We start from the raw sequence: 72,089 nt of genomic DNA on the forward strand, positions 1-72,089 counted from the left end.
GTGCAGCGATTTGGTCATCATGTTGCAACGCAGTGTGGATACTTCGTGCAACCTGTTTTTCCAATGTTCCAACTCTTCATCTAAATCTAAGGTACAGGAACTTTCGTGATGCCATGCAATGCGTCCATTAGCCATTGGACCAACCCAATCTTGGTCTCACGCCGTAATTTTGTATATTTGATCCAAATCATTGTCACTTTCCTCATAGTCGCGGACTGGTTCAGTATAGCGCGGTCCTTCTGTAGGGTCCAATGGTACTACAACGCGGAGCGATTTTCTTTCAAACGACATTGTACGCTTCTTCAAATTGATTACCCCATTCATATCAATATCCCAATCTATTCCAAGGAGCACGGGGTATGGATTGTTGTCATCAACAATTTCTATCACTTCAAAATTAGCCAGCACGCACGCACCTTCTATATCTACGATAAATCCCTACAATCATCCCATAGGGATAATCTTCTCTTGGATCACCATCCTCAAATGAATCGGAGACCACTGTAGCGCAAGTCTCCCCATTCTCTCCTAGGTCTCTTTAGGCAATACGTTCGCGTCAGACCCCAAATCCAAAATAACCTGGTCCATCTCATAGTCTCCTATTTGTGCGGTAAGCCTTTGTTAATCTAGGTTGTCATTGATGTCAATATAGCAGTGTTTGTGATGGAAAAATCTTTGATACATGATTTCCCATTGATGCCCATTGATCATAATGCTCATAGTGATGAAAATTTGATATATGATGATATGATGAGATGGAGGACCCGAGTGGATTGAACAGCAGGAGGTCAATTGAAGAGCAAATGATGCAGGAGGTCAATTGAACAGCAAATGACACAGGAGGTCAATTGATCAGCAATTGAACAGCGAATGACGCAGTAGATCCAGTAAAGCAACAGGAGCAAGAAGCCAAAGAGAAATATGAAGAGTTTATCGAAAGCCATCAAAGAAATAAGTCATCGAAGCAAGAGAAGCAGGTTATCGCATATGCCCAAGGGTAAGTGTTATCGAAAGAACAAAGAGCAACAGTGATAATAGAGGAGTAAAGAAGAAAACTATCGGAAGAGTGGAAAAGTGAAGAGAAGTCACATGAGCAACAGCTATCGGAAGAGCGGGGGTAGGAAAGTACGGACTTCCTTGATCGTGGCTGAAGTCTCGCACTTAATACTAGTCGTCGATCTCATATTCAACCCTTAGATAACGGTCAACTATGAGGGTTAAGGCCGTTTTTAATCCATGTGCCAGTCGAAGTCTCGTAAATCGTCGATTGCGATAAGATTGTGGACCCAACGGATTTATTAACAACTATTTAATGTAATATCGCATCTACAGTATAGCAAGTTTCAAAGGGATGTTAAAACCTATGATTGCGATAGATTTGTGGACCCGATGGATTCATTAAAAACAGTTCATTGAATATCGCATTCGCTCCATCGGAAGACAGAGCATGTGCACACTTGTAAAACCTCCGATTTTTTATGAAATTGCGATTGCAGGATTAAAGGTGATGACGTGGCATGTGGGACCTCCATGTGGAGAAGAAGGATAGTTCATAACTCATGAATGTGAATTAGCATAAGAAAGGAAGCCAAAGGTCGAGTGAACGGTAGAAAGAAAGCCGAAGGTCGAGTGAGCACAAAGGAAGCTGAAGGGCCAGCAGAAGACAAAGGTAAAAACATTATGTTGATTGGGTTAATATTTAAAAAAGCTCAGACTTGTGATAAAAGTAATTGATGGAAGAAGTACAGAAAGCAATTTTGAAGAATAGTTCTGTGAAAGGAAATAAACTTTCATCTGTCATCGTTTGAAGGGAGCAGTAGATAGCACCAGCATTGAAGTGATTGTGAGTTTGTTTCTTGGAAGTAAGATATTGCGACAATAAGAAGCAGTCACTCCCGAAACAATTACCGTAACACAGATCTTGGATACATTATTGGAGATCATGATGGCTATTTGAAATCATCATAAGGTAACTTTGCAGACTCTGTGTGGGCAATATGAAGAATCGTGAAGACTCCTTCATATGAATACAAGTTGTCAATGATGTAGAAGTGAAGTTGTAGATTGACAGAACACAGTGAAGAAGATTTTGAGAGCCGTGTAATACAATCAAAGCATTTCTTGACAAAGAAAAACTATAGGGTTGCAGCCCTTGGGGTTGGTGCCTCAGAATTGGAAGGATTGGTGTCCTTGGAGTTGGTGCTCCTAAACACAAGGTTGGTGCCTTGAGAAGATAGGGTTGGAGCCCTAGAGGTTGGAGCCTCACAAATGACCAAGTTGGTGCTTGGAAACAGATTGGAGCCTTACATATATTGTACCTGATTTAGATTATATTGATAAAATCATTTATTCCTATTTCTCATTTTTTGTTCTAAATATAAATAATTTAACTAGTAAAAATAACAATTGAAAAGAAATATTAATTCACCCCCCCTCAGTATTTCCAACAATTGGTATCAGAGCCAACTTCTTCATATCAGCGTAACAGCTAGAAGAAGGATTCTTAGTCACAATGAGAAATCAAGAAGTGTCAGGAAGACCTCCTCTGTTCGATGGCACAAATTTTGGTTTTTGGAAAAAAAGAATGTCCTACTACTTAATGTCCCTTGGACCTGAAGTTTGGCATTTGGTTTTAAATGAGTACACAGCTCCTTCCACTCTTCCAACAGATCAAGATGAAAGGAAATCTTACATTGCAAATGCAAAAGCCTTAAATTCCATCACTAGTGGAATCATTGATTCTAAATTTACGAAAGTCATGAATTGTGAATCGGCCAAAGAAGTATGGGATAAGCTAGTTAGCTTATACGATTGGGACTCCAAAGTTAAGAAGGCAAAGCTTCAAACTCATAGAAGGCAATTTGAAAGTCTGAAAATGGATGATGAAGAAGATATTGCATCATACTTTCTCCGAGTAGCTGAAGTGGTCAACTCTCTTAAAGGATTCGAAGAAAACATTGAAGAAAGCATTATTGTTCAAAAGGTCTTAAGATCTCTCCCAGACAGATTTGACTCCAAAGTAAGTGCTATAGAAGAAATGAAGGACCTAGATACTCTCAAGGTGGATGAACTTCATGGAATCCTCATTGCCTATGAGATGAGAAAAGGAAGCCCAAGTTCCAAAGGTGCAGCATTCAAGGCCTCAAAATCAAAAAAGAGTAAAGAATGGAATACTAGTAGTGATGACTCCGATGTTGAATCCGAATTGGCGCAATTTTTACGAATACTAAAGAAAGGATCTAAGCTAAAACGTAAGTATCCTCTTATTTGTTTCAAATGTGGAATAATAGGTCATTATGCTGCAAAATATCCTCTTAAGCATGATAGTGATGGTGAGGAAAATTCTAAAAGGATGGTATACAAAAAGAAAGGGTCAATAAGAAGAATTTCTTCTCTAAGCAATATGAGTCTGATGAAGGTGGATTTGTAGTCATCAAAAAGAAATCAACTAATCAGTTCCCTCACCGCAAAGGAGGTAATGATGAATCAGATGAAGAAAATGACCATGCTGGAAGCCAAGAAGTATTATTCATGGCATTCACAAATGATGATGATTCAGGTCTAGAAGGAAATGTAGATGAATTTTTAATGAGTGCCATTGAAGAAAATGAGAAATTACGAAATAAAATCATCTCTCTCAAGGTAGAAAACGAGGAAACAAAAAGAAGAGAAGACCTCTTGAAAAATAAGCTAAAAGAAAAAGAAGAAATTTGTGAAGAACATGAAGCTGAAATAGTATCTCTGAGGAAGGAATTGGAGAAAGTCAAAAAGGGTTGGGAAAGCTCTCAAATACTTGACATTATCCTAAATAATCAAAAACCTCAACATGACAAATCTGGGATAGGTTTTAAAGGAGAATCATCAAGTACTAAGAATAATGCGAAAAGCTATGCCGACATACTTTCCAGCAACCCAAAAGAAGAAAGATTATTTCATCAAAGGCCCATCTCAAATCCAAAGAATGAAGAGAGAGTAACTCCAAGGAAGAATGTTGATTCAAATCATGGCTATTACAATAGGTACAAAACTATCTTTTTTGGGCATTGTTTTTATTGTAAAACTTTTGGTCATCAAGCTAAACATTGCATGGCCCGTAAGAATGAAACACCAAAATTGAAGGATCAAACAAACAAACCATATGGCCTCAAAGGGCAAGGACAAATCAAGACCTACAACTCTTTTGATCCCTTGGCCAAATTTGATCCAATTTGCTCATTATGTAATGATAATGGACATAATGAACAAAATTTCCCCCTCAAAAGAAGAAAATCAAAAAATGAGAATCCCAACATGGATAAATGTGGCCTAGCTCTATGTGCTCACAGTGATGAAAATCATTGGTTTGTGGATAGTAGGTGCTCCAGACATATGACAGGGGAGAAAATTAAGTTTGTCTCATTGAACAAAAGGGAAGGAAATGTATCCTTTGGAAGTGGATCTGCCAAAATTTCTGGAAAAGGAACTGTTACCCTTATTAATGGAAAAGGAAAGGCTCAAAATGCTTTGCTAGTAAACGGGCTCAAACACAATCTCCTGAGTGTTAGCCAAATCTGTGACCAAGGACATAATGTTGTCTTTAGCACTAAAGATTGTGAAATAAGAAACTCTTCCTCAGGGGAACTTGTGGTGAAAGGAGTTAGAACATCAGATAACGTCTACATTCTAAACAAAATTCAAGAAGATAAATGTTACTTAAGTCAAACAAATGAAATTTGGTTGTGGCACAAGCGACTTGGACATACAAGTTTCGATAACTTGATCAATATCAGCAAGATTAATGCAGTACGAGACATCCCAAAGTTATTCAAGCCAAATCAAGGAGTATGTGGTCCATGTCAACATGGAAAGAAAACTAGAACCAGCCACAAGACCAAGGAGTTTTCTACATCAAAACCTTTGGAGATCATCCATGCTGATTTATGTGGACCAACTAGAACTCCGGCACTCCAAGGAGAAAGGTACTTTGCTTTATTTGTTGATGACTATACTAGAATGATGTGGGTATATTTCATAAAATATAAATCCGAACCATTTTAGTGTTTTAAGAATCTTAAAGCTCTTGTAGAAAATGAAAAGGATTCTAAGATTAAATGTCTTAAAACGGATAGAGGGGAAGAATTCACATCAAATGAATTTGATGAATTCTGTAAAGTACATGGAATTAAAAGAGAATTGTCTGCTGCCAGAACACCCAGAACACCCAAGCAAAATGGGGTAGTTGAAAGAAGAAACCGAACAGTTCAAGAAATGGCAAGAACAATGTTAATAGTAGCTGACTTGCAGCCAAAATTCTGGAGAGAAGCAGTCGGGACAGTTGTTTATACCTTGAATTGAACTCAACTAAGACCAAATAATGAGAAGACTCCTTATGAATTATGGAAAGGAAGACTTGCTTCAGTAAAATACTTAAAGATTTTTGGAAGCAAGTGCTTCATAAAAATCAATGATGGCTCACCATGAAAATTTGATTCTCGGGTTGACGAAGGGATATTCCTTGGATATTCTACAAGGAGCAAAGCCTACAAGTGCTACAATAATCGACTATGGAAAATAGTGGAAAGCATTGATGTGAAGATTGATGAAGACCTTTGAGAAAAAGAAATTGAAGATCATGAAGTTGACCCTCTCATTGAAGAAGAACCTGAAAAAAGAGGAAAAGGATCACGAAAAACACAAGGAAAAAGAACCATCTCAAACCCTTTCAAATATGAAGTTTTTCTAAAAACATCACCCAGAAGAGCAGATTATTGGAAATATAGATGAAGGGATACAAACCCAAAGAAGAATGACAAGTACACCAAAGAAAAATGATGTTTCTCTCCTATCTATGATAGAACCAGAAACATTTACTCAAGCAAGTAAGGATCCTCATTGGGTAAAAGTCATGGAAGAAGAAATGTCTCAAATCGAGAAGAAAGAGACATGGGAGTTGGTACCTTGTCCAAAGAATAAAAATATAATTGGAACCAAGTGGGTGTTCAAAAACAAAATGAATGAAGATGGACAAATCATCATAAATAAGGCAAGGCTTGTTTGTAAAGGTTATTCACAAATTGAAGGAATTGACTTTGAAGAAACCTTTGCACCAGTAGCTCGTGTGGAAGCTATAAGGATGTTCTTGGCATTTTCTTGCTCAAAAGGATTTAAAATCTATGAAATGAACGTAAAATCATCATTTCTGAATGGGGAACTCAAGGAAGAAGTCTACATGGAGCAACCAGAAGGGTTTAATCTAGCAGAAGGAAAAGACTTTGTTTGTAAGTTGAAAAATGAATTATATGGGTTGAAACAAGCTCCTAGAGCTTGGTACGCAAGATTGGATCACTATCTACAAAAACAAGGCTTCAAGAAGGGGGTGGCAGGAAGTAATCTCTACGTAAAGATGGATGAGGATAAGTTACTAGTCACTCTTGTCTATGTTGATGATCTGATTTTTCTAGTAATAATGATGAGATGAGCCATGAGTTTGCTCAAAATATGTCAAAAGATTTCGAGATGTTGATAATAGGAGAGTTATCTTACTTCCTTGGACAACAAGTATCTCAAACCACAGGAGGCATGTTCATATCTCAAGCAAAATATCTTAAATACATGCTTAAAAGATATGGAATGGAAGACTGTGCACCCATGAGCACACCTATGACCACAGATTGAAAATTAAGCAAAGATGATGACTCTCCTCCGGCAGATGCAACTCATTACACGTCAATAATTGGAGCCCTCCTATACTTAACTGCTACGAGACCTGGCATTATGCAAGCAGTAGGAATGGTGGGAAGATTTCAATCAACTCCTAAACAATCCCATTTGTTGGATGTAAAAAGAATTCTCAGATACTTGAAAGGAACTCCTAATTTCGGTCTTTAGTACCCTAAGAGCTCAACTCTTGCTGTGACTACATACAACGATGCTGATTGGGCCGGAAGTGTCGGTGATCAAAAAAGTACTAGTGGAAATGCATTCTTCCTGGGAGATTGTCTAGTATCTTGGCTCAGCAAAAAACAAACATCCATATCACTATCTACAGCTGAAGCCAAGTACATAGCTGTTGCAAATTGTTGTACTCAAATATTATGGATAAAGGAAGCTCTGAAAGATGTCAACATAGGTGCAAATCAACCAATCACCATCTATTGTGATAACACAAGTGCTATCAGTCTCAGCAAAAATCTAGTGATGCACTCAAAGACCAAACATATACCAATCAAGTATCATTTCCTTCATGAACAAGTAGCTGAACAAAACATCATCTTGGAACAATACTAAGGAGCAGATAGCTGATATTTTCACAAAACCTCTTCCTCGAGAAGCATTTGAATATCTTCGCTAAAAGATGGGGGTTATTTCTCTAGCATCAAATTAAGTTAATTCATAAAGAAGTAGCATGACAGGGGGAGCAGTTCGACAGGGGGAGTCCTTGTGCACTCATTTGCCATTGATGTCAAAGGGGGAGAGACGAAGAATATTTCCATCAATGACAAAGGGGTGATTTTTAATTTAGGTTGTCATTGATGTCAATATAGTAGTGTTTGTGATGGAAAATTCTTTGATACATGATTGCCCATTGATGCCCATTGATCATAATGCTCATAGTGATGAAAGTTTGATATATGATGATATGATGAGATGGAGGACCCAAGTGGATTGAATAGCAGGGGATCAACTGAACAGCAAATGATGCAGTAGATCCAGTAAAGCAACAGGAGTAAGAAGCCAAAGAGTAAGATGAAGAGTTTATCGAAAGCCATCAAAGAAACAAGTCATCGGAGAAAGAGAAGCAGGTTATCACATATGCTCGAGGGTAAGTGTTATCAAAAGAACAAAGAGCAACATCGATAACAGAGGAGTAAAGAAGAAAACTATCAGAAGAGCAGAAGAGTAAAGAGAAGTCACAGGAGCAACAGCTATCGAAAGAGCGGGGGTAAGAAAGTACGGACTTCCTTGATCGTGGTTGAAGTCCCGCACTCAATCCTAGTCATCGATCTCATAGTCGACCCTTAGATCACGGTCAACTGCAGGGGTTAAGACCATTTTTAATCCATGTGCCAGTCGAAGTCGCGCAAACCATCAATTGCGATAAGGTTGTGGACTCGATGGATTTATTAACAATTGTTTGATGTAATATCACATACGTAGTATCACAAGTTTCAAAGGGATGTTAAAACCTCTAATTGCGATAGAGTTGTGGACCCGATGGATTCATTAAAAACAGTTCATTGAATATCGCATCCGCTCCATCGGAAGACAGAGCATGTGCACACTTGTAAAACCTCTGTTTTTTTATGAAATTGCAATTGCGGGATTAAAGGTGATGACGTGGCATGTGGGACCTCCATGTGGAGAAGAAGGATAGTTCACAACTCGTGAACGTGAATTAGCATAAGAAAGGAAGCCAAAGGTCGATCGAACAGTAGAAAGAAATTCAAAGTTCGAGTGAGCGCAGAGGAAGCCGAAGGGCCAGCGGAAGACGAAGGTAAAAACATTCTGTTGATTGGGTTAATCTTTAAAAAGGCTCAGACCTGTGATAAAATTAATTGATGGAAGAAGTACATAACGCAATTTTGAAGAACAGTTTTGTGAAAGGAAATAAAGTTTCATCTGTCATCGTTTGAAGGGAGCAGTAGACAACACCAACATTGAAGTGATTGTGAGTTTGTTTCTTGGAAGTAAGATATCGCGACAATAAGAAGGGGTCACTCCCGAAACAGTTACTGCAACACAGAGCTTGGAGACATTATTGGAGATCATGATGGCTATTTGAAATCATCATAAGGTAACTTTGCAGACTCTATGTGGGCAATATGAAGAATTGTGAAGACTCCTTCATATGAAGACAGGTTGTCATTGATGTAGCAGTGAAGTTGTAGATTGACAGAACACAGTGAAGAAGATTTTGAGAGCAGTGTAATACAATCAAAACATTTCTTGACAAAGCAAAACTATAGGGTTGGAGCCCTTGGGGTTGGTGCCTCAGAATTGGAAGGATTGGTGTCCTTGGAGTTGGTGCTCCTAAACACAAGGTTGGTGCCTTGAGAAGATAGGGTTGGAGCCCTAGAGGTTGGAGCCTCACAAATGACCAAGTTGGTGCTTGGCAACAGATTGGAGCCTTATATATATTGTACCTGATTTATTGTAAAGATTATATTAATAAAAGCATTTATTCCTATTGCTCATTTTGTGTTCTAAATATAAATAATTTAACTAGTAAAAATAACAATTGAAAAGAAACATTGATTCACCCCCCTCTCAGTATTTCCAACAGCCTCATCTCGCACCCTGTTCTTGCCTTATGCTTACCAATCTTTCTGACTACGCGGGGTCCATCAGGAGTATTATCCGTACTGGCACACTTGTTTATCAACTCCTATAGTCCTTTCACAACCTTGCTATCACGCAATAGTTTCATACAAGTCTCCAAGAAGGTGGTAAGCACAGAGGGCTCAACCTCTGTAGGCGCGCTAGTGTCTGGCATTTTGTTCTGACTCCCTGAGGTATAGGCTTCAGCGAAGCTTTTCTTCGCTTCCATGAATGTTTCCTTTGTGCGCTCCAAATTGAAACCAGTCTCCTTTTCCGAGGCCTTGCGGACCCATCCACCTTCTTGAGGATGTTTTCCTTTATTGTCACCAATCATGATCCCACTTCACAGCACGATATTCACATTTGAGTCCTCCTCGCGGGGCTCATCCCTCATCATCTATAAGTTATTGGTAGGATGTTGAGGCTGCACCTTCTTCTCCTGCATCTTGGCCATCAGCACAGGACATTCTTCGATTGTGTGGTCAAACTAAGTACATTATTGACATGACAGGCGTGTCTGATTCGTACACTCCCGCACATAGTGTCCTGGAGTTCCGCAATTGTAGCAAATGACCTACTCACGACCCCTACCAAGTCCTCCTCCTCCCCGGCCTCGTCCGTGTCCCTGATATCCTTCGCGCGCTCCCCAGCTCCCTGATTCGAAGGCCAAGTTTCTTCTTGCATTCGATACTTAGGCGTCCTCTCTGTCATTAATTCATAGCTTCGACAATGGCACTCATCGTAGCCCACCGATTTGCAGAAATCACAGAACAATTGTTGTCGTGTCTGCACAAACTTTTGTAGTAAGTGACAATTATATGTTACATGTTTTCCTGCCACCTGTAAGATAATGCACCATAGCACGGGCCCCGCACTTGGTCCTGCTGGAGCTTCCTGCCTCAGGGGCATTGCCCCCCCCCCTGTGATGTAATTCGCGAAGACAGGGCAATGATCTTTATCATGCCCCTGGTTTTTACACTTGAGACACCAAACTTCTTCGCGCACCTCTGGTTGCGCCACTTTTTCTTTTTTCAAGCTCTGCAGTTCCAAGCAAAGGTTCTGCAACTCTGCGTGTATCTGTTGAACCCCCAACGAAGCATCCTGAATAGGAGTTTCGTGCAATCTCATCGCAATTTCCAGGGCTTTCGGCCGAGTTCCTATATTTTGTTGCGATAAAGTGATCCTTAAGTGGGGCAGAAGCGTAGCTATAAACCAATCGATGTGCTGACTATCTGTGAGATTCATATTATCTTTGCGGAGCCCGAACTTCAGTCTTTAATCTAGCTCCCATGGCATTTCACCGGGTCTCATCATGATTTCCTTAAATCCAATTACCAATTACGAGGCCGACTTAGGCTTACCAAATTCCTTGTTCAAAGCGGTTTGAGTATCTACTAATGACGTCAACAGATTATCAATGCAGTACTTAACGTACCATGTTAGCGTGCAATCCTACAAAGCGGTAACCAATTGTGCCTTCTTTATATTATCATCCGTAATTTGTTGTGTTGTCCACACGGCCTTCGCAACAAACCAAAACTAATCTGGATCCTCACTTCCTAAGCCCTTGAAAACTAGAAACTTCATTGTATTCGACATGTTGACCAATGACGGTGGTGGTGGCAGTGTGGGCGAAGGTGTATGTTGTGGAGGTGAAGGTGGAGGTGGTGTGGGCGGATGAGGTATTCACGGAAAACCCAACCTTATCAACTGTACAGTGCTCTCCGGTGAAGCCTATGTTGCTCACTCGTCATCACTCATAGGAGGTTCAATCAACGGGCTATATTCAGGGCCTGTTCTCCCCCTATCCCTAAAGAGCTTCCCACTTCGCATAGCTCCAAACATCAAGGCAGTGGCATAACCCGTTTCTCACACAACAGCATCTTAATCCAAGTATTCAAAGATCTTAGATACTTACCTCGCAGTCCTTTGAAGAAATGTTGCTCTGCTTCGTTGTAATTGACTGAGGTGTCGACCGCGAACTCTGTAACAAATCCTCCTATAACCTGATCAATCCAATGATCAACAGTGTGCGTGATCTTATCTTCAGAAGATACTTACCTCACAGTCCTTTGAAGAAACGTTGCTCTGCTTCACTGTAACTGACTGAGGTGTCGACCGCGAACTCTGTAACAAATCCTCCTATAACCCGATCAAGCCAATGGTCAACAGCGCGCGTGATCTTATCTTCAGAAGCTTCCAGCCTTCGCACTAATTCTGGAGTCCACACTATTGGACCATCAAGTTTCCACCTCCCTTGGTCGTCTGCCAATTTAGCTATCCACTCATATAGTTCAATCGGGAAGGTGCAGAAGAAAATTTCATGTATTTTTGTGTACAAATATCTGTCCAACCACTGTTCTTTTGTCAGGTGTGGATTCCTGTTTTCCTGCACCATGAATTCGTGGATCTTTCTATCCAACCACTTCTCAATTTCCTTCTTAGTCAAATTCTAGTGATGTGACATCACACATCTCTTTATGCAGATCTTGGTCCCAGCTACGAAACCATTTGTTGGCTTAGGGGGTCTTGACCCAGGTTCAGAGTTAGTTGCGCCAAACAAATCCCTACACTATTGGCCCTTTTGGCATCAATCCGCGGTGCGCGGACTGAAGTATCACCCGAAGCAGTATGGGGGGATGTTGGAACCAAGTTTCCGCACCCATAGATCAGTGTGATGTCCTTCTGCGACCTAGATCTGCCTTCGCGCAGATCTTTAAGCGCTTATGGCTTACGGCAGTAACTTCCTCGAATCAGCCTCTAGACCTCTGTGAAGGTCTACGACTAGCTTTTTCGGACCCTGAACAGGCGAATTAGCTACTTACGCACACCATAGATTACTTTTAGACCAGTATTTACTCAAATCCACCTAAGTGTTCGATAACTTTAACAGATAGTGTTATGATCTTCACGTAATCACTTAACATTAATTGTGTTCAAATAATCAGACGGATCAAGTAAATTTGCGCATCAATGCATCATTGTTTCATAAAGACAACATTCATCACAGCATATATCGCAATCATACATAACAGAAGTAAAGAGCTAAACACTAGAATTTTTGCAATAATCTTCTTTATTGATCTTCAATATAGGTTTACAGACTCAATACTTCCATGCGCACTTAGTTGCAGACACTATTGTAGGCCTCTGCGCACTCATCTGTAGAGTCTTTCCGTCCTCTAAGACTTTTATCTATGTGCTAGACCTCTTCACTCGTACCCATAGGCTTCTTCTTCTTACTTGCCTTAGACTCTCTAAGACACACCTATTTATACAATCCCATGGTACGCAGACCATGGGTAGATCTCAAAAGACGACTCAACTTTACATAAAGGAGGGTAAAAACCCTTTTTGACTTTTAACTAGCTACGCACTCTGCGACTACACTTTGCGAAGACTTTCATATTTTTACATCAAAACTTAGGATTTTGCCCCAACACTAACCCAAGGGGACCCCATCCCAACATGAAGTCACGACTCTCATTAAGTTGGTAACTTTGTTAAACAACAAAAAATTAAAGATTGAATGAAGATGACGAAGAATTTTCTTCAAGCAGATATTTCAAGACGCTAATGAGGATGATGAATATTTTCCTCTAACAATAGAATTGAAAGGCTCCAATGTAGATGATTAAGAATTTCCTCCAAGTGAGGATTTTAGAGGCACTAATGAGGATGATGAAAAATTTCCTCTAATTCAGGATTTCAAAGGCACTAATGAGGATAATGGGCCTAGGAATGAAGATCATGTTCTGAGTAAGTGTGGAAATTCAAGATAATCCACATTCTCTTGTTGGATCTACTAACAATGTCAAGTATGATTATAGTGAGGATAATATTTCTCCCGGTGATGAGGAAATTCCTTGTGGTAGGGATGATGAAATGATGGGCATTGCAAACAATTATTGTATCTAAGACGAAGACTATACCTTTTTATATCAAATCCAAATCATTCAATTTATATAAGGTGTAGAAAAAAATTCCCATGAGATCAAGTTGGATTATTGATTTGATTTAGAGTGAAGTTTGTCAAAAGAACTGCTTGAAGGGTATATGCTTCATGTATGTCTAGGAGAAAAGGAAGATATGTTTTCCAAATAATAAAATCACGCAAAATTTGTATTTAGTTGGGTGTATGAGATCTACAAAGACATGCTATGATTATTGCATTGGGAATATTTTACTTTGTAGAAATGCTTTCAAAAAATTTCACTCAATTGGTAATCTTCATCTATCGAGAATCCAAACAAAATTGGAAAAATATCGTACATTTTATTCAAAAGTATATCATATATGAAAGAAACAATATATATTCCAGATAATTTCTCAAAACGATAAATCTACAACTTATACAAAGAATATGCTAAAGGTGTTGAAGGAAATGATAATTTCATTACATACACATATTTTACAACAATATGGAAGAAACAATTCAGCAATGTATGTATTCCTAAGAAGTCAAGGATGGGAGTTTGATGGGGGTTTGCAATACATGTGTTTTCTTAAATCAAAAAGGATAAATCTAAAGGGGTAGAAAGAGGTATGTATTTACAAAATTATTTGTTACAATTGAATAGTTATCGACTGTGGAAACATATTATCAATATTTTTTATGTTATGTGTAGATTTCATTGCCACAACACTTCAAGAGCATTCAATCAACAATCAAGTGAATGGAAAAGGTTGTACAAGCATCAAAAAAAGTGTCATGGTGTTCCAAATAAATTTAGATTTGATAAATTGATGGTATGGCCCAAAATAAAACACTTCTACCGCATTTTGTCTGCACACAAAAAAATTTATAGGAGGATAATTTTATTCAAGTTCACTTGGTTGGTTATATAGTTTTTAAGGGCAAATGTGCCCAAGGGTTTACTTCACAACTCCAAACATTCATAATGATGCAAATCCAGCGATCAACATAATCCATGTGCTCACTCATTGGTCTAGTAATATTCCTCAATTTTTGTATCCACAATTAGACAACACTAATCATAAAAACAAAAATCAAATTGTATTTAGATATCTAAGCATGCTTGTTGAATTGGGAATCTTTCAAAAGGTAAAAGTTGGTTTTTTTTTTCTTGTTAAGTAAAATGATGACCATATTGATCAAATGTTTGATTGTTTTTAGTAATGTTGAATAGGAAGAATGTTGGGACCCTGTTGTCATTAATTGAGTCTATTGAGAAATCATATATTCCAAAATCTATTTTTCACATATTGGAATAAACTATGGACATGTGAAGATTTATTATGGGATGGTGAAGAAAAGTGCATTGAACATCTTAATAGCATTAGCTTCCAACATCAATTATGTACCAAAAAATTGATTGGAAAACAATTATATGGAGAAATAAGTATTCAACTACTGCAAAATGAGGGCTTTCATCAAGTTTAACATTTTTGAAGTCCATTCAAAATATTCCAATATTTTTATCAAAGATATTGTTATTGCAATCAGATGTTGAAAGCCATAATGCATGAAGGCATAATAGAGATGTAGATTATTATGAATGTTTGGAAAAAATTAAAAGATCTATTAAAGGTACATATGAGTACTTTGATGGTGTAGACTATGTTTAGTGGAATTTTTTTTCAATGATTAAAATGACTTAATTTCAAGCTCAAGAAATGAAGATACAATTTTTACCATAAGATACATTTATTTGACCATATAATATGTCAAATGCATGAGGAAATAAATATTGTTGAAAAACAAGAATCTCAAGATATTATTGAGTCTTCACAAGTAGAGGAAATAGAAATATATATTGGTTCTATAATACCATGGGCACAATGTAAAGCCATGGAAGACTTTAGAGGTCTTATGTACATGATATTAAGGAGGGTTGCATGATTGTGGTGTTAACGCTTGGAGATCCACATGGTTAACCTTTCTAATTTGCCAAGGTTATAAAGGATATTAAAGAAAATGAAGATGTTCTAGCAGTTGAAGTACATTGATATGCAATAGATACACATCCATTCAATAGTGTGTACAAGTTGGAGATGGTAGTTGAGTAACAAATCCACAGAAAGATAAAAAGAAAAGGGTCCAAAAATAAATCATCATTGAAATGACCTCTTAAAATTCGAAGATGTTGGCATACTTGTTTATGACCTTAATTTGACAAAGAAGGGAACTCTTCGCTCCAGGACCATGAAGATTATCAAAAGGTTGCTACCACAAGAAATAACAGCAAGATGGGAATCTATCAAACCTAGTCATAGATCTAAAAGGCTTTTGACATCTACAGTGTTGGGCATACATCTAGACTCAAATGGTACACTAGTTTATAAAAGGGAAGAATATGGTCATATACATCTGCATTTGATCATTCATCTGAAGATAATGTAAATTCTAATGGTGCGCCAAAATCTAAGTCAGTTTGAATAATTGTATAAAACATTTTATGTATTTTTAATCAATACATTGTTTGCATGGTAACTCAAAAGGAGTGTTTTAACTTGCATATCATCACACTGAAGTTATGAGTCATTTCTATGTTTGTTGGATGTTTCTTTTCCACAAAGGAAAAGACCGTTGTACTTTCATTATAAAAGTGGTTACAATGTCTAGAATGCAGAATCTAATCCATATTGTTGATATTGTGGAATAACTCAGCAAAACAAGCGAAAATTGTTCCCTCAGTTACAAATGTTTGTTAGACTATATGTTTTAATTATGAAGAATATAACAAAAACTTTTAACTCATTTATTTTGAATATCGACAATGTGACACTAAATTTGAGAAATAATCTATGTTTCATTCAATGTAATTAGTATTGAGATTTTAATTAAAAGGAAAAATAAATAAATAAAATTGGAAATAATATTGAATTTTTAAATTATATTGTCATGAAATTATGTATTATCTTGTGCTTGGAGTGATAAACAAACTCTAAAGAAGTGACCATTTTAGGGTTGATTTTATGATTTTATTTACACCAGTGATAATTTTCTAGACCATAGTTAAAAAAATTGTTGCAAGTCTAATGACTCATTAAAACGGGGTGCTATTGATTGTATTGCAATTATACAAATTATTTAAATTCATGTTTAAAAAATGTTTCGATTTTAAGTTCAAAAAAGTAGGTGCGATGGCTAGCAATACTTTTCAATTTGATGGTTGCTTTTTAAGTTTTGGTTGCAATAGTATTAGTTGTTAAGGCTTACTACTACTAGCAATATTTTTCAATTTGATGGATAATTTTTAAGTTTTAGTTGCAACATTGCCAATTGTTAACGTTATGATTTCAAATGAGTTATAATTTTAACTTTACAAAATAGTAATAATAAGTATTGATCTTGGTAGAACCACTTTTTGGTAGAACACTTGGTGATGTCAATTACCTACATTTTGGTAAGTTGCACAAACAAACACTGTAGGCAGGCATGTGAAGCAATCAATAAGCAAGCTAGTATTAATTTTTCTTTTTGTATGAACTCCCTGCTTGACACTCTACTATCCACACAAATTCGTGTGTGAAGGACTTATCATGAGTAAAACATCTAGGGCATCTCCTTCCTTAGCAGTATGTTACGTACTAATTCTTCATCTCTAGCTTAAAAAAAGGGGGGTACCACCACTTTTTTATTTAGGGGTTGATTTTCATGTTTTTGACACAAAACTTTAAGTGTTATAATTCTCATTTTTAGGTCATAGTTCTCGTTAAGTTGGAAACTTTGTTGGTTGTACTAAAATTTTCTCATGCTCAATAAAAGAAATATTTCCCAAGGCACTCTTGAACAACAATGTACCCCCATTTTCTTCACTTTCACAATGGTTAAATGATAACTTTGGTATCTCATCAAAGGTTGTATCCATAGGTCAACCAAACCACCTTCATCTTCAATTTGCCTGGCCATAACCTCCTTCAATGAAAGAAACGAAAGGCATCACTTCTTTTGTTGGTTATCAATTGGAAGAGTGCATAAGAGGTTGTTAATTTTATCAAGCCATTGACCTTATCTATGGTCAAAAGTTGAGATCAATGGCTTGATGACTAAGTCATCAAATGTCAAGCTATAACGAACACTTACGCCAAAAACAATACCCTCAATGTACATATAAAAAGATATTGTCACATGCTACAATTTACTTGAAATTTTGTTTGCAAACTTTAGTGTCCCCAAGTTTGTTTTTGCACTTACAACTGTGTAACATTGTGTTGCAATAGCTACAAGGGGTTGGCCAGTTTCCACATACTACAATCAGATTATATCTTGTCACTTAAGGATTGTCTATAAATTCACCTTAAGCTCTATCAAATGCAACTAAGTCCTACTCACGGAAGTTTATTTAACAATAGATGTTGAAAATTGGCAGCTTATGGATGAATTTCTAAAAATAGAAAGACTCAAGTTTGACTTTCCAAAAATAGTAAATCACCTTGCATCAATTGGTAATCAAGCATTGTTGATGGAAAATCTCTTTTGATCATCAATATTATCATTAATATTATTATTATTATTATTATTATTAGAAAGAAATTCAAGTCTCTCAATCATGTCATATGTAACTCTCTCTCTTAATGGATTCATTCCTCTCTCTCTCTCTTTAATGCTCTTACACTCTCTTACACACTTTATTGGCTCGTCATAACAAGATTATTCATACACCTCCTAAATGCATAAGTTACACTCCTCTCCTTTATGGCGTAAATTACAATCTTATTTTGGCATATGTAACTCCTCAAGGCATGTGTATTACTCCTCATTTGTGTCAATAATTCATTTCCCCTCCTATATATATGTGTCTCATATCATCTCACCTCACTTATTTGTGCATTGTGAATTCGAACTTGAAAGAGAGTTGGAGAGACTTGAAGGAGATTGTGAGAGAGAGAGACTTGGAGTAAGAACACATCTTGGAGAGCCAAAGTGATTCAGTGTTTGCATCAACTACTGCTATCAGAGATATTCTTCAAATTTGGGTGAACTTCTTCATTCTCTCATTGTATTTTGCATCTCTGTTGAACAATTGATTTCTAATAGAAGAAGAATCTAATTGGGTTTTCCCCTTGTGGTTTTTCCTTGGGCATTGACCTAACTTATTTATGTCTCATTGAGTTCTTGGTAGTCTTTCATTGTGCATATGGTTTATATGGTTTATGTTCTATCTACAATTATTTAACTTATTTTGTAGCATAAAAATGTTCTAGATTTAAGTGTTTGTAACAACATAGAACATCAAAGTTTCAACAATAGGCACATGTCCAGCAATAGTCTTTAAAACACCCAACAATACTTAGCCAACACAAAGCAAAACAAAAAATAGTAACATCCAACAATCATAAACAGTCGACAACAAACATGTATAGATGGTTCCCAAGACAAGTACCTTAGCTTTATTTAAATGAATAAAGTTATAGATATACCATAAGGGAGTTGCAACCCTCTACCTACAACTCCATAAGCACAATTATTCTAATCTGATATTGCCTTCTTCCCACTAGTTAACAAACTTACACAATCCAACCCCTAAAACAACCACAAATCTACCTTTTATAGATCCTACCTTCTTTTTCTTCTCACTCAATCAATGTAATTCACCCTATTGGTCCTAGCCCTAAGCTCACAATTGCAAAGCTCCTTTACACTCTTGGTGAATGATGATGTATGAATGATGCCTTCACACATTTGAGATCTCTATTTATACAAGATTTCCCATGCGCTTGCAAGCCCCCCCAAGCCTAAGTGGACTGAAGTGGCCACATTGCCAACTTACATTATGCCTAAAGGTGCATTTGCCCCATTTATGACTTGTTTGTCTACATCCAACATCTAATGGGGCACCCAACAAGTGTACCAAAGTGTGCCTAGCAATGCACCCAAGCATATATCCAAATCCTAACAGTGGGCTCAAGTGCGTCAAATGAATGTGTGCCCAACAAGAGCATCCCACAATTGCACTCTACACATAATTGTGCTTGAAAGCACATATGCCTAACCCACAATTTTGGTACACCCAACTCCTTAGATGCACATGTATCCCAAGCACTCAAGTTTGTAAAAGTGAATCAAGTCCACTATGACATTTTTCTCATCATGGATAGTGCATGTCTACAGATTAGGTTTCCTACAACAACCCTCTTTGCCTTTCCTTTCCAAGTTCCCTTTCAATTTTTTCTTCGCCCAACCAACTAACGTGAGCTACAAGGTTTGTGATGCACCCAATTTATGAGCAAAGGTGTCTAGCATGTCCATAGTGTGCCTTGTCGACAGGCCAAGGCACTCCAAAACTAACTCTTCTAGTCATCAACCTTACATCAAGATTGTCCATATCAATTAGTGACCATCAAAGTGATTATGTCACATAAATCCCTAAAGCCATTTAAAACTAAAACCCTATGAATATCCTTTTAAAAAATGTCAAAATATCTCTTTAGATTCACTTTCAAATTATTATCAATCACTTTTTCCCAAACTCATCTTCAAAACAAGGGTGATGGAGTCTATACCTATTCACCTCTTTAGCCTTAAGTGAAATTATTCCAATATAGTTGGACACATCTCGATATCACTACTTTGTTCCTTCAAATAAAGAGATGATCCTTCCTTTGTTATCCAACCAAATGAGTCGGTAGGGGTAAAGGGAAAACAAACAAAGCATATGCAACATTAGCTATAGAAGTGATGGTAACGAGATTAAAAGGGTCTTAAAAATAACACAAAGTTCCTCCTCTTTGATTAGTCAAAAGCCACATGTGAAACGCTATCACAAAGGTGAACACATGTTTGGTAAATTGTGTGTATAATAATGCTCAGTTTATTTAATAAACATTGATGTATTTTTCGGTTTGAAAATGAAATGAATAGAATGGATGTTGAATCCAAGTTTATAATTATTAAGCTTTGATCTATACTTCAATCTGAAAGTGAATTAGATGGATGATATGGATAGATGAATAGGGAGAAATTCCAAGTCAAAAACATGATTAAATAAACCATATTAAAACAATTGTATTTATAGATTGTCTTTCGTTTATAATGTAGTTTATACTCAATTCAACTATTTATTTAATGTTACTTGGAAAAATAAATAATAAGAATAATGATAAAGAGATATGAACCAAATACTACTTACTAACTATTCATTCATTTGATGTCTCTTGGAAAAGTAAATTACAAGAAAAGCAAGGAGATGTGGACCAAATGTTGGTTAAGGTACTAAGAGAATCAAGGAATGATGAACAATTTCAAGTGGGAGAGCAACCTGCATAGGATGGGGGTGCATCAAAAGACATTAAATATATGACAAAGGACTTCAAATAGTTCATATTTTGCAGATAAAAGTTTTGTTTCTTCCGGCGAAGAAGGCATTTGTAGGTTATACATGTGGAAGAAATGGATGCAAATCATAAGAGAAAACAAAGCATAGGTACCAAAGTAGCCTACACTCCAAGGTCGAGTGCTCAAACACATACAAAGCTAAATGATGTGTATGTCACAATCAAGCACAATAGTTACGAGGGTCAACTTAATCTCTTGGTATCATTGTTCTCAAGACGTTGTTTGGTATTTCAAGACAGTGTGCAAATCCTTAATTCAATTCCCACAATTTAAAACACACTCAGCCTATGCCACCCACTTTGCATTAAATACCATTTTCAAAACAAAGTATCCCAAAGTTTACCAAAAAATATATTTCCAAAGAAAAATAAGTATCATTCCAAAGTGGTCATATTTAATGTTAAACAATGAGATAAAAAAGAAAAAATGAATGTCAGATCAAATTAATTAAGGCAAATAAATTTCAAGCCTGATTAACATTTTTAAAATGAAATATATTGATCTTCTAATTATATTAATTAGAAAATGCAAAGCAAATGACTAAACTAAAGAAATTATAGTATCTAGGAATCTTTTAGTCATGTTGTTACGATTTAGACTACATCCGATTGACTTGGGCGATAACACTTAATGTTGTTACGATTTAGACTACATCCGATTGACTTGGTCTTGTTGTTACGATTTAGACTACATCCGATTGACTTGGTCTATAAAACTTAATCATTAATGCTGTAACCAGTCTATAACACTTAATGTTGTTACGATTTAGACTACATCCGATTGACTTGGTCTATAAAACTTAATCATTAATGCTGTAACCAACAAAACAAAAGTATAGTATCTAGGATCTTTTTAAAGCTTAATCATTAATGAAGGGTTAAACACATGGTGAATCATGTGAGGCTAACAAGGCTGAGTGAAGATATCATTCACTAATTTATGTATCCAGTTATTTAAGTAAATGATACTGCAAAGGTCTGGATCATCCATAGTCTATGGTGATTTTAAGGGCTAATATTTACAGTGAGCTAAATTTTTATGCTTTTCCCAAAAGCAAGATCCACCAATTTTCTCTTTTAGTCCTCTTACAAGAAGGTTTTTTGCATTTTCATGGGTTCTGCCTTCACATGTGAAGGTTAATGGAACTTCAGGTTAGTATAGGTTCTCTGTTGTTGGGTCAATAAAACCAGAAACCATCAGCAATTTCTAGCCTTTTTACAAAAAAACCGTTGAGAAAATGCAATTTCTAAAAATAACCAAAACCAGAAAGCCAGCCATTTCTGAAAGTTTTCAGGGTTATTTCCAGGGCCTGAAAACAGAAATATTTTTTGCTGTTTTTGTATTGATCACAAAAATTGGAGAAAAGGAAAAATTAAATTGAAGTAAAATAACTGAAAAAAATCATTAGAATATCTACCACAAAGCATGGTCACAGTTTTTGTACCACTATGCATGCACCAGGATTTGGGGCAGTGTGCTCCAGTGTGAAGTCATTTGCAATTACACATAACTTCACAAATACGGCTAACCATCTCATTAAGCAATTAGTCTCAGTATCACGAACTGATTAAATTCTTCACGCATTTTCACAAAACTTCCATGTGAAGCGTGATTCTTACCAATACCCAATACCTATCAATCACATTTCTAGAAATAAAAACATTTTGTGCTGAAACTTAACAAAATCCTTTAATCCATTTCTTCATATTAACTACTCTGTCACCAACAATGCCTTCAACAGATTAAATTTTGTTGGGTAAATTGGCATGAGTTCATAACTTTGTAAAGTACATATGAAGCCCACAAGCTTTCAAGATAAAATCCAATGTACCAACGAAAGAGGAAACAGGCATAGTCAACAACCATGAACTGTTTATTCCTGGGAAATACAGCATAATGTCCTTATTTTCTCCGGGAAATGCAAAACTAACTACACATAGACAAGGATACTTAATAGCCACTATGCCAAATGTATAGCAGAGATAGATAAAAGTATCTGGAATGCTTCAATTCATACAACCCCATCATATAGATGACTGAAGCAAACTGAGCAATCATGCATCCCAAAACCTTACAAGAAAAAGTGGGCCAGCCCTGCATAGTAAACTTAAGATTCTCCTCCTTCTTCCTCAATCTTGGGGGCCAAATAATACCGAATGTATCCCATATCTGCAATTTTGTATTCAACAACAACAGGCAGATCGGATGACATGCTTATCGTCACTATGTTAGATAGAGGCGATGCCTTTGTAAATGAGTTCATATATCGTAGAGCAAATGTTAATGACACAGGCTCCTGCATTTCAATCAATGTTGCCTCCTCAGGCTGCCAAAAGATTGAACCAGAAAATTGTCAGTAGAAAAATCTTCTCTTTCTAAAGAACAACAATCAAAAACCTAAATCACCCCAATCTTCCAAGGTGATGAACTCAACGAAGTACACAAACCCAAAGCAGGCAGCAATATAATTGACAAGTTGAGAGGAGCAAAGCAAAAGGAAAAGTAACTACCGGCCAACAGAACACAAATCCCAGGAATAAATCCTAGGACTCCTTCCAAATTTATACATAAAATAACAGCCTTCAGTCCCATACATGTGAGAGTGCATAGTTGATTACACAATGAAAATTCTTCTAATAAGTTGTTGAGATGACCAACTATATTTGTGACTGGATCAATACAGTTTTTGCAACTGAGTAATAACTACAATTGCTCAAAACAGTAACCATTCCGAAGAAACAGTGTTTTATGACAAAACTACAAGAAAACAACAACAGGTTCATCTCAAACCTTCGGACCATAATCGCAAAAATTACCTCATGAACAAAATAATAAATGATGGATCTAGTCATAATCATAAGAACACTTGGTAATTTCATCTCAGGTTATACAAGAACAAAAAAGTTCAAAGCTCTTAAAACCCCAAGATCTTCATCTTAAGTGATCGGTCAGATAGTATATTTTTCAGCACCAGCATTCATGCACCCAAAGCACCCTCATCACCAGCATCTTTTTGGCCTTGGCTATCCTTTCTGGAGCATTCATAATTCCTAGGATTCGCACCGTAACTTCATCTTGGAATTTACAAGCTCAAAAAAGTTCAAAATCAGTTAAAACCTAAGATCTTCATCATAGCTGATCGGTCAAATAGTAGTTTGCAGCATTAGCATTCATGCACCCAAACTATTCACATCATCAGCTTCTTATCGATCTTGGCTGTCCTTGCTGGACCATTCAGAATTCCTAGGGTTCCCATTTGTACATTGTTCTAAACATTGCTTTGTTCTCATTTTGTCATTTTCTTGTTTGATATCTTATGGAGTTGTTCAGTGAACCCCCCCCACCTTGTCTTCTATTTCATGCTAGTAATTTTCTTTTGTCCAATTAATCTTCTATGGTTATTCATGGACATTAAAATAATTCCATTTTATAAATTCTTGCTTAATTTGAAAATTTGGTTTTCTAATGCAGCTCTTCATATATGTAGAAGTGCCTGTGTTGAAGTTCATTACCAAGTAGACTACGTAATCATTCATTATTGGAACTGTGATATATTTTTTCAGAGTCAGTATGCATCAAAAAATGACCTATTTTTGCAGAGTCAGTATGCCCTTGTCAGGTGTAGAACATGCTCTTGTAATTTCCAAGAACCACAGTATGTAAGCTGGCTTGTGGGATGGGTTTTAGCACAAATAGTGAATCTCAAATCTGTTACTGTCTAGTGCTCCATAAAATCAGTGTAGCACGACTCTTATAAGACCCGCGGGCCTTGGCGTGTTCTATAGTGAGACGGGTCACTCGCATAGGACCCGCAGTCTCTACCCATACTCGTCCAAACCCACATAGAACATGTTCTTGTAATTTCCAATAACCACAGTATGTAAACTGGCTTGTGGGATGGGTTTTAGCACAAATAGTGAATCTCAAATATGTTACTGTTTAGTGCCATACTACATAGCACGATTGACAGGCATTTCAAAAGGGATTTAAGACTTGTTAGGGTATTCTGGTCGGTTATACTACTAACATAGAGACAAACTGCCTTATTGTGTTATTCCTATATTTAAACATGTGACACAGAAGAACAGGAAGAATTGGTGAAGTCTGAGAGTAATCTGCTGGATATCAAGCTATCATTGTCTTGTGTAAGTTATCATTATAAAGACATCTTGTTATTTTGTCTAATATTCATATTATTTTATGGTATATGTTAATGATACTAGATGAAAGGAAGTCTGCAAGTACAAAATAATTCTCTTTTTCCACTACCACTGCACTTCAAGGCAATATCTAATCATTTTATTTGGACCCAAGATTATAGCAAGCACAACATGGGTGCAGATCAGCTCACAAAAGACTTCGACTACTTGAGTTTTATTGTTCTTTGGGAAATGTACAAGCTGGCCATACAGTGTCTCCCAAAAGTTTGCATTTAATGATCTCTAAACATTTTTTAAAAATTGTAATACGACAATACGCATTAAATGATCTCTAAACATTTTTTGAATTTGCATTATAACTATACTGGGTGCTGTTAAATCTACATTTTGTTGGATAGATAATATACTTGATATTATGAAGTCTGGATTTTTCAATAGGTACTACCATAGGGAAAGATTCTGAAGAGATCTATCTCTGGATGATCCTAAGTTGGACGCTATGGGGAAACGGGTACAGGTACAAAACGTGACCCCCCTCCCCCCCACCCTCTCCCAAAAAAAGTTTGGAAATGGGAAATTGTGATATATATATAAGAACCATTATGTGCAATCATAAAGCATACATGATACATTATGATTAAATTGTTGTGTTTCAACCGTGTTTGGATCCCAGTCCCTAATGCGGGTGGGGTTGACCCCCCTCCCCCCGACTAGTGCCGCCGGGGGGGTTGGCGGCAGCGCCCCCAAAACGAAAATTATATGAAAAATTTCCTTGTAAAATATTATAATTTTGTAGTCAAGTCTGGATTTTTCAATAGGTACTACCATAGGGAAAGATTCTGACGAGATCTATATCTGGATGATCCTAAGTTGCACAATATGGGGAAACAGGTATGGATACAACCCCCCCCCCAAACAATTTTGGAAACAGGGAAATGCGATATATATATATATATATATAAGAAATGTTATGTGCAATCATAAAACATACATGATACATTATGATTAAATTGTTGTGTTTCAGCCATGTTTGGATCCGAGTCCCTAACGGGGATCCCAATGATATTGACATGATAACGTATTGACATGATCCATTGAACTAACTTGACTTGACATGTTGTGAACAACTCTTGTAATTGTCCCAATGAGATGACACCTGAAATATAATTTAAGGCAACATTGACTAATGTATGTCTTACAGTTAGTTAGCGCTGAGTTAATATTGGTCCATTGACATGGCCTTATGTCAATACAGGGTTACTTGGGAGCAGGAGGGAAAACGGGGAGCGGGAGGGAAAACGGACGCGGGAGCAACATTTTCAAAAGCTCCCGATTTGGGAACGAATCCCAACGCATTTTTTATATAATATATATATTTTTTATATTTTGATGCATATATGTCAACAAAAACAAGTGCTACTGGAATTGTTGCTTCATGCCTTCAAGAGATTGAACCATATAACAACAATCATCTAGAAGTTATAATCTTCATCAACCACATCCACAAGTTAGTAACATACAACATATTGAGTCTCATGAATCATGATTCATCAATCTTAAAGTTTCAAGCTTTCAAAATTCAATATATAACATTTATCATCATTGATCACCAAAGTTGTACTTGTAAGCTAAGTGTAACCATTACAACAAATAATATCTAACATGAAATGAAATGTTATAAAATGAAATGAAATGAAACAACTTTCACGAAGCATCATATTCATAATTCATTACAAATGAGTTATAATTGCCAACTTCAAACTTAAATTGTCATATATTGTTTACAAAAATATCATAATAAATATGAAAGAGTCAACAGTTATAAAAACTACTAGAAACTAGAAAAGACAAGTATATCTATCATCTACATCTTCCTCTTGCCACCACAATTAATGTCTAATTTCTGAGAAGGTCGTGGTGGTCTTCTAGGAGTCTCCTCTCATACAAACCCACGACCAGAACCAAAAGGCACATGCCCTCCACGTGAGGATGTACATGGAAGCAGTGATAGCAAAGGAACAAGACTCGGAACTCGAGCACTGCTACTGGATGGTGGGGGGTGGCATGGTTGTTGCTTCATCTTCCTCTCTCATAAGTTCTGCTTACAGTTCTTCAAGATGTATAGTGCCATCCTCCAAATTATCGTCCTCTGGGTGGTTGTCCCAAATTTTATATGTCGGATCCTCATAAGCCCAATCGGAGTAATGACTCAACAACCGCAAGTTGTAATGCACGTAAACCAAGCTTTCTGCTCGATTTTCATTGAGTCTGTTTCTTCTCACATTATGTATGAAGTTGTAGGTGCTCCAACACCTCTCTACAGAAGAAGTATTTACAACCTGCGAGAGAACTTTTTTTGCAAATTTTGGCAAAAGTCCCTGGCCGCCATATGCTTCCCACCATGTGAGAGCATCAAATCTGTCTCTATCTTCCATTGCATGGAACAAACCAAACAAACCAATGCAACTAAAGTATCTGCCTAATTCAAGACGCTGAAGTATTTGCCTAATTCAAGATGCAGATTAACACATTCCTCCCTGTCAGGTATCAACTTGTCTACTGCTTGCATATCCTGTAGATACCTCTTCATCTATATGGGGTTTGACCCTAACCCCACCCCCAGGTGCAGGTTTGCCCAACCAAGATGCAAGGTCATATTTTGGCGTAAGGAAATACGCCAAGGCATGTAGTGGAACATTAAGTTTATTCCACCGTGTACACACAATTGTGAATCAGTGTATACAAGTTGGGATCATCTTTCTGAACAATATCTTTTATTTGCCCCAACATGGTATCCATTTGCTTATACACCTCCCCAATCACTAGTTTATCTATATCTGCAGACCGAATCATGTGATAAATGGGCTTGGTGAATTCCAATACTTGCCTCACACATGCCCAAAACTAACCATCAAGAGCATTTGTAGCCCTTTCCTCTAATACCTACCAGTGTGGACTTGATACCATGCTAGCCAATGACTCTCTTACCTTCAAAATGCGCCTGAAGGTGAGGTAATAGCTAGCAAATCTAGTCCTCGCAATCTTCAACAGCTCCAATCTTGAGTGACTGCGGAAAAGGCCATGGGTATTGCTATGATTTGTAATAAATTTTATCATTTCTTTGCCTCTCTTGTACAAATCACCAATCCATTTGTATTGTTGGTTTTTGTTCTTAATAATATCATGCATCAAAAGGTTCATTGTGTGAACCAAACACATAGACCAAAATATGTTGGGGTATTTATCCTCAATAATTGCTTCCGATGCCTTACAATTAGGAGCATTATCAGTGATGACTTGTATGACATTGTATGGCCCAATACATTCAATTGTTTCAAGTAGTGGTTCTGCAATGTTGATGTCGATCTTAAACTTGTTTGAGTAATCATATGCTCAAAGAAAGATGGCACCACTAACAAACACAGCAAGAACACTTATCAATGGCTTGCCTTTTACATTTGTCCATCCATCAGATACAATGGACACCCCATGCTCAGTCCAAGAATTTGTCATTCTACTCAAAGAATGTGATATTTTTTCTTTTTCATGATCAAGTCCAACGGTTCTAGCCTTGTCATACCTAGGGCTCTTGTATCCTTTAGGGGCATCATTTATGGCAGAAACCATTTCATGCCAATAAGGTGAGTGAAGAACATTGAATGGTATCCCACATGCATAGAGAAACCAGTAAACTTTTGAATCCACATCATTCCTACACCCTTCATCAAGGAAATCTGATATGGTTCTACACCTTAAAGAGATGTTTGGTGACCCTATGCCTCCATATCCACTGCTATGGGAGGATGTTGAAGGAGTTCTTTATGCATGTGATTGTGAGCCTGGTTCAAAGAAACCCTTTGATTTTTTAGATTTGTATTGGGCTTCCTGCCCTCTTCCCTTATGTATTTGGCTCTATCTGCTGCTGACACACCTATACAAGTTCTGATTCTTATTTGTTTATCTCCATCCCATGGCCTTTTCCCGCAGAGGTGCTTTCTCGCACAGGTGTATGAACCTGTGTAATTATTGTTGCAATGGGGGCAGTGAAATTTATTGGTTCCACCCCCTTTCCCTGCTTTAGGCCTATTAACATACTTCCACAATGGGGTTTGGTCTTGTTTAGTTTTTTGAGCTGACTCATGTTCACTCTCCTCTAGCTCCTCCTCACCAAGGTACTCCTCTCCGAGGTTTTCATCAAATCCACTATAACCCACTTATTCATCCCCTTCTTCATTTTCAACCCTTCTTTTTCTACTCTCCAACACCATAATAACCAAAAAAAGAACCAAGAAGAAGAAAATGCCAAGCAATATAGCCATGATGTTTGAAATTTGAAGTTTTGAACCTGCAAAAAAAATGGAATAGGAAAGGGAATGGGAAATAGGGAAATAGTAATGAAAGAAGATTATCCTTCTAGATTTTTCTAAGATTATCCAAACAAAAGTGTGGAGTTATATATCTCCGCTTCCTGTACTAGGCAACATTGAAAGGCATTTGTTGTGTTCTCTTGCAAAACAAAATATAATAAAAAGGAGGTTTGGAAACTATCAAGTTCACAAACAAGTCATCTTGAAGTGATGAAAGAATCTATCAAAGGTATCCCAGTATCTCTATAAGGCAATCATTTTTGAAGCCATTGCCTCAAATAACCTACATTGGTTTATTCCACAAGTGGTTGTCCTGATAGTGGAATTCAGGTGGAGGATTCAAAATGAATCCAAAAATATTTTATAAGAAACATTGATCATAAGAACTTCCTCAAATGAGAGAAAGCTAATTAATTCAAATGAAAGTTATTTAGTGTCACAAATTTTAAACCTTTAAGACAGTTTCTACCAGAAAAGACTACAGTAAACAATACTGTCCAAGTGATCAATAATTCATTTGACTGAAGTGTTGAGCCATCGCCACAAAGAGAGGTTTGAGTACCAAAAAAAAACTTAACCCATCAGTCTTTTGGAAAAGATCATAAGTTTACATTCAGCTAATTTCTAAGATACACAACTATATGCCTTTCTTTAATATTGACCAATTTATACCTATTCTCATATTCATATCTATTTGTCTATCTATTTATGTGTATATATAGTGGTAATTTAATAGTATAAATCATATCATTTCACTATCGATTCAAAACTGATGCATCACAGAAAAGCTACTAGTGCTAAGTTTTGGTCTATTGAACAAACAAGAGGATGACATCAAGAGGACTTTCACATTGCATTTTAGGTCATTTATGTTAGAACTTCTGATCCTCAAACAATACATGATTATTCTATGGATCATACAAATGCATTTCAAACTAGGTACTTGTTAATAGACAAAGAATAGCAATAAGAAATTAGATGATCCCAACTATAACAACAAGTAAACCCATTGAATGTGAAAGGAAAAATATTGTCAGTAGAAGAGAATCTAGGCAAAAAGAGGGCTTAGTTAAACAGAGGGTTACCTTGTCAACAGAAGTATTTTGCCTACAGACAATGTTTGCACTTCCAATATCGCCTCTGGTAGAAAATTTTACTCCTTCCTTGGTGACCGAAATGACAACTATTGAGAAAATAACAACATAAGTAATCCAGCCATGGGTTTACATCTGAATTTCTATTTCCTTCAAAAATTGAAATTCTAAAGAAACCAATGTGTTAACGAGTCCAGCCACAAGACAAACCTTAATCCATAAACCTTTTGTGTTAGTGACTAAACAAAAGCAGGTGCACCAAAAATCATAGTAGCAATATCATTTTATTTAACATTATACGTGATCACATAAAATCATCATTTTTCCAAACCACTATAAAAGCATTAAACAGAGATCAAATATAACAGATTCTATGCCCAAAACCATTTACCAAACAACTTAATCACTCTCCAACCCACTAGAAGTAAATTTTGCTAACTACAAGAACTTTCTGAGATATGATAAATTTATCCAACAAATGAAGTTGACAAATTTGTCACTGATAAGCCTAAGAACTGTACAGCTCTGTCCATTCAGGATGCTTCCCAGACAAAGACAACCAACAATAAGATCTTTTGCTGATCATGCAGCAGATAAGATATAGAATTGGGAAGCAATAGGAGAGAGAACCTAAATTGTATTTATATATCTATTGTTATTAAAAAAAGCCAAGCTCCAAAATGTATACACAGAAGTAGAGAGCAATTTTTGCAACTCATTCGTGAAACCAAAGTAACTGTACAAAGTCAGAAACAATTCAAAACTTGTTTTGCAATACACACATTCCTCATAAAACTGTGTTCATATTTTTTCTCATACCTGTGTCACCAATAGTGCTAAGATCTTTGCAAATACGAGCAAACTCTGGTGATGGCATCCTTACAATGGCTTGGTACTCAGACTCGGGAATACCCAAATGCTCAGTGTCAATATCCATCAACTTCATTTCAAAATCTGAAATCTTATCCTGGTCTGTGACAAATAAAAAAGCATTATGTAAAACTAAAAATAAATAACACTGCAATGGCCAATGAAATAATATTATTCTAATCTATATAAAAAACTGGAACAAGAGTATCATAGTCAAGGAAAACATATGTAATTTGGCAAGGTAATAAGCCATTTTGAAAAAGCAGAATTAATACATTGTAAGATATCTCACAGGAAGCAGATAGAAAGGACCTACAAGAAGGACAGTACTGAAGACAAAAAGTAAATGTCCTAAATCGACCGAAGTCATCAGGATCAAGTTTGTGTTCCAATCTGGCACTAGTGAACTTTGAAAAACAATTTGCCAAAGTTACACAAACAATGGGTACAACGGGACTCGATAGAGGAATTCAGTGCAGGAACGGCACTCATCCAGAAACTAGGAATCATAAACCTAAGCCTAGTTTTTTTATACAAGCAATATGAAAGAAAGTCCCATCACCAACTCCGGCCTCAAGAGTTTTGGAGTTTGGAATCGATTTGCAGTAGTCCCACCCATGTTCAACTTCAAATCTCTGGAGGTGTCACCCATATGCCTGTAGTGTAGGAGGATAGTAGGTACAAGCAATATGAGAGCAAGTGCCATCACCAACTCCGGCCTCTGGAGTTCTGGTGATTGGAATCAATTTGCAGTAGTCCCACCCGTGTTAAAAAAATATGACATCTCAATTAAAGCATATCAACTGTTTCACTTTCATACTCGTGTTGCAAAACCAATTGGAAATAAGATAAAACCACCAAATTTGCTGAAGATTTGGAGACTGCAATTGCTAGCAGATAGCAGCATCAAATATTCAGGCTATAACTCCAAAATGATATGAGCCAAGTTGAGAACAGTGAGAAGAAGTACAATCAGTTCATCTAATTGCAAAAGAAAAAGAAACTTTCTAATAGTGGAAAACTATAAGTAGTAAAATCAATTCCTCAAATTGGAAAAGGAGAGATAACACTTAGTAGCAGAAAACTGTGCAGTGCGAATGATTCAAATTCAGATGATAGCTAAACTGTAAACAGAGACCCATTAAATACAGAAAGATGCATTGCATGTGAACTTTAAAGTTTCAGCTGACAGTTACGATTTTCTAGAAGACGGACTACACTGAAAGAAAACTATTTGTACAAAAATACTAAAATACAATATTGATATATACATGATGAGGACAACTAGTCTAATGCTAACTCTGAAGTGCTCAACTGGGACACTTACGAACAAACCACTCAAATTTTGCACCAATTTAACAAATTATTATTATATAAAGTGTGTGCTCATGTCCCTGGAGATGATAATGGTAAAAATTGTCAAAACATGCAGCTAGGGAGGCAAATCTTCCACAATTCTGTCATTCGGATCCAGATCCACTTATACTAGAAACAAATCCAATTTTAGGAAATAGATGTAATCAGAAATACACAAAAAAAAACCCAAGAATCCAATATAGGTTCAAGAACCTGAGATTCTGCAGAGTATGCATGTGCAGGTGCCTTGAGGAGAATCCATTAACCATGAAATTTGCCAATTGAAAACATAGAATAAAAATTTCTAAGTTCAGGAAAGAGAACTAGGCATATGCAATAATTGGGATTAGATTAATCCAACTTAAATTTTGAACAACCCAAATCCACTTATACTAGAAACAAACCCAATTTTAGGAAATGGATGCAATCCAAAATACACAAAAAGAACCCCAAGAATCCAATGCAGGTTCATGAACCTGAGATTCTGCAAAGTATGCATGTGCAGCTGCCTTGAGGAGAATCCATTAACCATGAAATTTACCAATTGAAAACATGGATAAAATTTACTATTAAGTTCAGGAAAGAGAACTAGGCATATGCAATAATTGCGATTAGATTAATCCAACTTAAACTTTTATCACCCCACTATCTCAAAATTTTATAAACAAGAATTATATCTTAAATATGAGATAGTTATATTTAAATATCATATTAAAATTCCCTTATATTAGAACTTGGTATATTAATAAGAATTGTGGCAACATTTTCTTGAGGTTTGAGAAATTCAATTTTTTGCCTAAGTACTGTCACTAAGCCACCAAGAATCCATCAATATCCTTAAATTACAATGTTATCTTTCTTGAAAAGGAGAAGAATTGAAAAATCAACGTGACCTCACAAAAACTAAAACTAAGAAAAGAAACTAAGAAAAGGTATAAATGAAGAAGCATCGACTGGGAGATTTTTAAAGAAATGCAGAGTATAAAATCTTTCTATCCAGCATAGAAATAAAATAGCCGTTAGAATTTACGGTGAAGCAGCAATACATGTTGAAACTAAAAACCCTTTAAACGGGAAGCGAGAGATCGCGAGTTACTATGCCCGAGAGAAACGGGAATTTGCTAGAAAATTTGGGAGAATTTTCATACATAATATTTTCTACGCACACAAATTGCCTTACTCTGAGTAAACAAATAGAAATAATTGCATATTGAGAATCTGATATACCATTCATTGTGAAGGGGAAATAAAATATAATAGTATAATAATAACAATGAGTTCTATTATTATTATCCAAGAATAGTATAACTTAAATGTTATAACTCAACCCAAAACCTAAAAAGGCCTGTAAATTCACTGCGGTCCTTGTGCGTGCATCAAATAACCATAATAAAGACCGCAGTAATTAAACCTGGGCAATATCTCAGTATAGACTTCACGTTTAATCTGGCAGTATTCTACTATACAAAAATGTGTAGACATGTACAAGATAACGTGGTCGAAACCCTAAGAATGGACAAAATAAATAAATAAAACTCACTGGGGCTTTCAAACATGAAGGTGACAGTATCTCCTCCATCATCGGCTTTAATGGTGATAATATCATCATTCCCAGCGCATTTCAACATCTTGGACATGTTGTTGATATTCATCCCCATCGACAGATTTCTATCGCATCTGTAATGCTCGAAACCCTCCGACCTTAGCAGAAGGGCCACGAGGGCCACATGACTGGAATCCATGGCCTGCAGAGAAAACCCCGTTGCCGAGCAGTCGAAATTGGCATCCGTAACTAAATCCTTAATGGCTTCGAGCACTTTTTTCAGCAGGCTCCCCTGCACAAGCCTTAGTTCCAACATGGCGAAAAGAAAATGAACAAACGTGTATCGAAGAAAATGAACAAACGGGTATCGAAGAAAATGAGAGAGTCAGCAGAGTCCTCTGCACCTATGAAATAGGATGTGAAATTGTGGGGGCGAAACGAGGGATTTTGGAGGTTCGAGGGTATTGGCTTTTTTAATGGCAGTTGATATGAGTGTTTTTCTGGACTTCGAGAGGTCTAGGGTTTTTTTAAGGTGCAGGTGGGACTCTGTATGTAGGGCGGCAGGATATCGAGGGTATACTGTGAAGAAGAACACGAGGGCGGGTAATTGCAGCGAGTGGGCATTTGAAGAATCGACAAATGGCGGGAACCTTATAACCAAGCACCTAAATTGTGGGCATTTAGTGGAAGATTGATTTCCCAATAATTTAGTGGTTAGATGGTTAGCGATGGGAGCATTTCATTTAATTTTGTAGCAAATTGTCACTCGTTCGTTCAATGATAAGAGGGAAAAGTTTCTCTTTGTCCAGAATTTTGATAGAAATTTTAAGGTATTATGTTTATTTAGAGTTAGTTTTACGGTTTTCTATTTAGGAGAAGTCCATAAGTTTGATAGAAATTTGAAGGTATTGGGTGTATTTGGAGTTAGGTTAACTAGCATAGATGATTTAATTTGAAGGTATTGGGTGTATTTGGAGTTAGGTTAACTAGCATAGATGATTTAATTTGAAGGTATTGGGTGTATTTGGAGTTAGGTTAACTAGCATAGATGATTTAATATGAGTTGGGATGAAATTTTTTTATATGTAAATTTTTTAAAATGCAAAAATATAATGTGTTATTTTTCATTGTTTAAATTGCATTTTTAAATGCTAAATAGAATATATATAAGACCAAACCATAAAAACTATTTATATATATATATATACATATTTTTTTTAAATGATATATAATAGAAACTTAATTTACATTGAAAAAAATTATTTTGTGCCACATTTTATCATGCAAATTAAAATGGTTTTTTATTATAAATATATTTTTAAGTATATGCCAATATTAATTCTTATTAAAATATTTTAGTGATAACCTACATTGAATATTTTTTTATATACCACATTAACATGTTTTATTTAAACAATTTGTTTTCTATATATGAAATAGATATCCACATAAATTAGTTAACAGAGATCTTCAAATAGTTTATTTAAATCTGTTGTTGAAATATTTTTGAAAAGTATAAAATTTAAACATCTTACTCATACATTTTTTACTTTTATTTTTTATTTATTATAGTCCACATTAATTTTTTATTTAGAACATAATTTTTGTATTCAATCTTCTGTGGTCCATAATGAATTAAGCAAAGTCTTTCGGTAGAAATCACATAAGAGAAATTTTTGGCCGACGCGTTTCAAACCAACAAGTGTAGTTCATCATCAGGACTAGACGAAGAGGCAGACCATGGCAAAGGCTTAAATAGAGAGCAATGTAAAGACATAATTTGAAGTAGCGACTATATTTGAACAATACTTAACATAATTTTTATTTTTTATTTTTATTTTAAAGAGAATGGACAGACTTACACATCCCCTCATACTTGGCTATAGAATGAGCCTCTCAGCTCAATAATTTTTATTTAGTAGAATATTGTGAGATTAAATTTATAAGACTAGGATGTCCACGAGGTCTTGGATAGATGGTGATCGAGTGCTTTGTTAAGGCACTCCTTAATGTGAAGTCGTCGATTCAATTCCCCGCCCCGATCGGGGTGATATAGTGGACATGATGAAAATGTAGTCTTGCCAAGCTTACAAAAAAAAATTATAAGACTAGGATATTAAGATAATTGAAGTCTAGATGAAGTTTAATTGGTCAGGTTTATATCGTTAAAGCACCTTTGTTATTGAGAGGTCATGGGTTCAAATTTTTCAACACTCGCGGGATCAAGTTCCATGGTTGAGCCTGCAAGAAGTGATCCATTCAAGTGGATTTGCCGCATACAAATATTTTGTGGACGTAGTGATCACTGATCTCAGGTATCCATGAACCATAAAAAAAAAAAAAAAAAAAAAAAAACAAAACAAAACAAAACAAAACAAAACAAAAAAAAACAAAAAAAAACAAAAAAAAAAAAAACAAAAAATGATGTATACATTTTTAGACAAAAAAATATAAAAGTTTATTATCATTAATGATGTATTATGGGTTTGGAGTGTGTCTTAAAATTACTTTTGCTTGCTTAAAAGTTTGTCTTCCTTGAACATAAGGAAATAGGTTAATGACTCAAGACCTAAAGGCATCTAATAGGAGTGAAAGTCTGCCCCCTTACGGACCACCAGCGAGGTAATTCCAGGTGGCATGGTTTTCCCTTAATAAGGGTGATGAGTCACCATGCATTCATAGATAGCAACCAATGATCATTGGCCCCACTGCTAATTTGACAACTTAATTATCATATTTTTTTCCACTATGTAAAAAATGATAAAATGGTGTATTTTTTTTTTTTAAGTTAGGCACTTTGCATTACATCAAATGAATTACGTAAATCAAAAAATTTATGTTATTGGTTTGCGCGAAGGGAAACCAGACCAATAACATAAGTTTAGAGTCTTGAGGTTGATAAGACCTCGTCTAACTAGAGCATCTTGTAAATAAAAACTTATAGAAATTAGGTTGGTTGTGCCAAACCTTAACATACATCAACACAAGAAGATGGAAAACACTGCTAGTGTTGCAAGCAAAAAACCAATGAGTCATAACAATTGTTGGGGAGAATCTCCAAGCATTTGTGCTCACTGGTCACTATCCTCATTCGAGGAGAAGGAGATGTTGGCTAATCTCCTGGCTAGAATGGTTAGCTTGTGGTCTATGTTGTCAATTTTTCCCTCCAACTCTGCCAATCTAATAAAATTCTCATGTTGAGTCATTTGCCAATCTGATAGAATTATCATGTTGAAACCTTTGTCATGATAGAGTCTTGTGTTGAGTCCTTCTCTACCTCACTATGCCACTTGCAATATTCAAATGACTTTTAACATTGTATCGGCTTTATGTCATAATCAATGAAGTGATGGAAGCACATGCAAGATAAAATGGTGTATTAAATAAATATAAATTTATTTTAAGAATATTGTAAGAGTTTATAATTCTTTGATAAAATTAGGGTTCTCACAACCTACACCAACAACTGTGATATCTATTGTAACACCCTCCTCCCACATTTACCCAAGTTAACAGGCCTACTAGGGTAAACATGTGACAAAGAGTTGCTATGATATGACTCAACCTCTTAGATCACCTTAAGGAAGTGGAATCGACAAACCAAAACCTTACTGACTTCCCTTAAGTGCTACATGACCCCCAAGAGCTAAACCACCCTTCTAGGTGTCCAAACCCTGGATTATCCTACTTATTCACTAATTTGAACTCTCAGTCACATGCACAATCCTGCATCCATGCGACTAAAAACCTCTTGTTGCATGCATAAGCTTGTAAGGGAACGAGTGCAGTCTTTTTTTCACAGTTTTGTGCCTACTATCATGAAATATATGCCACCTTTTCAGGGCTAGACTCCAAGTCACTGCCCAGAACTTGATGAAACTTTCCAAGACAATGAAAGACACAAGGACAAAGCCTTCCATACAAAACATAGACAAGAACTTGACCTAGCAAGGCCTGATCATGACAGACATTCTGTCAAACACATCATGAACATGTAACCTACAAGTCATAATCACATATTTGAACATAGGGTGCTCATACTTATCTGAAGATCATCAAGAAGGTTTGATGTTCTCATATAGCAGTGACATTATCATATATTAGGTCATACATTCATTAACCATTCATTTACTAAACAAAACATGGTGAGAGTCATAATTGAAGTTTGTCATAAACCCATGCTTATAACCAACATATAACCAATAGATTAACAATGATAGAACAACCATTAAAATCACGTAATGACCAAGCACATTTGTTGATAAAACTTAAGAGGAAGGATTATTATTATTCATATTCAAAATCTTATCATGTAAGAGACTTCCACATATCACCCAACCATAAATTGAGTTGAACCAAATATTTCTTTCATCTAATCACCCATGTGCCATATTCTAAGCATGAATGTGGGACTCACAACGAAACTAACCATGCTTCTCAGGCTTTAGCACATATCCCACCAAAACCGGTCAAGGATTTATAGGCCCGAAGTAAGCACATATACAACTAGGCTTTATCGTATATCCCCCCATATACCGGTTAAGAATTTCTAGGCCCAAACAAGAAACATACACTACCAAGCTTTATCGCAATCCCACTATTACTAGTCTAGGGATCACTAGGCCCTAAACAAGCATGGATGCCTCTGGATCTCTCCACCTAAACCGTGAGGGATTTGTCTATTTCCATCCTCAGGCTTTACCATATATCCTGCCATTTACTGGTCAAGTATTCGTTGGCCCAAAAAGGGTATACATAATCAAGCTTTACCGCAATCCCACCTTTACTCGTCCAGGGATTCTTAGGCCTTGTGATTTTTCCTGAGACCACCTCACTCAGTTTCAAAACCATCTAACAATCCAGCTCAACCCAGTAAAAAAAACCCCATCACACCATGGCTATTCAGAAATGGCGAGGCAAGGTTGAAACCACTGTCACACCTAGAAAACCCACGCTAATGACAACAAGAGAACCAAATACACACATGCATGTACCATGCATGCCAAACTAGCAAAGAAACCATATATGCAACTTGATACTTGCAAGTAATCACATTGTAGCAGCTTGATCCAACTCTTCCTTACTTGATCTTTACTTTCCTTTGCCTTCCTCGTCCTTCCTTTGCTTTCCTTTCTCCAATGCTAGAGTGCTCCAAGAATGCTCTAAGTGTACAAGAATATGAGAGAGAGAGAGAGCTCCAAAACTAAACTGACAAAAGGTTAAACTAACAAAAGCCATGAACTGATCTTCATAAGCCTTTTTATCATTGAAGCCTCTAATTTCTTCATTTTCCTTCATTTTTCCTCACATGCAATTATGTGACCTTTCACCTTCCTTTTCTCCTATTTTCCATTATTTTCATAAATAAAATGCCAACTAATGCCTCTTTGCCTTAGTCAATGCCTTTGCCAATTTCCTTTAGCCATAATAAACCAAATGAACACCGCTAGGATGTTTTTCCCAATAATCAGCTTAGAATACTTGTCCCATGACCTTGGTCTTATTTTGCTTTTATTAACTTTATTACATGGATTTTTAATCGGGGTCGTTACAGAACCCTCCCCCTTGGGGAGCACCATCCTCGGTGTTCTATGACATCTACAACCAGCGAAACTATTGAAAACCAAAACATACTGCCCATGGAGCTTTATAACTCAACTCGTTGTAGTATTTACAATGACATCCTGCTGAAAACATGATAATCATATCATTTACAGGATGCTTTATAACACAACTCATTACAGTTTTTACAATAACAACCACATATACACTCATGCACATTTGCTTCAACCAACAAACAATCATAATGTTTATGGAGCTTTATAACACAACTCGATACATTATTTACAATAATATACACATATACATATGCAAATTTACTTAACTAGCAAGTAAAAGGATATGATCCCTGCATCTGCAAAAAGGGAATCCAGAGGCTCACACCTCCACCCTCAAAAGTAATACCAGGATGTATCTCCTTCCCAAGGGTCCATAATCCACTGCCAAGGTCAACCTACATCCAATGTCTAGCGTTATGATCCTTGCGCTACTTGTCCCCTCAGCAAATAGTTACCGACTCATTGTTCGAGGGCACACTCCAAATGTGCATTTGATTCCATCTGGCAATGTTAATGACCAAAATCAATGTATTCCCTGACCTTCCATTCTATACTACACAGCCCCTTGGGCAATCCGTTCAACCCCTTCCATGCAATCGCACACCTTCCAAGTTCTGCATGCATCCCCTTCTCTACTATGCAGTCCCTTAGGTGATCCCTCCCTTCGCAAGGTTTCCTTGCATCAGAAGGTCCAAAAACCAAGGCATATCCCTGCCTCAAAACCATCATACCAGTCATAGCATGCTTATGGAAATCAATGGACACTATTGGGTACTAGTGTCCCACAATGGCCCTGCTCCTAAAGTGCTTTACCAACATACTGTTGCCTATTCCAATTCCTTTCAGTGTTGTTGCTAACATGCTTGCAGTCAGTTCCAACCACCCAAACCAGGCATTTTCCATGTTTTCCTGTACCAAGCACATAATTGTCATTATATTCAAAATGAATTGAAATAAATTCAAATCATACCTCATTGGTAGCTCGTCAACAAGGTACACTTGTAATCTTGTTTACTTCCTACCATAATAAGTCAAACTAGTTGTTTAATCAAATCATCACGTATAAACATATCACACCCTGTTAGCTTAAAATGAAACCATCATAAATCACATGTAACCATCATAAGTTAGCGTCATAGATCATATGTAACCATCATTAGTTAGTGTCATAGATCACGTGTAACCATCATAAACCAGAGTCTTAGATCACATGCATAATAAAACTGAAATAAAATACCAATACTTATCCTTTAATCGGTTCTTTGCTCCTGCCTTTGTTATTTCGGTACCCTCACCGAGCCTAAAAAGCACCCAATACTTCTCTTCTCTTCAATCACATACGCACACACAATGTACATCACAATGCATACATCTACACATGGCATACAACACCATGCAATACATGCACCTACACTCGACATACAATACATACACCTACACCCGATATACAACACAACACATACACCTACACCTGGTGTACAACACAACATAATACATACACCTACACTTGGTGTACAACATAATACATATTTGTACACAGAGTACAACACAATGAATACACAACACCACATATCAAACATATCCACAACACCATATGTAAACAACGCCACACATCCAACATGTATAACATATATACAACAATAGTACTGCACATCCAGAGACCATGAATTGACTCTACCAAGAAACCTTGCTTCTAGTGTCTTTCCACTGTTAATGCTTGTTCCAACATGCAGCAAATCACATTGCTTTCATTTCGTTGATGTATCCCTCAGCATTACATGTCCATAACATAAACATAGACATAGTACAATCACACAATATCAATTCATATCCACATTATACTAACCTCATAGATCTGTCAGGGCTACTCTTCCCACTTTATTCCTCCTAAACCAAGAACCTCTTCATGCCATTCACGTGCATAAGCAATCATTCCTCAACGAGCAAGATACCTAACGATCCTGTCAGACAACAATATGCGTACATACATATATACATATATAGACATTAGCATAAAACAATCATGATCCCTGACAGCTTGCCAGTCAATGACTTACATATATCCATGTATATAAATATAGACATTAACATAATCATGATCACAACATAATTACCAGATATCATAAGGTCTAGGTTAAGAAAACTCTCGTTATCCATGCATCACATGCACAACATTAAGAACAATAGTCCCCAACATAGGCAAGGTATTTGACGCCTCAAATCCATTCACTTTACCTGTCCTGATTACCTTCCTCATGATTTTCTTGCCACCGTCCATTTATCCCAGTGGACCCTACTAGCTTAACCAACTGCCATACTCTTGCCTTCAGTTGCCCTTATACATGAACTGAGCCTCATCTGGGTCTTACATTACCTGTTGGGGTTTTATTTAGTTCTCCCCGAGCTCCATTACTTTCCTCATTCCCCAACCAATTCCCAAAACCCTCAAAATGTAAAAGGCAAGAACAAGAAAGCCAATAAGAAGAAAACCATGAAAGCCAATAGAAATACGACACCACAAACAAAGTGGCATGGCCATGCACTAGACGTAAACAAAACTAAAAATCAAGCGCAAAAAAATCACAAAGCACCGAAAGCACAAGACTAGAAACAAGCACCGTGACTCAATCCCCATGGGTTCCTAATGCTTCCAAGGGAAAGCTCAACCTTATCCTTCTTCAAGATTTCATTGCAGCCTTTTTTGCCATGCAATTCCATGCATCATACTACCATAAACACATAACTATGAGTGTATAAATAAACGTAACAATATATCAACTACCTTACCTTGTTGTGCTAATCATGATGCCTTGTAACTGAACACATCCATGCCATCTCCCAAGGGACTCCAATTCCCTTAACGGATCCAGCTATAACTAGAAACTAGCTAATATACCTGTCAAATACGTGTTCATGAATCTAGCACATATCCACTGTAACAACCCTGGTTAAAAATACATGTAAATATAAAATATAAGAACAAAGTCATGGGGCATGAATTCCAAGTTGAATAGTGGGAAAAATCATCCTAATGGGGTGTCACTTCAATTTATTATGGCTAAGGAAATTGGCAAAGGCAATGGAAAAGGCTTTAGAAAGCCACGAAGCATTTATTGGCATTTTATTTATGAAAATAAAGGAAATTAGGAGAAATGGAAGGTGAAAGGTCATAGGGTGCATGTGAGGAGGAAATTGAAGAAAACAAAGGCATCATTGGTACAAAGGATTATGAGGATCAGTTGGCAAGTTTTTTTAACAAGTTTTGGTGGAGCTCTCTTCTATTCTCTCTCTCTCATACTCTTGGACACTTAGAGTTTTCTTGGAGCACTCTTGGAGGAGTGTGGCATACTTGGAATTTGGAGCAAGAAGGCAAAGGAAGAGCAGGAAAGCGCAAGAGTGTTTCCGGGAAAATTAGTGTCTTATCAAACGACTAACCCTCTAGCTTTGGTAGCTAACCTAGAAACAATAGTTAAAGCAATTCAATATCTTTCCTATGAGTGATAGATAAGAAAGAGATTACTGTAACTTTCACTTGAATCCTCGCTTGATCTCCTTCTCCTTTCGTTGATCTTGTAACTCCCCCCCATACTTAACACGCTTGGAGAGTACCTGCATAGCTACAGAAACAAAGAACTGTCAAGGCATAATGATCCATCACAGCATAAACATCATAGAATCAGAAATATGATAAACAAATGAATGCAATTACAATTAACACAATCAATTGGAAAAAATCTTGAAGAACTTTATTGATATAAAGGAGAATTACGACCCATAAGAAGTCTGATCCAGTGCCATCCTCCTAGCTTCAAGCCTTCTTCACCTCATGAATCAACAAGAACACACCAACAATAACACAATGCTCACACCTCAATACTGAAACTAGCAATATTTCCTTACAACTCAGAATAATTCAGCCTTCTGACCTCTTAGATGGGAGATCCTTTTATAGATGATTGCAAGAGGGTGAGTCATCAATGGGGATGATGAAATGCCATTCCATTTGTTGAAATTAGTTCCACAAGAGAGGGGAATTGGAGATGGTTTCCTAGTTCCCTTAGTTATCCTTGGGTGAATTCAAAGAGGCAAGCGGCACAGGAGAAGTTTCTAGAAGATTCCATGAGTAACCAACTAACAAACTGTCCCGAAATTTTGTCCAACCTCACCCATCACACTTACTAAAGGGCCAAACTGCGATGCATCTCACTTAGACAGTGTAGCAGGTGAGATGCATCTCACCCTAACATAGGGCTTTCAGATATGGTTCAGTTTAGGCACTTTCTGGATGATTCTGAGATGGAAATTTTGGGGAATGAGGCATTCAGATGACTAAGCTTCTTTAGGGTATAAAACAACTCTTTTAGGGGTTGATGAGCCCTAATATCATCAACATATGAGTTTGGGGTTGATGTGCCCAAATATGTCTATAACAGTTGCCCCCTAAAGCATGAGGTCGTAAATGTTCATGTCGAGTGAAATGCTTTATCATGAGGATCGGAAGTTTCGAACTGGAAGGTGACCTACATAAATTACAATACAATACATCATGATAATATGATTTTTCATGAACTAGCTGAGGGAGGCATTCCCATGCTCAGTTTTATAAATTTTCATTTCATATACATAGATTAGATAATCGTCTGCAGATAAAGACTTGTGATTCTACAGATATAGAGTCATAATCCATGATTAGGATGACCATCTGTGTAGAGCCTTTGTACATTTGATGTTTTTGTATCCCTGAATATATCACAGCCCGGATGGATGAAACTAGATCCGGGGTCTTCAAACTCATTCAATCTTCACTCGATGTACAAGTCAAACCATGTGAAGAGATGTTCTGAGGTCAAACATGGAAAGACATCGCCTAATTACCAGCCAATGATGTGAGCTGTTAACAGACGTGAGAGGGATCATCGATAATGATAATGATCCTCAAGGTACTATAGTACATTTCACGTGGTGTGAATACATGATCTGATGTCGAACACCATGCAAAATCTTTCGGTCAAAGGCCATTGATGTCAACCTGTCGCCGAAAGAGAGAAAATTTCCATTGATGTAAACAAGCTTCAAAGCACTGGAAGGGTGTTTCTAAGTCAACTTCTTGGATAATGAGCTGATGTCGACAAGAAGCGACTCGTCGTAGGAGGGCCTTGATGTATCCCACATCTACAACACGAAACGAAGCAAATGATTTCTGGAGGTGAAAATGAACTGACGACACAAGATCCAGGAATGGTGGTCATGAAAAATGAAGGTTGGAGGTATTGCAGTGTATGAGACTTTAACTGGATGACTTCTTAACTGGATGACTTCTCTTGAACATATCGACGACACTAAGATGAATTGGTAGCGTTAACCCAAAAAGATGGATGGTATGAAAGACTAATGGTATGATGACCGGTGAACGGAATAACCCAACCCAACTCGACCACGGAGATGAAGTGAAAGTGTCATGTTCAAGAGCGACTTGCTACCATAAATTTTTCAAGATTTTTCCCTTTTTCCCCAGTCATTGCTGACCAGTAGCTCTTTATTTTTTATCAAGCTTGAGGAGGATAACATATGTTTGTTCTATAATTTGCCCTTCGGGCAAACCGGTCACTATTTGATGTTTTAACGAGTCTAGCGACAAGAAAACTCAGTCTCGTCTAGATGGACAGGTTTGTCGCTATTATTTTAACGAGTTTAACGACAAGGATAACTTGGTCCTTTTCATGTTTAGAGAGTTTCAAAAGGGACGAAAAGAAAACTCCATAAGTTCTTTTTCGTAAAGTAATCCATCAGGTCCGAAAAAGGATAAAATAATACAAGAGGGATGTCGTTTCCAATACTTTAATGAGCTGGAAGAGACAAGCGTTCGACTATCTTTTCATGTTTAAAGAGTCTGAAAAGAGTTTAAAGAGGACTCTACTTTGAGGAACGAGTGGTGTCTAAGGTAGTAATTGGTTCCGGTGATGTTGGAACTTCTCAAAACATATTGATTGAAGTGAAGAGGCTGGCTAATAAGACCACGCATTGCAGTTGTTCCTCAAAAAGGGTGAAACAACCAAGTGAAAGCGTATATCGCAGCCCGGATGGATGAAACAACCAAGGCTCATCTGACGAAAGAGGTTGATAAAATGGCAATCACAAAGGTTAAAATGGAAATGGGTTCATTTTTTCGCAAGCTTGAACCATGGGGAACTATGCTTGGATTCAGTTTCATGTTTACGCAAGCTTGAAATGAAAAATTATGTTTGAATTGGTTTACATGCTCCCAGCATGATGAAAGGGAGAGTCTCCTATAACCAGATGGAAGTCACTACGATGAAGCAGGATGGTTATCCAACACCTCCTTGGCTTCGTCCAGATAGACAAAGGTGAATGGGGTGATTCCCTTCACATAACCTACAGGGAAACTTAACTTTACCAAGGCTCATCTGATAAAAGAGATAGTGGTGATGGAATGAAGGTTCTTTTACGAGATCAGGTGAAAGAATCGATTGGGATTTTATGAGATCTAATCAGAGACTCAACTTGGAACTTGCTCCAGGGGACCTTGGTTTCATTTTTTAACGAGGTTGACACAAGACAAGGAACTATCCTCAGATTCCTTGTTTTATTTTTTAACGAGGTTGACACAAGACCAGGAACTATCCTCATTTTTCTTAATTTCATTTTTTAACGAGGTTGACACAAGATCAGGAACTGTCCTCACAAGAGCTGTTTCATTTTTTTAATGAGGTTGACACAGTAAAAGAACTATCCTCATGGACCTGTTTCATTTTTTAACGAGGTTGACACAGTAAAAGAACTATCCTCATAGGACCCTTGTTTCATTTTTTAACGAGGTTGACACAATGAAACGAACTATCCTCGTGCTCCTTGATCACAATCGTGAAGGAGAGATCTGGTTCTAATGCCCTTGGTACATGATGTACAACATCACTGAATTGGTCGTCAGTTGATGTATGTATGGAACAGGTTGCCACATAATTAACCCGTGGCGAGGATGATACCATTGGTATAAATGGACCATTTAGGGATGATGGTTGACTAGGAGCTCTATTTGGACTGGGAATGAAAGTTGGTCAACGGTGATAATTTTGCCTTCATGCGGGAAACAAATCACTCGAAAGAGTGTTGAAACAATAGCTCCCATGTCATAAACATAGTCGCACCCAAGAAGTAAATTGTAATCTAATAGGCTTGGGACTACCATCATGTTCAGATAAATTATTTTTCCTCCCAAAGTAATAGGTAACTGAGGGAGGATCCCTAACAGTCGACTGGTTCCTCTGTTAAAGCCCAACAGGTTCTGTGTAACCAGCACAAGCGGTGGCGAACTAAGCGCTTGCCAAGTAGTTAAGGAAAGGATACTCACTGATGCACCTTCATCTATAATAGTGCCAAATACAATCATTTTACAAACTTGTACTGTGATCTGGAAAGGCACATAAGAAGGAAGGCGGGATCCTACCAGTTGATTCCAATCAAAGGAAGTGACTAGACTACTTGGAGGGGGTACCGTAGAAACGGGAGAATTAACCCCTTGAGTTACTGGAGGATTTTCCTCCTGTCTTGATGGAACAGGCAGATTGCCCCCAAGCTCATCTGAATCTAAAGAAACAAAAAGAACCTGAGTGGTATGGTGTTCACTCTCTTTGGAAAAAGGTACAATTTATTGAAGGTGAAATCGGGTCAACAGTTACCTCGACCTGTTGATTTTGGTCGCTAGGTATAGACTCATAGGATTCACTTTCAGAGAGAGTGGGTTCAACCAATGGTTGATTTTGGTCAGTCGGTTCATCAACTAGTGAAGGATTTAGGGAGAGTTTCCTGTAACCAGATGGAAGTCGCTGCGGTGAAGTAGGACGGTTATCCAACACTTTCTTGGCTTCATCCAGATAGGGACAAAGGTGAATGGGGTGATTCCCTTCACATAACCTACATGGAAACTTAACTTTTCCTTTCTTTCCATGAACTTTACTATCACTAGTTGATGGTATGTCACCAACATGGTCTTCAGAGGTTGATGACACGGGATGATGTGAATGAGAACACCATTCTTCCAAGATCCGAGGAATATCAGGACAATTTCAAAGAAGATGGTCTCCCGCACAAATTTTGCATGGATATCGAACTTTGTGTGGCTTAATGGATGGTTTCTCATCAGCGGTTGCATTCAGAGCAATGGTTGCTTGGTTGCCCCTCTGTTGAATTTGCTTCTTCTTCTTCTTAGCCACCTGGTTACTAGTACCAACACTTTCACCAGGCGAAGAGGAAGAAACAAACGAGGAAGAAGGCAAAGGGTCAACTTTAGGATCAACTGGAGGTTGATTTTGTCCAGTTGGAGGCGTACTTGATTACGGAGAAAACACGACATTTTGAACCAAGGAGGTTGAAAAAAACCATACTAGCAAGCCAATGGTAAATCCCGGAAGGGACAATGTAGCCATATAAGGAGCACCAATATTTCCGAAAGAAGGAAAAGGACTAGGATTCCCATCAAAAGGAATCCCTTGATCGGTGGACTCCGGCTATGCCGCCATATGTTTCAACCTAAGATCAACTAAGGAATAGGGATGTTATTCACGGTCAATTAATTTTAACGACACTTTAGACGCAACTTTGCTTTTTCAGTTTTAAAGAGTCGAGAAAAAGCTAAATATGACTCTAGTCACCTTCGATTTTTAATGAGCCTGAAAGGACAAGTGCTCAGATGGACCTTTTCTTTTAGAGAGTCGAAAAGGAACGAAAGTGACTACTCTGGAGAATCTAGACAAAAAGATTTACCAGACCAATCGCAAAACTGCAATATACACCTTGGTGATAAATTAAAGAGAAATTACCAAGGACTTATGTACGACAGTCAATCTTCCCGAATGCTGTGTTCAGTGCATTGCGATCGATAAGGCGGCAGACTCGGTTTCCTATGGATAAAGGATTTAAGCCTATTGTGGTCTCCCAATATATACGTGACGGTACGGGGAGCATAAATCCGTGCTAGCACTTGTCGTATCAAAGAGGAGGAATCACCCAACCTTCAATGAAAACGATAGCCACTAGGTTTAACGACGTCGAAACACGTCTCTAGCCTAGACCTCTAAATGTGTTGTGTTAGATTCCAAAGCGTTGTTAAGTTCATTGAAGTTCATTTTAAAGTTGATCTTTCTTAAAAGTTTGCCTTTGATGGTTCACCGTGAAATGTGATCTGAAATTCCTAAAGATGCAATCTACAATGATAAGCAATCTTTTCGTTTATTTGACCAATGAAAATCCTAACTACAAGGGATAGAGCATAGAAGCACTTTTAAAGCAAACAACAAAGAGCACTCACTAATGCAATTTCCTTAAATCATATTTTTGCACACAAAACAAAATGCTAAATGCAAATGCATGTATTTGTTTTCAACTCTCCTTAATGTGAATGATTCAAAAAGGAAAACTAAATGTAGCAATGACTCAAAATGTTTCACTCAAAATGACAATTTTCGACAATTTTTCTTCAAAGAGGGAAAGGAAGACTCAAAACAACACTTTCAAATTTGGAGAAATATCTTTTCGACACTTTGAACAAACTCAAATCAAATAAAATGCATCAAAATAGTTTAATCGATAAGCTATGGAGGAGGATTTTGCGACACTTCACTTTTTTGATGAAAATTGAAGACTTTACGACACTTTTTCTATCGAAAATGACAAATCGATTATAACTACTTTTGATAATGGATTATAAATGAAAAACAAACACACAAAAACATTCACCAATCCTAATGTAAATTGAGGCTGATCTAAGTGATGTAAGTTGGCTTCAGTGATGCATTGCACTTTTCTCACTCGGGAAGTGAGATGCATATCAAGTCACAGTGGAAGACAGTGAGATGGTCAGGGAGCACTTCTGAAAGTGGTTTTGGCTCAAATTTGCAATAGTTTTCAATGGATCAAGCTTGGTTTTGATGAAAAATGATAAACAAAGTATGATAGAATGTCCTAAGAGGTTACTGAGCTACCAAAAGGGCATCTAGATGTGTTTTCAAGTCAAATGTTTAATTCATAAACTAAACTAGAGATTGACTGAAGCAACATTTATCTACTACGCAATTGCATAACAAGAGTGGTTCGAAAGCTTCCTGGCTAGCTTCAAACTCTGTCTATAGTTTATATAATTCAACATAGAACAACAAATAGCAACAAACAATCATCATTCCCCAACGGAGTCGCCAATTTGTTTTTGGGAAAATTAGTGTCTTGTCAAATGACTAACCCTCTAGGTTTGGTAGCTAACCTAGAAACAACAGTTAAAGTAATTCAATATCTTTCCTATGAGTGACAGATAAGAAAGAGATTATGAAAGACCAACCTGTAACTTTCGCTTGAATCCTCGCTTGATCTCCCTCTCCTTTGGTTGATCCCGTAACTCCTCCTCGTACTTAACACGCTTGGAGAGTACCTGCACAGCTACAGAAACAAAGACCTGTCAAAGCATAATGATCCATCACAACATAAACATCATAGAATCAGAAATATGATAAACAAATGAATGCATTTACAGTTAACACAATCAATTGGGAAAAATCTTGAAGAACTTTATTGATATCAAGGAGAATTACAACCCATAAGAAGTCTGATCCAGCGCCATCCTCCCAGCTTCAATCCTTCTTCACCTCATGAATTAGCAAGAACACACCAACAATAACACAATGCTCACACCTCAATATTGAAACTAGCAGCACTTCCTTACAACTCAGAATAATTCAGCCTTCTGATCTCTTAGATGGGAGATCCTTTTATAGATGATTGCAAGAGGGTGAGTCATCAATGGGGATGATGAATGCCATTCCATTTGTTGAAATTAGTTCCACAAGAGAGGGGAATTGGAGATGGTTTCCTAGTTCCCTTGGTCATCCTTGGGCGAATTCAGAGAGGCAAGTGGCACAGGAGAAGTTTCTAGAAGATTCCATGAGCAACCAACTAACAAACTGTCCCGGAATTTTGTCCAACCTCACCCATCGCACTTACTAAAGGGCCAAACTGCGATGCATCTCACTTAGACAGTGTAGCAAGTGAGATGCATCTCACCCTAACACATGGCTTTCAGATATGGTTCAGTTTAGGCACTTTCTGGATGATTTCTGAGATGGAACTTTTGGGGAATGAGGCATTCAGATGACTAAGCTTCTTTAGGGTATAAAACAACTCTTTTAGGGGTTGATGAGCCCTAATATCATCGACATATGAGTTTGGGGTTGATGTGCCCAAATATGCCTATGACAAAGAGGACACCGTGATCAACAACTACAACAGGCTATGTTTGCAGGTATCGAGTTGCATGTATTATTTCCTTGCTAGTTTTGGGCATGCATGGAACATGCATGTGGTTTTTTGGTTATGATTTGTCATTGGGCATGGAGGATTGCCTAGATTGACAGTGGATTTGCCTAGCCTTTCCATTTCCTGGACAACCTGGTGTTGTGGGTTTTACTTTTTTCTTTTTCTTTTTCTGGTTGGTTCTCATGTTCCTTTGGATGTGGGTCGAGTTATTAGTTCTTGGAGCCTTGGTTGGACAAACGCTCTAGAAGCCCTGTAACGGCTTTGGTTGAGTTATTGGTCCTGGAGCCTTGGACAAACACTCTGGAGCCCTGTAACAACTTGGGGTTGAGTTATTACCGGAGCCTTAGTTGGACAAACACTCTGGAGCCCTTGGTGGGTTGAATTACTAGTCCTGGAGCCTTTGTTGGAAAAACGCTCTGGATCCCAATAGCAATGGTGGGTTGAGTTATTAGTCCTAGAGCCTTGGTTAGACAAATGCTATGGAGCCCGACAATAGCTGTGGGTTGAGTTACTAGTCCTGGAACCTTGGTTGGAACAAACTCTCTGGAGCGCTGGACAACTTGGGTAGAGACTAATCTGGTGATGGTTAGTGATGTCCAACCATGAGGTGGAATCACTAGTTGAGGGTTGAGGTGGTTTGGCCTCTTGACGCCCTAAATCGTTTTGATTAATTTGTTTTGTGAGATCCCACATTCATGCTTGGAATATGGCACGGGGTTGGCTGGTCGAAGAGAGATTTGGCTCAGCCATGTCTATGGTCAGGTGGTACGTGGTAGTCCCAGACTTGGCTGCATTTTGCATATGTTAATAAGAGCTCTTTTCCTCTTGTAATTGATGGGTAAGTGTACTTGTTATTATGTTATCTTGATGGTTGTTTTATCATTTTTATGTTGTTGGTTATATGTTGGTTATGAACATGTTTTATGATAGTGATCATGTATGGCTCTCATCATATTTTGTTTGGTAAATGAATGAACAATGTGTCTATGGCCTAATAGATGAAATTGTAGTTAATGTGTTGATTCATCAATGCTTCGTAACGATTCTCGGATAAGTATGAGACCCCTATGCTCAGTTTTGTTGTTAAGACCTGTAGATTTCATATTCGTGATAAGTTTGACGAAATGCTTGGCATGGCTAGTAGGGGTCCAGTCTGGTACTTGTTGATGTTTTTGCAAATATATCTTTGTTCCACTGTGAAATTTCATTAATGAAGGTGTCATTGAGTTCTGGGCAGTGACTAGGGCTCTAAGCCTGAAAAAGTGGCACATATCCCAGAGACACAAGCATAGCATTGGGGAAAAAAGTCCCCAAAAGCTCCCTTGCCCTTGTTGTGGGAGCGTCCATAGCCTCCCAGACGCACCCTTGTCCATATCAAGGGAGCGTCCAGGGGTTTGATGCACTAAAACTTTAGTTGGTCTCAGAGGCTGGTTACTTGAGTGGTTGGGATGGCTCCTGGGAGTTTTGTTGCTGATGTGGAAGGTTTGTGTGATGTGTTCCATTGGTTCCACTTCCTTAACTAACACATAGGAAGTTGAATTATATCATAGTAACTTCTCGTCACATGTTTACCCTGGTTGGTCGGTTACTTGGGTAGGTGTGGGAGGAGGGTGTTACATCCACGTAATGTCAGATAAAATCAAGGTTAAGAAGACTTCTTGTATTCATGAAAAGCACTCATTCGTTTGAAATTGTAGTTTCCAAACCTTGCCAAACGAATTCTCACCCAATTCTTTTCTTTTACCTTTTACTTTGTTGCAATTGAGTCTTATTATGTCTTGTCACATCACCCAGTTGTTAGCTATACAAACAAATCCACTATTACCTTGTCATGCTAATACTAAGCATGTTGCCCTACAATTGTTCACACATGTAATTCACGTGTTCCAAAGATCAAGACATCTTGTCTATTAATTTGAAATCAACCTTTACCAAGACTAACAACCATGTCATAATCAACTAACAATAGTTAATTATAATACCACAACTAGCACCCACTTACACTCAAGTGCATATCAATTGTCTCAACACATAATGTGTTAGTACAACCATATTAAAACAAGATCATTCCTTCATGCAGTCTTATAGACATATACTCATATCATACAATTAATCACACATTCAAACAACCTATAAACATACCATGTTAGATAAACCAAATAGACAACATAATCAAACTCATACCTCAATATATCTTAGGGGAGGTTATCGGATCTACACAAATAGGTCTAGATTAGTATGACAAAATATCACAAATATATTGACTCATACATGAATTTCATAACCACAACCATCTACACAAGCCAATCCAGATTAGCATGATACACATAACATCAAGATCTTAAATGCAATGAACATACTCATCACATTATGTATGACCGCAATGCATATAACAACAAGTTACTACCATACATGACTATCTAACGCATGTGTATATAACCGCATTGAAAAACTAAAATTTATTAGGCATGTAACCATAACAACAATAGAATGGTAGACATGCATATAACAACAATTAATTATACATGCATGCCAAACATACAATACATGTATGACGATTTTTAGGCCGATAGGCCTTCCTTTGAAAGAGACTTTCGTCGTCCTTTTGCTTCTCACGTTGACACCTGGACCGTCTACACTTTTGATCTCCGTCTGACATTTGTGCACAGGTTTTTAGCGCCACCAGTCTGCTTTCCACTGACATCTGTAACGCATTTTCAGGTTTTTAGCGCCACCCGTCTGCTTTCCACTAACATCTGTACGCATTTTCAAGATACTCGTCGTGGTCTCCTTCAATTACTCGTCATGGTCTTCATCATCCTTTAGACGAAATGGTAGGAATTTCTGTTACGGTCTTCATCCTTCAGTGGAATGGTAGGTATTTCTGTTATGGTCTTCATCCTTCAGGCAGAATGGTATCCATTTGTGTTATGGGCGCCAAAAATCGATGGATGCCTTCCTCTCAATGCAGAGATGGTAAATTTCCATTCTCTCTCAAAATCCAAGCACTTCAGCTGTGGAGATCTTGAAACACGCACAACCTTACCCCTAACACAGAAGCCTAATTCGGTGCATTCGAGCAGTGGGCAGGAGCCTTATTCTAGCGGGGAAGAGCCGAGCGTATACATACAGTGCGCGTAGGCAGTAGGTATAGGTATGGTTTGTTGAAAGATAAGAGAGCAGTTCTTCTATTAGTTTGTCTTTGAGTAGTTTTTCCATTACTTTTTTAGAAGAGCCCACTGACAAGGAGACAGTACAGATGGAGTCACGCTCCAACCATGGTAAGCGACAAGTGCTTATGTTCCCATATAGGTAATAGTTCCTATCAGTGTAGTTCCGGGATTTCCTAGTGTTCTCAGATATTGAACCTTCCTCTGCGTTGTTACAGGTAAACGCTATGCTGATCGTCTACGCTGTTACAGGTAAACTCTATGCTGATCTAATCAGAAGATATGTTAACTAGACTTGGCCTTACTGTGTGAATATGATTTTTTCGAGAGCTATACGAACAGACCATTGAAGCATGAGAAATAGTTATTTTGTGTACGCAATATGCCAAAGAAATGAAGGTTTGTTCGGCATGATGCTCTATCTTCTGCCGAAGAGACAAATTCTTTCCCTGCATTCGGGCTGCAATATGCGAAAGGACAGGGATGTCGCCGTATTTTTTGGATTATCAGGTATTACGAATCAAACAAAGAGCTGCAAATGTCATGAGACGCACAAAGTGTGTTTTTTTCTGCCTCGGGGCAAACATATTCATCCAAATTTCAGGCATTGCTGAGGCTACAACATTTCTATTACAGGTACTGTCAACATATCATAACAGGTTCCTGATCGGAGGTGAATGCTCTACGTTAGATGCTTATTAGTCGCCCATATTTTAATTTACCTGAGTTGCAGTTTGAAAAAGACTTTGAGAATAAGAGAAGTCGGATGTTCAGAAAACGATGGACGCGGCAGCCATTGCTGCTGCAGTTTCTCCAGCGACATCGGAGCCTGGATTTTGGGTGTCGATGCTGTAAACAGTACGAGATGTGTCCATGTCTTCTGGTCGCTCCCAGCAATCGTGATCAGTGTTGGGAACACCCACCTTGGCAATCACAAATCAATAAGCATTTACTCATGCATTTCTTGTCTGTTATATTCTTCGGAATGCTTGGATTGAGTGGGGCAGGCTATAGCTTTCATTCGGTCATACCTGCATGAAGATTTTGTTCGGTTGGACGGTAGCTTTGAGGAAATAGTCCGTAGCCCAATGAATCGCAGCTTTGGCATTTTCAATCTTCTGGCCCATTACATTGCCGAACTCCAACACGCTCCAGGCTAACATGGTAGTAGTAGAAGCCATTGGAAACCCAAATTTTACGTTATCGCTTGCGTCGTAATATCGTCCAACCAAATCAACCTGCATTCATTCGATTTATTTAGTACCCATTGAAGAAAAACTAAAACAGTTGAAGGGTTGAGATGAAAGGCTAAAACAGTTATTCGTATGTTTTTAAAAAATATCCATACATTCTGGTCGAATCCGTCTGTGAAGGCTGAATCTTTCCTCCATGTCAATCTCTGATTTGGTGGAAGAACACCCGACCGCTGCCCCTCGAAGAACGTAATGCTCTTTGAGAGGGCATCTTTGTAGTCAAAATTGCCATTGCCAGGGAAAGAAGAGTCTAGCACCTCTCTGAATCTACTCGTTGCTTCTATTTTGATCATTTCTATAGATAGAACAAATAATAATATACCGAACTTATTCATCTTTCTTGGCTGGGCAGACACGGTACTGAGCACTAACCTGTAATGACTGTGAATATGTAGAGTCAGTTCAGGAAAGTTCATCCGAGGGAGGGACATGAATTTGAATAGGAATGAGCTATGTGCTAAACTAATGGAAAATTGAGGTTAGTGTAAAATGTGAATCCCTTCACCCCTCTCGTAACAGGTGAGGCGATAAATCGTGACAGGGTGGCTGTGGCCGAAGACATTCCACGTGCATGTAGCATTTTGGTGCCAACAGAAAAAGATTGCTTTCAATACTTATACCAATGCTAACTCTATATATATGCAGAAACTTACAACTTCTTTATCTAATCTGCTGGGATCAACTACTTACACCCCAATTTCCACGCCTGCCAGTTATCCTTGCCAAGAGAAATCACATGCATCGCTCGAGAGTCTGACATACTTGATCTCCTACAGTCAAATGGCATTAAGAAAAGGAGAGAGTACAAATGGCGTTCTAGAGGTACATTAATTATGCTCCAAAGAAATTGACTTTCACCTATCTCAAACATTTTCGGTCATGTTTTTTTTTTTTTTTTTAACATAATCGGTGGCTGTTTATATTTCCAAAAAAAGATTGAGGAGACTAGGCTCCTGAGTTACATGGCATTATGCCCTGGAAACAAAGCAGGAAGATACTACAAGGAAGACAAAATTCCTCTTTGTCCCCGTCATTTCTGACTTTTGGAAACCCTGAATAAGTAAAGATTCTAATGAACTGGAGTAATAAGAAGCAGATTTTACAGTGCATGCTTAATCTATATTTATATTTGGAAACCCTGAATAGGTAAAGATTCTAATGAACTGGAGTAATAAGAAGCAGATTTTACAGGGCATGCTTAATCTATATTTATATGGCTGATATGGTGCACTGTAGACTCTTCGGACTTGTTGTAGACTTCAATGTTCCTTAGGCTTGAAGCGCTGGTGTTGGGAGCGGGCCTGCTTTTTCAATTGCGTAGAGTATTAAAAATACAAAGGGCGATTAGATCCATTCTAATCTATTGTTTATTCAAAGCAACCACTGAACAAAGCGCGCCTGCATTTTCAATTGCATAGAGTATTAAAAATACAAAGGGCGATTAGATCCATTCTAATCTATGCTTTATTCAAAGCAACCACTGAACAATGGTTGGGCATCTCTGTTGTTTATTTAAAGTAACCACTGACCTATGATTGGGCATCTCTGTTGTTTATTCACAGCAACCATCGAACGATACTCCATTCAATACGACTCTATCGAATAGAAAATTCAAAATAACCAAACCACTCAATAATGCATCATATTTGTTTAAGGTCTTAATTCATGCAGCGATTATATTCCATTAAATACAATTACTCAGATAAAATATATTTCATTGTTGTATGTACCACCAGCCGCACAACAAACACACACATCAACATTATTGATAAAATCATTCATTTCATTAAATGTTAATAAAACATTGTTTTAATAACAATATTAAATGTGAATAACTATTTGGTATATATTTTATGTTATTATTGTTATATTCATGCATGATTTTAAATAAGTGTAGTGATTTTTTTTTTTAAATCATTTAAAATTAAAATCTTTAAAAACAGGAATATTAAGAAGTAAATAAAAAGATGTTGTGGGTTCTCTATCTTAAGACCTGTGGAGAAAATTAATAGTGTGAATCATGAGCACAAGTATCATTAGAGGGATCAACTAGCTTCTACAAGATGACCAAGTCAGCCATGGCTTACAATGTGAGAGTGGGGAAGAGAACGTGAAAGACAAGCCAATGTGAGAGTGGGGAAGAGAACGTGAAAGACAAGCCATCAGGGTGCACTTTACTCACATGTTTTTATGACAGAAATTCCTTTTTTTTTTTTTTCTTTTTCTTTTTAAATGGTTTAATCTTTTATTATATTAGGTAAAAATTGGAAAGAAAAATGTTTGTAATGAGATACTTTGTTTTTACATTTGATTTTAATTAAATTGTAAAAGTTATTATTATAATATTAATTATATTTCTAATGAATTAAATGTTTTTTAAATCCCAACTATCCTGACTCCCCAAAAAAACACTCTTTGATTTGTGGCAAAGATCTTCCAAAAGTATTTAATTTGGATTAAAAAAATGGATTATGGGCTAGATTTTTTTAGTTGAATATTAAAAATATTTAATTTGGTCTTTTTGTTTTGGGTCATAGACTATGTTTTTTGGTTTAACTATTAAATAACAATGAAAATATAAGACCTAGATAAATGATTTCCAAATGATATCCATACTAAGAGTATATGTAAATGTAAACGACTAAATTTTAATACAACAATTATTATTTCAAACCAAAATATATTTTTTACAATTCAAAAATTCCAATTTAACAATCCTATTGGCTTCTCTTTGCACCTTTTGGGGCAATTGCTAGTCTCTTACCCCAAAGTCTAGTGTTGCAACCTCGCTCTAATAGTCTGCATCTCCTGCTCTATCTTAACCAACATATTAGCATCATATCTTATGAACAACATCATCATGACATAACCACATACAATATGCATATCTAACTTATTATGATGATGATGATGATGGTGGTTAACGTCCACTCAGACCAAATTGGTCTATCGGACCTACAATTTTCTTAATTTTTACTTGTCTGGCTCCTCGTCTTTCTTGGCGAGATTGGTGTTGTAGCTTTCTTTCTTTTCTCTACGGTCTTCCAACTTCCTTTGTCTTGCATCTCCTTCATCTCTTCTGGTTCTTGGGACATTGGTGTCTTAGCTTCGCGATCTATTGTGTTCGTTCTTTTGAAAATAGTCGGAGAAGAAGTTTGGTTTAGGAGATCTGCTTTGCTGTTAAATGAAGATTTATTTTCTGCGGTATTCAAATCCTCATAACTGTTGATTTGTTGGGGCGGGCTTTCTCCTTGCTTGTTTTGAGAGTTTCTTCCTTCTTCCTTGATTTCTTGTGACTCATTTTCTCTAGAATATTCTTCTTCTTTGATGACAGTGTAGTGTTCTTTTTGTGCTCCTTCCCACCATGTAGATCTGTGGTGGTTTTTTCTAGCAAAATTTTTCTCAGAGGCTTTTGGGCAATTTTTGGCTAGATGCCCCGTCTCAAAGCATGACCGACATCTGAAGAGGACACTTTCATAATCAAGCTTCTGGTTCCACACATAGTCTTTACTTGTTAGGATTATTTCAGCTGGGAATCCGGCGCTGAAATCCATTTCCACACAGATGCGTGCATAGGTGGTTCTGGCATATTCCTCTGTTTCTGGGCACCTGCAGTAAAATTTCCCAATTGCATTTCCGATGGCTTTTAGCGAGGAGAGATTCCAGAGATGCAAGGGTAGGCTTGGCAATCTCACCCAAACTGGTGCTGAGGTTATCACTGCTGTAGAGGGATCGAATGATGGGTTCCATGGCTTCATGAATAGGCCTGATTTTTCCCAAAACCAAGGGCCGGAGTCTAGAATACATTGTCTGCTTTCAGGATTTTCAAAATCTACTATAAAAAAACCTCTAGCACAGGGGTAGATATTAATTTCATCAGAAATGATAGGCTTCCATACCTCCGAGATCCAATTGTGGAGTGCTATCAGCCGCGGCCAAAAACCATTGAACCGGCAAATTAGGGCACTTTCAGAGAACTTCAAAGCTTCATCGAGTGAGTCCTGGACCACTTGGATAGTGGGAGCTGGGGCTTCACTCACGATATGGGCAGGAGATTGCCCTTCAGAGGCGGATGAGCCACCAGTTATTTTTGCGAAGCTCGGAGCCATATTTTACTTGCTCGTAGAATGCAGCCGCAGACAAATAAGACAGAAGATAAGATTAGATCTAGATCTGACCGCGGAAATTAGCCGCCTAGATCTAGCCTCAGATCTAAAACCTCGCCGTGAAATAAACTGTAACCGGGACTTCTGATCAACACTGCATAGTTTATGTGCGAGCCACCGTAGAGCATAGACGAAAAGATACCGCAGAGCGAATATAATTATTGATCCACCACAGAGACGAGAAGATATCGAGCCACCGCAAAGAATCACAGCAGAGAGAAGGTATCGAGCCACCACAGAGACGAGAAGATATCGAGCCACCGGGACTTCTGAGATCCGCAGAAGATATCGAGCCACCGCAAAGAATCACAGCAGAGAGAAATATCGAGCCACCACAGAGACGAGAAGATATCGAGCCACCGGGACTTCTGAGATCCGCAGAAGATGAAATCTATATTTGCTCATAGATTTAACCCAACACCTGCAAGATGCTCCGCAGACGAGCCGCAGACGGGAGAAGAACCGCAGATCTGGAGAAGTAGTTGACCTAACCCGCAGATCTGGAGAAGAACCGCATCAATGGAGAAGAACCGCAGACTATGAGAGTGCCGCAGACGGGAGAAGAACCGCAGATCTTGGATATAGACACAACATATAGACACTAACACACATAACAATGGATATACATGATGAGCCCCAGAAATGGGTAATTATATGGGCTCATTTTGCCTCTTATTTCGACTTAATCCACGATTCTCATTAGTTTAGCGCATATTTTTGAATATATTTATGTTAATAGAGTGAATTGGGTTAGTCATTTTGCCATGTAGTCTAATGTGTGCTTTATGCAGATTTTTTGGTCAATTTTGGACAAAGTCAAGGGATTTATGAGCAAATGGCAGCCAAAACTCGAGGAAAACAGGGAAGAGGATTTGTATGGGGGTGTATCCTTCATTTATGACCCCTTTCCTCGAATCCTCCATCAGTAACTCGGAGCACAAAGGTCCACATTCCAAGGGGCAGTCGAGCAAGTAAAGAAGGACTGCTGTTTATCTCCAGTTCTAGGAAGCCAAGTTCCTTGATTTTAGGAGGAATGTTGGAGGACTCCATTTGTATAAATAAGGGGGCTTAGAGCCTCAGTAGGTTAGCCAGTCATTAGTAGAATTTTCGCACTTTTGTGCAGCACTTGTTCAGCTTATTTTCGAGTTCCTTTTTGAGAACAGTTCATGTAATGTGACTATTATTTTTGGTAATGGAGATGAAATAGTTTTTGAGCTAGCACTGATCTCTTTTAGAGGGATGAAGCTCTTGGGTTAGGGCCCAACCCAAGCTGCCTAGCACCTCTTGCTTTGTACTTATATGTTTTTGCTTCAGTTCGTGAGTTAATTTCTGTTACATAGATTCATTTTACTTTGTTTAGAGTAGGTTGCTTTTGATGGTTTGCATAACTGTTTTTGTTTCAGTTGCTCAAGTAGGTTATTGCAGTGACAAAATAAGATTCAAAAAGGCCAACAGCAGGCCCTAATCTCCTTTTTCCCTTTCTGGGACTATGATTTGAGGTCAAGGCACTACTGCTGCCACCAAAAACACAGTTTTGCTCTTCCATGCAACTTCTATTATGATGACTTGATTTGGAAAGATCGATATAGTGATTCAAATTTAGTTGCCTAGATAATTTCTTGTTCTTTTACCATAGATCTCTCTGCATGCTTTTCTGTTCAAAGGTTACTGTTCAGCATTTTCTGTTTGTAGGTCAGCAATTAGGTCAAGCTAGAGAAATTTCAGTTTTTTTAGTCCTTTTCTTTGATCAATTTTTGTAAGTAGATGTGCAGATCTCTTGCAGGACACCTCAGCTCACCATACATCCATAAAACAGCCAGCACCAGCTCACTTCTCATAGATTTCCCAAGTCATTCACAACATTTCGCCAATCTGCCCTAATTTCTGCATTTTTCTCCATAAGCTTCCCTCTTGCCATTTGAACAAATCCAACCATCATGTTCCCTCTTGATATTCCTTGACAAGCTCCAAACACCTCAACACCTTCATCTAGCCTTCAGTTACCTTTTCCCATCATTTTTCCACCTTCAAAACTCCAAAAATAGCTCTCGACCTCCTCTTGTAGATCCTCCTGTAGATCCCCTGCAGCCTCCTGTAGAATTTCCTGTGAGTGATTTTTTGAAGTCTGATCGCTATGAAAGTCTTCAGAAGGGTACTAGGGGCTTCTTAGGACCTCTCCACACCTTCCTCCACCTCTGCAAAAACCAACTCCACCTTCCTTTACCACCAAACCTCTGCACAATCACAACCAGATAAATCACAAGCATAATAATTTCACATAAAAACACTCAAAAGTACAAAAAGATGTTTTCTTCTCATTTCTTTTTAGAAGTAGCTTGAATAAATGCAATTTACCTTTTCAGTAGTCAATGGTACTCATTTCATCAATTTTCATCTCTTTTCCTGCAAAAGTAGGGTTAATAGGTAAATTAGGGTTTGCGTTACATTTCAGTTTTCCTTCTCTTTCTGCAAATAGAGTAGCCTCTGTAGAGTTAGCTTTCTTTCATCATGGTTAAAAGCTTCTTCTGGAAATTCATAGAAGCTGGCTTGAGCTCCTAGTGAACTTGTGCCAGCTGACCAAGTGACAGCCTGCAGTAAGAGCTAGTACTTGTGCATACAACATCGTCGCTTCCAAGTTTGTTATGAACTATTGGGTTGATAAAAGTAAAGTAGGAAGCCCCGGGAGTTGCAGCATTATTGCTGCAATACTGGTGCTCACCACTTTTTGACGCCGTTGCCGGGGAAGTGTCAGAGTATTTTGTGATTACTGCTTTTCTTCTATTTTCTACTGCAACATTCTGCTAAGTAGTTTATTTCAGCAAAAGTAGAGTAGTTGTTTCATTTCATTTCATGTTTTCATTTCAATTCTGCAATTTCCATTTCAGCAAAGTAGATTAGACATTTCCTGCTTTCATTTCAATTCTGCAATTTCCATTTCAGCAAAGTAGATTAGACATTTCTTTCTTTCATTTCAATTCTGCAATTTCCATTCCAGCAAAGTAGATTAGTCATTTCCTTCATTTCAATTCTACAATTTCCATTCCAGCAAAGTAGATTAGTCATTTCCTTGCTTTCATTTCAATTCTGCAGTTTCATTTCAGCAAGTTCATTTCAGTTAGTTGTAATTTGTTGTTCAATCCATTTCAGTTTTGCAGGTACAAGCAAAAAAAAAATAATAAAAAAAATAAAAATCACCCAAAAAGAGATTTCCTTTCATGCCTCGTAGGAACAAAGATAATTCAGGAAAATTCCTACCCAACACCCCTACCACATCACACAATCACCCTTCTCTCTTATTCGGTGGTAGTGATCCAGAAGAACCTATAGGTGAACCACCAGAGATATACGAAGATCCTATAGCAGAAGAAGAGCAAGAAACCATTCCTCCTGAGACCATGGTTGAAAACAGAAATGTTAGAGGGAATGGGGAAAGAGTAGAGGGTACCTTTCCCATCCAAGAGACCAATGGGGACACTAAAATGAAGAAAATAAGTCCCTCAGCCTTACCTCACTTCCATGGGTTGACTACCGAAGATCTTGATACCTTCTTGTTTGAATTTGTTGTTATTTGTCGAACCTATGACTATGCAGAAGATGAGCAGAAGTTGAAACTGTTTCCTTCTACCCTCAAGGATGCAGCATTGCGCTGGTTCATGGGGTTACCTGGCAACAACATCACAACTTGGGCTTAGATGTAGCAAGCCTTTAACAACAAATACCAGGACTACTGTAGGTCAAAGGATACCAAGGAAGAAATCTTCCGAATGACCATGGGAAGCGATGAATCCTTGGAGGATTATGAAGAGAGGTTTCAATTCAGTTATAAAAGGGTCAGGTGCACACTTGACCCCGAATCTCTGAAGTTGGTCCTGCTCAGAGGAGTCCTTGAAGACCTTCTAGATACCCTCCATTTGCTGGTTGGGGGGACATCTACCAACTACCTTACGAAGACATAAAGACTGTGTTTAGAAACCATTCTAGGGCAGCCAGAAAGAGAGGTAGGGGAAGTCAACCCTTAGCCAGTACATCCTCATCCAGTTCATCCCTTAGAGGTGAATTTGAAAATCTGTTGGAAGATTTCAAGAGCGAGATGAGGCAGACTCTTGCCATGCAAATGGATACCTTGCATATCAAAAGAAAACAAGAGGAAGCAAAGAGGGCTTTGGCCATCTTTTGTCCTAGGTGCACCAGAAGGCATCCTAGGAACGAATGTCCATTGAACTCTATAGAAGTGTGTTCAGTCTGTGAAGAAGACCATTCTACGAATCAGTGCCCTTCCTTGCCCGGACTTAAAGCTGCATACCAGGGGGCTGAAGGAGCCATTGAACCACTCTATTTCATGAACCAGAGGAGGCCACATGGGCCCAGACCTTACCAGCAGGGAATGCAAGGGACATCCCAGACATATTACAACCCCAATCAAGCCACTTCCATGCCTTCTTGGGGTCCCCCTGCTCATCCTTCCTGGTCCACACCCCCTCCTTGGTCATATCCATCTCAATACCATGCTCAACCAGCTGCTCATTCATTTCACTCTTATGCTCAGCCTTAGTGGAATGCACCTCATCAGGGGTGGAGGCCCCAGTACAACTCTCCTCCCACTCTTTTGCCTCCACCACCTGCTCAACCACAACCATTGCCTCCTACTCCACCAAGGCAACCCCAAATACCTGCTCAACCGAACTCGAACCTGAATAACAGACAGGACCAGTAGGTATATAGTGGGGAAACATCATGCCCGACCTATGCTATGGAGATTCAGGAGATTAACCTACGATCTGGGAAGGTTCTCCCAGATAACCAGCCTCCCCCTAAGGAGGATGAGGAAGAAAAAGAGGAAAGTGAACCAAAAGCCATTCCACCCTTTCCTGAGAGATTAACTGGAACAACACAACCTACCCCAGAAGAAACTGAACTTCTGGGAGAATTGAAACAATTATGTGTAAAGATACCACTTCTCCAAGCCATAAAGGATGTGCCTATATACAACAAGATGATCAAGGAGAAGTGCTTCAGGCACCCAGGCAGGCGCAGGAGAGATGCTCCAACTATCAATGTCATAGGACAACTGTCCGACCTGATGTTGGGGCAGGTAATCTGTCTGAAATATCTAGACCCTGGAAGTCCTGTAACCGATGTCCACATAAATGGCACCATAATTCCCCATACCATGATTGATCTAGGGGTTGCCATTAATGTGATGACCAAGGACACTATGCTCAAGCTCAACCTTCAGGGCTCCTTGAGAAAGACCACAACAGTACTACAGTTAGCAGACTGCTCCACCGTGACCCCTGAAGGGATTGTGGAAGATGTAATGGTCTCCATTGATTCTTGGGAGTACCCTATTGATTTCCTAGTTCTCCAACCAAAGGCAAAGCTCACTGGGTATCCTCTCATCCTAGGAAGACCCTGGTTGGCTACTGCAGATGCCTACATCAGTTGTCGAGCTGGGAACATGACAATTAAGAATGGGTGTATGTCCAAACAGCTAGTCCTATATCCTCCTGCCCAACCTTTGTTAGAACATGATTTACCTCTCTAGTTGGAGGAGGAAAATGATGATGAGGTCTATTCTGCACCACTGTGTGCAGTGGAAGCTACCATGGGGGGGGGGGAGGGGGGAACCCAAGCCAATCCTTTAGTTGATCTCTATGTGGCTAACCTGACCTCTCTCTGAGTTAAGAATGTGGAATTCAGCCCAGAAAGAACCTTGAAGATCAACTCATCCCTATCCACCTCTCAGGAGAAAGAATTGTGTAGCTTATTAAGAAACCACTTGGATGCTTTTGCTTGGAGCTATAAGGAGATGAAGGGAGTGCACCCTTCAGTCTGTACTCATCACATTTACATTAAGGAAGATTGCAAACCAGTCAGGCAGCCTCAGAGGAGGATGAATCCAGCCCTTAAGGACATTGTCAAAGAAGAACTGCAAAAGTTACTGGATGCAGGATTCATCTACCCTATCTCTGACAGCGAATGGGTCTCTCCTTTGGTGCTAGTGCCAAAGAAAAATGGGAAGTGGAGAATCTATGTCGATTATCGGGAACTAAACAAGGCCACCAAGAAGGACCATTTTCCTTTGCCTTTCATAGATCAAGTGTTAGATGGCCTGGCAGGGAAGAAGTTTTTCTCCTTCCTAGATGGGTTTAGCGGGTACAACCAGATCCAAATCAGCCCAGAAGACCAAGATAAGACCACTTTCACTTGTCCTTGGGGTACCTTTGCATATCGGGTCCTTCCTTTTGGATTGTGCAATGCTCCTGCCACTTTCTAGAGAGTAGTATTGAGTATATTTGCTGAATTGGTTCATGATGTAGTGGAAATCTATATGGATGACTTTACCCCTTATGGTTCTAACTTCCAGGAAGCTTTGTCTAACCTAGGAAAAGTTTTGGACAAGTGTATTGAAATGAACCTATCCCTCAGTCCTGAAAAATGTGAATTCCTGATGACTGAAGGGACCGTGCTAGGTCATGCAATCTCTCAGCAAGGATTACAGGTGGACCCCAACAAAATTGCCATCATCCAAAGGGTCCCACCTCCTCAAAAGGTAAGAGATGTTCGAAGTTTCCTAGGTTTAGCAGGGTATTATAGAAGATTCATTAAGGATTTCAGTAAGCTAGCCTCTCCATTGTTTGGTCTTTTGGGAAAAGATGTTGAGTTCATATGGACTGACAACTGTTAAGAAGCTCTGGATACCTTGAAAAGTAAACTGGTGACTGCTCCAATTTTGAGAGGTCCAAATTGGGCCCTACCTTTCCACATTCATATAGATGCCTCGAACAAAGCGATAGGAGTAGCCTTAGGGCAAATCAACGAGAAGCTGCCTTATGCCATATATTTTGTAAGTAAAAACCCGTCGAAGGCAGAATTAAACTACATTGTAACCGAAAAGGAGCTCCTAGCTGTAGTCCATTCCCTAAATAAGTTCAGACACTACATCACAAGCTATCAAACATTTGTACATACTGATCATGCTGCAATTAAGTATTTAATGAACAAACTAGATGTAAATGCTCACATTATTAGATGGTTGTTTTTATTGCAACAATTTGATTTAACCTTTGTTGATAAGCTGGGTAAGGAAAATGTTGTTGCTGATTTTTTGTCTAGCATAGATCTTCCTGCAGGTGAAGAAGGAATGGTGGATGATCAAATGCCAAATGAACACTTATTTACTATCTCAATACTCTCTCTATGGTTTGTTGATATAGCAAATTACTTGGTTTCCACACAGTTCCTGCCACACCTATCCTCAAAAGAGAAGAGCAAGATCGTGAGGAAAAGTGCCCCTTTCACCTGGATTAGGGGCAATCTCTTCAAACTTGGCCTAGATCAGGTTTTGAGGAGATGTGTTAGGGAGGAGGAAGTTTTTGACATTCTCCTAACCTGTCATGATGGGCCCTATGGGGGCCATTTTGCAGCAAAGAGGACTGCCTTCAAAATCCTGCAAATAGGTTACTATTAGCCCACTCTTCATCAAGATGTAAGGAGATATATCAGCTAGTGTGACCAACGTGAAAGGATGGGGAAACCTACTCCAAGGGATGAGATGCCCCTGCAACCTCAAGCGACTTTTGAGCCATTTGAGAAGTGGGGCATGGACTTTGTGGGTCCTGTCAACCCTCCTTCAAAGCAGAAATCTTACATCATCGTGTGCACTAATTATTTGACAAAATGGGCAGAAACAAAGGTGATCAAGGCAGCAACAGAAGAAAAAGTAGCTGAGTTTTTGAGAGAGAATATATTCTACAAGTTTGGATATCCAAGAGAATTAGTCACAGATCAAGGGAGTCAGTTTACCTCCAATCTGATTGAAGACCTACTCACACATCACAAAATTAAGCACATAACTTCCACCCCTTATCATCCGCAAGCAAATGGACAGGTGGAAGTCACTAACAGAGCTTTGGAAGGAATTTTGACCAAGGTAGTGAGCAGCAGCAGAAAAGATTGGGCAGATCGATTGGTTGAGGCCACCTGGGCCTATAACACCACCTGGAAGACCACCATAGGGTTCACACCCTATGAGCTAGTCTATGGGAAGAAGGCTTTGCTGTTAATAGAATTTGAATATAACACACTAAGGATGGCAGCTCAGCTAGACCTAGATCTTAGCCATGCACAAAAGGAAAGGTTACTTCAGCAAAATGGATTGGATGAACAAAGGTTGCAGGCCCTTCTCCACTCAGAGGTAGTCCAGCTTCAAAGGAAAATATGGCATGACATACATCTCAAAGAGAAACAATTCTAGGAAGGAGATTGGGCGCTGCTGTATGATTCAAGGTATAAAGATTTCAAGGACAAACTAAGGACAAGATGGCTGGGACTGTACACAGTAGAAAGGTGCAATGACAATGGTTCAGTTCTGATCAGGACCATCGATGAAGAAGACATCCCCATGCTTACCAATGGGCATAGGTTGAAAATCTACAGGAAGCCCCTCTCCAAGCAAGAATTCATTGAGAATTTGAGTAAAACAGTGTTGGTAGTGGAGCAAGTCTCTGCCTCCACTCCACCCACACCCTAAAAAAATAAAAAAAATGAGGAAAATAAAAGATCCCTGGGTGAAAACCTCCCCTTGGAGGTGCCCAGGGCAGATAGTGAGGGTGAAAACCTCCTGGAGGCGCCCCAACTAGCTCAAGAAAAAAGAGAAAAAGGAAAAAACAAAAACAAAAATTTAACTTCTTCTGAATGCATCGCAGATTGCAAGAGGGCCACAGAAAAAAAAGGGACATGGCCAAGCTGAATACACCTCTGATAGATCATTTCTCCATCACCATTGTCTTTTTCCAGTCCCTAGTCTCACTTTTTCTGGAAATTATGCATCCTACAAGAAGCTCTGTGCATTCTACAAGAGGCTCCTGTAGAAACCACAGAGAGCTCGAAATCAAGTCCAGAAAAGGATCAGAGGGCTAGAAACTTGTCCAGAAGGCCTGTGGACCCCCCTACCACCATTCATCCTCCTAACTTTCCATTCCATACCTGCACCACTGCATTTCCACTTGCTTCTTTCTTCCCTGCACAGAAAACACAGAAATCCTGTTTCTTGGGTTTAAAAATAAAAAAGAAAATGATGAAGAATAAAACAGCAGCACCCTGAACTTAACTCTTACCTAATGCATACCAGCTGCTTTTCCTTGACCGACAGAACCTTCCTCAGCTATCTCTCCAGTCCCTGCTCAAGCCTCAGCCAAAAGTTTTAGAGGGAGAAGCAGTTACAGGAAATCCTGTAGGATTCTTGTAACAACTGATCCCCTTAAAAATCAAGCTCTAGAGGCAGGGTCAGTGCAGCCACAGATGATAAAACACGCAAGGAACCAGTCCTGATTAAAGATCACCAGCATGACATAGTCAAGCCACCAATTTAGAAGCCACGGGCGCTAGCAGCAACAATCCATGAATAAAACGCCAAAGTCTGAGCATGCAACAACATGATAGCGACTAACAGGTAAGTGACTAAACCCGTTCCTCTGTTGCATGAGTATAATTTAGAAACTGCATGGACAAGTGAGATGGTTGCAATTAAATGAGATCTATGGCAAGCTAACTAGCCACCCTCGTCTAGTTCAAATGGCGCTCCATGGGTGCAATCGGCACGTGTGTTCAGTCAACTCGAGAAAAACTCAAAACAGGTAGTGGCGGCGTCCAAACGCGAAATGGTGGAAATGATTGCGGGCAGGTGGCATGAAGTTTCATAATGGCACTGAAGTAGGGACCAACGGTCCGGATGAGGGTAACGTACCCTTCCTGCCACCTCATCTCATCACCACAACTCTCTCCCGTAAGCTTAAGTACGCTGCAGTCGACGCCTTCATCACCTTTGTTTTCATTTGCATCGTCATGCTCTCGACTGCAACAACCTACCTACCACCTTCAGAGCCTCGAAACAGTCGCTCACTGCCAGTTTCAAAACCCTTCCGCTTATCGGGCTCTACAGGAGCATTATCGGACTCTACAGGAGCGGAAACACAGTCCTACAGGAGCCCTTCTACAGGAGGGCCAGTGAGCAGCATCACAGAGGAAAATTTGGGATTTTGTGGCAAATTTGAGCTCGAAAAGGTAGGCTCAGTAAAACCCACTCTACATTTCCATAATATACAAAAGGTGGTGGGATTTGAAGCGAAGTATTGAGTTGAAAAGAAGGGAAAAGTGAGAACAGAGTCTGCCTGTGTTTTAAAAAAAATATATACAGTTTCTCCATTTGCTCTTTGCACTGAAAAACTGTCTCTTTCTCCTCCGTGGTATTCTCCTGTGTAAAAAAATGATGCAACCTTGGAAAATTAAGCCTGTAAAAAAGTGAATTTGCATTGGGTAGTCTGTTTATTTTGTGAAAAGGAAAAAACATTGTCCTGTATACTCTCTGTTTTTAAGATATTGTTTTCCTCAAACAGACCGAGAAGTAAATTAAGTTTAAGAACAGAGTTTGGAAGGAAGGAAAGTTGCAATTTGTTTTTGTTAAAAAGGAAGAACACGAAAAACTCTCTCTCTGGTTCTAGCAAGAAAACCTCAGCTGTTCCTCTGTTTCTGGGTCTGAAATTTGTTACCTTTCTCCTCATCTGAGAATTTCCAGTAGTCTCTGAACATCATGACAGGGGGTTTTATGAGGAAGGAGCCTCTAAATTCAACTAAGCTGCATGAACATCCAGAAGTGGTAGCCCTCTTTACCAGGGCAAATTGGATGCCTTTCTTTGAGAAGTTTCATGGGTATGATGAGGAAGTCACAGAGGAATTTTTATTGTCTTTAAAACCTCACTCAAAAACCCATGCCACCGTCAGTTTCAGGGGTCTAACCATAGAACTTACACTGGAGTTCATCAGTAGGATCACAAGTCTCCCACTTGGACTCCCCTGGAGCAAGGAAGAAAAACCACTGGGTCAAGTGGCCAAGAAGACCTTTTTCCAGCCTGATGAACATCCTGTGGAGGATAAGAATGGCATCAGGAGGACAAGTATACCTTATCCATGGGGTGAGGTCAGTTATCAGATCATGAAATATATCTCCTGTGAAGGAAGATACATCATAGTCTATGGGTATCATTTAAGACTCTTACATGAACTAAGATATGGCATGGACCTTCCTGCATCCAGAAAACTCAATCTTCCATATTTTTTCCTCCAATCCTTGATATATTCTAGCACCAAATTGAAGGCAGGGGTTCTAGACCAATTGGCCCACCATGGGCTAATTAAATTGCTAGTGGAGGATGCCCTCCACACTTACACAATCCCCATAGCCTGGGAGATTTTCAGGAACATGACTAAAGAGGATGATATAAAAACTCTCACTGATGACCTTAGTCCATCTGGCAGTGAAGAGGAGGAACAAAAAGGGGAAGCTGAGAAGGAAATCCATGAAGAAGAGGAACCCCACACAGAAAAAGAAGAAAAACAGAGAGGAGAGGAGAAACATGACACCACTACAGATGAGCCTAAAGTAGAGAAGAAGAAAGAATCAAAAGCAGAAAAGGGTAAAACCACAATAGAGAAAAAGAAGAGGACAAGAACTGAAAAGAAGAAGCCTAAGACAGTTCAGAAAAAGGCTGCCACAGGAAAGGAAGAAACTAAACAAGCAGAGGAGAAGACAAAATCAGAGACAACAGACACAAAACCAGCAGAAACAGGCAAAACAACAGATGAAGAGGAAGAAGCACAGCAAGAAGAAGTGTCTCCTGAGACACTAGCAAGAGAGGCAACAACTGTTCTTGTTGCACTTAGTACTCCAGCCAAGCCCAAAAGGAAAAGGAAGAGACAACCATATATGTACTTCAAGGCTCGAAAGAGCACTAGAATCAAGATGAGGAAGCCTCAGCCACCTTCAAAGGAACCCATCATCATTGAGGATGTCCCTACTGCAACAAGGGAGGAATCTCCCTCCAAAACCCCCATCACTTACGAAAGAGAAAGTCCTAAGACCTTTACTTGGAAAGAAAGGATAAAACTAATGGACTCTAAAACAGTGCTACAGAAGGCACAAACCTCTCTATAGGAGACATTGGCAAAGCTCCAAGAAATTGAAAAAATTGAAAAGAAGGCAGAAGAACAGACCAAGGAGGAAGACAAGGCAAAAGAGATACCAGAGCCTGGACCTCAGCCTAACTTAGGCTCTTACTACAACCTCCTGGAAGGAGGAAAAATCATCCCACAAAAGTTTGCAGTCCCTCTTTTCTTCGAGCTGGAAAAGGAAAGAGTCAGGACCCATACATGGATGCAGATTGCAAAATCAAAAGGGGTGGAAGACATTGGGCACATGGAAAAAAGTTGAGAGAAATGGGCAAAGGATTGAGCATGGTCAGGCATCTAGAAAGCATCAGAAGAGCTCAATTGGAGGCAAAAAATGAAATGTTGAAGAAGCAGCTGCAAGAAAGGGAACCTCAAGGAGGAAATGAGCTGTCAGTCTTAAAAAGACAACAACAGGAAGAGGAACCCCAGGCAGACAGTGAGGCATTAATAAAACAACAACAGGAAAGGGAATCCCAGGCAAAAAATGAGGTGTTGATCTTGAGAAGGCAGCTACAGGAAAAGGAAGCCCAATTAGCCTGCATGGCCAGCTGGGCTATGGAGGCATTAC

The 72,089-nt window shown here is 38.3% G+C and overlaps 1 protein-coding gene and 1 pseudogene across 1 annotated transcript; both read right to left on the bottom strand.

Moving 5' to 3' along the window:
* Window positions 1-22,275: 22,275 nt before the first annotated feature.
* On the bottom strand, window positions 22,276-34,656 carry LOC149160908 (DNA sliding clamp PCNA-like). Its single transcript, XM_089436816.1, has 4 exons — window positions 33,987-34,656; window positions 31,040-31,192; window positions 30,212-30,309; window positions 22,276-22,925 (listed from the first exon to the last, which is right to left on the bottom strand). The coding sequence occupies exons 1-4, from the start codon at window positions 34,303-34,305 to the stop codon at window positions 22,707-22,709; spliced, it is 789 nt and encodes a 262-aa protein (XP_089292942.1). The 5' UTR covers window positions 34,306-34,656; the 3' UTR covers window positions 22,276-22,706.
* Window positions 34,657-54,866: 20,210 nt separating this feature from the next.
* On the bottom strand, window positions 54,867-55,642 carry LOC149160909 (endoglucanase 1 pseudogene; annotated as a pseudogene).
* Between the last annotated feature and the right edge of the window lie 16,447 nt (window positions 55,643-72,089).

Source organism: Pinus tabuliformis, chromosome 5_2 (assembly GCF_031772625.1).
Source record: "Pinus tabuliformis cultivar Carrire ecotype Pingquan chromosome 5_2, CPIR1, whole genome shotgun sequence".
NCBI classification, from domain to species: domain Eukaryota; kingdom Viridiplantae; phylum Streptophyta; class Pinopsida; order Pinales; family Pinaceae; genus Pinus; species Pinus tabuliformis.

Coding starts and splice junctions, on each gene's coding strand:
- LOC149160908 (XM_089436816.1), bottom strand. CDS start 34,305: ATGTTGGAACTAAGGCTTGTGCAGGGGAGCCTGCTGAAAAAAGTGCTC. Junction 30,310..31,039: donor TAGCACTATTGGTGACACAG/GTATGAGAAAAA, acceptor TTTTCTCAATAG/TTGTCATTTCGGTCACCAAG. Junction 22,926..30,211: donor AAAATACTTCTGTTGACAAG/GTAACCCTCTGT, acceptor ATCTTTTGGCAG/CCTGAGGAGGCAACATTGAT.